The sequence below is a fragment of the Lolium perenne genome, chromosome 3, assembly GCF_019359855.2.
Source record: "Lolium perenne isolate Kyuss_39 chromosome 3, Kyuss_2.0, whole genome shotgun sequence".
Classification (NCBI taxonomy): domain Eukaryota; kingdom Viridiplantae; phylum Streptophyta; class Magnoliopsida; order Poales; family Poaceae; genus Lolium; species Lolium perenne.
Window position 1 is genome coordinate 339564257 of NC_067246.2, and position 72089 is coordinate 339636345.

Genomic DNA, 72089 nt, shown 5'->3' on the forward strand with positions numbered 1-72089 from the left:
CTACTTCTTCCCAAAGAAAGAGGAACCTTCGACTTTCCTTGCCCTTGCCAAGCTTTTCAATTCGTCGGAAGACCTGGGATTGAAGATGCGTCAGGAGAATATGAAGGTTCTTTGTCGAAATCTTGTTGCCACTGTTGCTGACAGCCAACAGACGCTTGATTGGATGAAGGTTGGCGACACCAGCCAGGTAGAGCATTCGAGATGGAGGTCGCTGATCAAGGCAGCCAAGCCCAACACGAAGAAGATCTTGGCGTATCTGGGGATCAAGCCAGCTTCGACTCCTAGCTCTTCGAGGCCGGAGGTCTAGTTGCATGCCTCTGTTTTTCTTTCTGTTTCTTTTGCTTCTGTCGCCAAAGTAGTCATTTGGCGACACGTACTTCTTAACTCCTTTGTAATGCCCTTGTAATTATTCCAAGAGATTAATGAAGACTTCTATCTTTGCTTGTTATTTGATGTTGTCTTGTTTATTTTTCAGTTGATATTTGATAACTATACTCCATCTTCTGCTCCTTCCAATGTTTCGCCTTCTTCTTCCCGCGCGAGGAAAGCTTTTGGTGATACCGCTCCTGTCGACGATACCTTGTCGCAAGAACTGGATGAACTTCGGCAACAACTTCAGTATGCGAAGAAGCAAACACTTGTGATGATGGAGCAATCTCGTAAGTCATCTGAAGCCGAAAAAATTGCTCTTCAACAAGCTCGCGAGGCCGTAGCTGCTAAGGAAATTGCTGCTTCCGAGGCTGAAAAGGCGACTATTCGAGAAAATTTCATGCTCGAATTAATGAATGAAGCCAGTGCAGATATGTCGGGTATGCCTGTTTCATCTGCTGATATCCTTTATCTGCATACTATTGTTTCTTTGAAGGTTTCCGCTTTTTTGTTTTGATAGGTGCCTTTACTGATGCTGCTGCCGAGGAAGAGAGGGTAAATGCTAGGACAACCCTCCTTGTTAATCTTTCCCTGGACCATGGTTCTTTGTTTTGGGCTACCCCAGAGAGGACCCGCCAAATTGTCAGATTTCAAGATCGCGCCTCTCAAACTCGCGATTTCCTTGACTTCTGCACCAAGACTTTGTCCATGGTTTACAACTCCATGTTTCCTCGGAACGTCCAGCCAAAAACTCTTCCTGACTTGATGGAAAGGTTCAGGGATGCTCGCAGTATCCATGATTTTGTCGAGCTCAAGCGGTAGTGGCGCCGGTTGCTCTTATCATGCTCCAGATCTGCCACTCGAAGCTTGACCTTACCCAGGTTGTCGAAAAGGTTCACCAAAAAGTAAAACGTCGGAGAGTTGGTGTTGACAGGATTAACACGAAGGTTACGCCTATAGCCGAAGAAATGATTGAGGACCTACTTCGGATGGATGCCGACTTTTTTGCCGATGGCCATTATGCCGATTTTCTTGGTGCTGCTCCTGAGGAAAACAGGGTTACTCTTGATGACATATTGAATCAAGACTAGTTATTTTCTTCTTGTAGATATTTTTTCTTTGCAATCCATGACTATATTGTAAAGCAATCATTATATTTCTCTGTTTGTTTAGCCCCCGAGTGTTTCGGTGACTCTTTACTATATTTGTATACTTGCGAGGTTTTGAACCAAGGCATTTATATATTTAAGGCGAATATGAGCCCCCAAGCTTTTTATTGAGTACTATTTTGTATTTTTGTTGACTCACGAGGTATTTGAATACCAAAGCAAGTTTTTCCTTTTGTCGATGAACTATATTGAAATTCGTCGGAGCGAAGACTTTGGTCATGTCGATAAAGAAGAAAAGTTATATTGTCACTATCTTTATTATATTGCAGCACCGCGAGCCCGCCTCATTAAAACCTTCTCCGGCCCCACTCGGTGCCCGAAAAAAGGAAAAGAGTGCGTCTGAAAACTCGCGGGCGTTTCAGTACATTGAAGCTTTACAAAGACTATATTTTGACTCTAGGCGTAGAAACGCCTAAGTTGCGCCACGTTCCAGGGGTTTGGCTCCTCCACCCCTGTCTTCTTGTCTTTTATTCTGTATGCTCCTCCTCCAATTACTTCCGTGACAATGTAAGGGCCAAGCCATGGTGACTCGAGTTTTTCATGACTTTTTTGCGTGAGCCGAAGAACTAGGTCTCCCACCTGAAAAGATCTTGGCCGCAAACGTCGACTGTGGTAATTCTTCAAGTCTGTTGATATTTGGTTACCCGAGATAATACTTCATCTCGAGCTTCATCAAGTGCGTCGACGTCGTCTTCTAGCACTCTTCTCGACGTTTCTTCATCATATTCAGCGACACGTGGAGAGTTGTGCTCTATCTCGATTGGTAATCTTGCCTCTGCTCCATGAACCAGGAAAAACGGAGTTTCTGCGTTCTTGTGTTTGGTGTTGTTCGGATGCTCCACAACACGCTTGGTAGTTCTTACGGCCAGGTATGTCGAGCTTTTTCCAGTGGTCCTAACAAGCGCTTCTTGATACCATTGCAGATGATGCCATTGGCTTTCTCGACTTGCCCATTGGTTTGAGGATGTGCAAGCGACGCAAAGTTCAGCTTAATACCCACCTCTTCGCAATAATCTTTGAATTCATGGGATGTGAAGTTGCTGCCGTTATGCGTGACGATCTTTGTGGGGCACTCCAAATCTGAAGACGAGGCCTTTTACGAATTTTCTGCGGATGCTCCATCTGGTGAATTTATCGGCTTCGCTTCTATCCACTTTGTAAACTTATCGACACTACTAGCATGTACTCCTTTCCTCTGGCCAGGATTTGTGTAACTTACCCACCATATCAAGTCCCCATTGAGCAAAGGGCCAAGACAATGGTATTGGTGCTAGCTCTGCTCTTTGAGAGTGAGGTTTTGCGGCGAACCTTTGACATGCGTCGCAAGTTCTTACTATGTCCTTGGCGTCCTCGATTGCTTTGTCAACCAGTAGAATCCTGCCCGAAAAACCTTGGCTGCGATAGCTCGACTACTTGCGTGGTGGCCACATATTCCTTCGTGTACATCCTTCGGGATTATTCTTCCTTCTTCGGGTGTAACGCACCTTTGCAAAACGCCTGAAATACTTCGCTTATACAATTCTCCCTTGACCACCGTAAAAGCTTTGGAGCGTCGAATTACTCGCCTTGCTTCAAGCTGGATCATCGGGTATTTCTTTCCTCATGATGTATGATATGTACGGCTGCATCCACGGTATCTGTATCACCATGACCAAGTCCTGATCCTCTTCTTCGTCCTCTTGCTTTTCCTTGGCAGCCCCGAGGGTTTCTTCTCCTTCTTTTTTGACTTTGTTGGCTTAGTGGATCTCTCTCGTTATCTCTTCCCCGAGAATACACCTGGCGGGACTGGAAGGCACTTTGTGACCCGATGTTTGCAAGAACGTCGGCTTCGTCGTTGCTCAACCTGCTAATATGATTTACTTCGCATCCATCGAATAACTTCTCAAGCTCGTTGTACACCTCCTTGTATGCCATCATGCTATCATTGACTGCATCACATTGGTTCATAACTTGCTGAGCCACCAGCGTGAGTCGCCAAAGATTTTTAATCGAGTTGCTCCGCAGCTTTTGCCATCTTCATCCCGTGTATGAGAGCCTCATATTCTGCTTCATTGTTAGATGCGTTAAGGAACGTCATCCGGAGGATGTACTTCAATTTGTCGCCTTCAGGTGATATGAGTACTACTCTGCGCCAGCTCCTTCTAGTCTCTTGGACCCATCAAAGTTCATGGTCCAAGTTCTCGATAAATCTGGAGGTCCTGTATTTTGCAATTCCATCCATTCTGCGATGAAGTACGGCAGTATTTGCGACTTTATTGCTTTTCTTTTTCATACGTGATGTCCCGAGGAAAGTTCTATTCCCCAAAGGGAGACACGACCCGTAACTTTCGGGTTATTCAAGTATATTTGACAAGGGAGCTTCATTGACCACTATGATCGGGTGTGCCGAAAAATAGTGGCGCAATTTTCGTGCTGTCGTGAACACTCCATATGCTAGCTTTTGGTACTGAGGGTACCTTTGTTTTGAAGGTGACAAGACTTCGCTCACGAAGTATCTTGGCGCTGCACTCCATGGATTTTCCCTTCTTCCTCTCTTTCGACAACTAATACTGTGCTAACCACTTGGGGCGTGGCTGCAATATACAGTAGGAGAGGTTCCTTTTCCTTTGGAGCCACCAGGATTGGTGGTGTCGAGATTTTTCGCTTCAGATCCTCGAAAGCTCGTCGGCCTCTTCGTTCCTTGGAATTTATCTCCTTGTTTTATCAGCGTATAAAATGGTAACGCTTTTTCTCCTAACTCGGCGACGAACCTGCTCAAAGCTGCGACTCGCGATTAGTCTTGTATTTCTTTCAACTTTGTTGGCTTTCTCATTGTTACTATGGCTTGTATTTTGTCGGGGTTTGCTTCAATCCCTCTTGCGAAACTAGAAACCCCAGAAGTTCTCCTTTGGGACGCCAAAAGAACACTTCGTCGGGTTCGGTTTGAGGCAGAATTTGTCGAGGTTGTCAAAAGTTTCTTTGAGATCCTCGATCAGCGTTGTCCCCTTTTTTGATGTTATGACGACATCATCGATGTATACTTGCACGTTTTTCCCGATCTGTGTTGCTAAACACTTCTGCATCATCCTCTCGATATGTTGCTCCCGCATTTTTTAGACCAAAGGGCATTGTCTTGTAGCAAAACACGCCGTAAGGTGTAATAAATGCTGTCTTGGCTTCATCATCTTCTTTTAATCTGATCTGGTTATAACCAGAGTATGCATCCAAGAAGGAAAGACGTTCACAACCTGCCGTGGAGTCGATAATTTGATCGATCCTTGGGAGGGAAAGTGATCCTTGGGACAATGTTTATTGAGACACGTAAAGTCGACGCACATGCGAAGGACTGTCGTGTTTTTCTTCGGCACCATCAACTTGGGTTAGCTACCCATGTGGCTTACGTAGATATTTCTCTGATAAAACCAGCTTCTTCGAGTCGATTTATTTCTGAAAGCATGGCTTTGCGGTTTGGTTCCGAAAACGCCGCAAAGGTTGTCTGATTGGTTTCTTTGTTGGATCCAAATTTAGGTGGTGCTCGGCAAGTTCCCTGGTACTCCTGGCATGTCGGTGGACACCATGCAAAGATTTTCCAGTTCTCACGGAGGAACTTGACGAGCGCGCTTTCCTATGCGATATCCATATCGTTTGCGATAGATGTCGTCTTTTTGGATCTGTCGGGTGAATCTGCACCTCCTTAGAATTTTTCTCTGTGTTGAAAGTTGATTCTTTATTTGGCCTTCCAGCGTACGGCGTACGTCGTAATCAGTCATGCTTTTGACGCCAAGTACTCGGCTTGCATCCCGAAAGTTTACGCCAACCTGTGAAAATCGTTGTCGGACTTATCGTCTAAGGCAAAGCTTCCCTTGACCGTGATTGGTCCTTTTGGTCCGGGCAACCTCCACAACAGGTATGTATAGTGTGGTACTGCCATAAATCTAGCATATCTGGTCGTCCCAACGAGGCGTGGTATTGTGATGGAAAATCTACGACTTCAAATTCGAGCTTCTCGATTCTATAATTTTCTCGGGTCCCAAATTGAACATCGAGATTGATTTTTCCCAATGGATAACTTGGTTTCTCTGGTGTGATGCCGTGGAACCTTGTGTCTGTTGGTTTCAAGTTTGCTAAGGATATGTTCATCTTCCTCAATGTATCTCGCATACATCAGGTTCAAGCTGCTGCCGCCGTCTATGAACACTCGAGAGACATCAAATCCTGCGATAGCTGGCGAATAAGTGCCGACTGCCCTGGTCGAGGAACTTGCTGCGGATGATCTGCTATTGTGAAGCCGATATCTTGTCCCGACCAATTAAGGTACTCAACTGTTGGTGGAGGCATTTTCTCTGCCATAAACACCTGTCGTGAGATTACTTTTTGAGCTCTATTGGACGGCCTTCTGAATCATCAACACTGCTCCGTTGGAGTTAGGATCAACATAGGGTGGTGGTGCAGGTGCTGCCGCTATTCTTAGCTGGTGTCGATTGTCCTCTGTAATCGCGGGAGGTGGCGGTAGATGAACCTCGCTCCTAGGCTCCCGAGGGTTTCTCTGTGCTGCTCGAGCGTGAGCATTTTCTGCGTATCCGAACATTGCACTGAAAATTTCGACGGTCTTCTGCAGGTGCCCTGACTGTCTTTTCCCGTTCTTTGTCGAGGAAGAAGTGCATCCGGCACGGTCCGTTCAGCATTTCCTCGGGGACACGAAAGGTCTTGGAAACCTCGGCCCACTATTTTGCCTCGTTGCGTGAATCATCCCTATTATCACCTCGCTGTTCACTGCTTCTCTGGTAATCATCTCTGTTGCCTCCTGTATTTGTCCGAAAACCTGCCGAAATTTGTCCTGGAGCGTCGTAGTTTTGGTACGTCCGAGGAAATCTTCGCCTCGGTTGATAGTTTCGACCACGGTCCTCCTCTGGCGACCTGTGTCGTTTGTTGTGGACAGCGTCTTCTCCATCTGCCCATTTATTTGCTATCTCCATTAACGCGGATCTTGTCCTTGGATTGGTCCTTCCCAAATCCTCGACAAAGTCTCCACGCGACTCTGCGACAAACGCATCTATTGCTCTCTCGTCGGATATGTTTCTGCCGAGTTTTTGATGATATTCCACCTCTGGATGTACTTTCTCATTGGCTCATCGGCTTTTGTCGACACGCTCTCAACTCCTCTAACGATGCGGGTTTTTGCACGTGGATCTGAAGTTCTTGACGAACACGTCCTCGAAACTTTCCGGCTGTCGATGGATCCTGGAGCGAGTTTCTTTATCCATGATCGTGCGGCACCACTCGGTGCACCTGGATGCTTTGCATGGCTGTTGCCCTAGTTCCTCTGTCGGCTTCACCGTCTCCGGATAGTCGACTAGCCAATCCTCTGGATCTTGAAGGCCGTCGAATTTCTTGAAATTATCGGGTAACTTGAATCTGAGGGGACTCGCGTTTTCGGACTCTCCTCGTGAAGCATGGTAAGCCGCACATATCTTCGTCGTTAAGTTACGGGGATTGCCGATGATCCCTTCGCTTTGCCGCGCTCTCGTCGACTCTTGCTTGTCTTCTTTGTGTCTCTTGCTCCACTTGGCCCTTGAGTGCTGCCGGCTGTTCTTCTGCTGCGGGTCGCGGACTATTTTGCCTTGCCACTCCTTCGGGAGGCGTTGATATAAACGCTGTCCCCATAGCTCCAACTCCTGCTACCGCCATATTGTACAGTGTTTCCCTTGGGTCACCCGGAGGTGGTTTAGATGCAAGGATAAAAGCATGTGTCGCCATATACCCAGCCTCTGGTGTCTTAGGGATGATGTTTCCTCTTGTATCTATCGACATAAAGGACATGTCGAGGTTTTGAACCAAGTGTTCTCTTTCCGCTTCGGGTATGTGTTGCAGTCTTGACCTTGCTCTGTTCCGCCTCCCGATGGCTATCACCCGTAGTTCTAGATTGTCGACTTAGATCTGCCCTTCTCTGCTGGATGCGAAGCTGCCTCCTTTCTCTGTTCAACTCAGGTATCTGTTTTTCCAATTCCCTGGCAGCTCGTGCGAGCCTATATTGATATGCTTGCAATTCTTCTGGTGTGGCTGTGGTAGCCATTGGTTCTGTGCCGTTCATAGCTCTCGCAGCTCTGTCCCACGCTGCTTGTGAAAGTTGAACTCTATCTCGCGGCTCTGGCCCGACGTATTTGTTGCCCAAGCCTTGTCGCAGATTGGAGGGATCGACGTATGGATTTCCCAAACTGTCGAAAGCCTCAGATGTCTCCTCTTGACCTTCAATGGCGTAAATCTGATGATACCTTGTACTCAGATCTATGTTGGGTTTGGTGACATCATCGTTGAGATTGATGAAGACCTTGCCCACTGTGAGAGATTTGTCGATGAAGTCATGACTGTCGACATCGCTTGAGCCATCGCTTATATACGAGTCCGCAGATGATTTAAACGATATGTCGTTGAAGATCTTGGCGAGTTTCTCTCTTGCTCTGATACTGACGTAGCGTGTCGCCGAGGTTTCTTCTTCTCCTGACTCGTTTGACGATGCATAGCTTGAAAAATCGGAATCGGCCACTGATGATCCCGACGAAATCGGAATTTCGACACGATACGATCCTTCCTTCTCGACGCGAAAGTGGAACCTTCCGAACGTCATCTCCATGGGCTCCGCCAGATACGCATATGCATCCAAACGGGAGGGTGGGTGAGGAACAAAATCGACAAGACCAGTAGCGATCTGTTTACCTCGATCCATTGTGTTGCTTGCGGTCGACGATGTCGAAGATCTTGAGCGTGCCATCGAGATCAGCTCCTTACGCCTCTAATTCCCACAGACGGCGCCAATTGACAAGGGATTAACTTGTCATTGCCTATGGATTGTAGGCTAGGGTTTAGTTAGAAGTAGAGGGTAAGTAGATCTCGAAGGTTTCAGCCGAAAAGTACTCGACGATTGTGAAAACTAGGGTTTGCAGACAATGATTCGATCTTTTCCTTTGTCCCTCGACTCCCCCTTATATATGAGGTGAAGCCGAGGGATTCGTGCTATACAAGTTTACAGAGTCCGGGACGGTTTCTAACTCGTCCCGCCAGATTACAAACAACACTTCCTATTACAACTCTATCTTTCCTTAGTAAATCTTGGGCTCCCGAATCTTCTTATTCTTCGGGTATGGGCCTCCAGTAAACCCCGGGTACCATCTTCGGCAGGCCCATTTGGGATGCCTATGTCACCAGGGTTGTCCGAGCGTAAAATATTCTTGTGTTTCTCAAAGTACGGAGCAACCAAGCTGGAATTGGTCAGAACTGTGTGGTGTGCTTCAGTCAGAGAATGGCCGTCCATACATATCATTGATTTCCTTCCGATCGTGCCTTTTCCACTTAGTCTCCCCTCGTGCCGCGATTGAGGAAGACCAATCGGCTTAAGGTCAGGAACAAAGTCAACACAAAACTCAATTACCTCCTCATTTCCATAGCCCTTGGCGATGCTTCCTTCTGGCCTAGCACGGTTACGAACATATTTCTTTAATACTCCCATGAACCTCTCGAAGGGGAACATATTGTGTAGAAATACAGGACCGAGAATGGAAATCTCATCGACTAGGTGAACCAGGAGGTGCGTCATAATATTGAAGAAGGATGGCGGGAACACCAACTCGAAACTGACAAGACATTGGATCACATCGTTACCTTAGCTGTGGTAGAACTTCTGGATTGATTACCTTACGAGAGATTGCATTGAGGAATGCACATAGCTTCACAATGGGCGGTCGAACATTTTCCGGCAGAGCCCCTCAAAGCAATCGGAAGCAATTGCGTCATAATCACGTGGCGGTCGTGAGACTTCAGGTTTTGGAACTTTTTCTCCGCCATGTTTATTATTCCCTTTATATTGGACGAGAATCTGACGGGACCTTCATACCGCTCAGGCATTCAAAAAAGATGACCTTCTCTTCTTTGGTCGTAGCGTAGGCGGCACGACCTTGAAACCGTTCCGGATGCCGGTCATCGGGGTCTTTCAAACTTTGCTGGTCTGCCGTGCTTCCTTTGTATCATTTGACTTCCCATACACGCCCAAGAAGCTTAGGATGTTCACGCAAATATTCTTCGTAACGTGCATCACGTCGATTGCAGAGCGGACTTCTAGGACTTTCCAATATTCTAGCTCCCAGAATATAGATTTCTTCTTCCACATGGCTACGTGCCCGTCGGCTCCCTTCGGAACTGATTGTCCGCCAGACCCTTTCCAAAGATGACTTTCAAACCCTTGACCATATCAAATACCTCAGCACCGGTGTGTTCCGCAGGCTTCGGCCGGTGATCTGCCTTGCCGTTGTAATGCTTGCCTTTCTTTCTTCTTTGGATGACCTTTCGGAAGAAATCGACGATGCCCAAGGTACACGTTCTTCTTACAATTTGGCAAATGTACACTTTCGGTCTCATGTAAGCGGTGCGTGCATGCATTGTATCCCTTATTTGACAGTCCCGAAAGGTTACTAAGAGCAGGCCAATCGTTGATGGTTACGAAAAGCAACGCTCGTAGGTCAAATTCCTCTTCTTTGTGCTCATCCCACACACGGACACCAGGTCTGCCCCACAGCTGTAAAAGTTCATCAACTAATGGCCTTAGGTACACATCGATGTCGTTGCGGGTTGCTTCGGACCTTGGATGAGCACTGGCATCATAATGAACTTCCGCTTCATGCACAACCAAGGAGGAAGGTTGTAGATGCATAGAGTCACGGGCCAGGTACTATGGCTGGAGCTCTGCTCGCCAAAAGGATTCATGCCATCCGTACTTAGACCAAATCTTATGTTCCTTGCGTCGGCTGCAAAATCTTTGAACTCTCTGTCGATCTTTCTCCATTGCGTTCCATCTGCGGGGTGTCTCAACTCCCCGTCCGACTTACGGTCCTCTTTGTGCCATCGCAACAACTTGGCATGCTCTTTGTTCACGAACAGACGTTTCAACCGTGGTATTATAGGAGCATACCACATCACCTTGGCGGGAACCCTCTTCCTGGGTTTACGGCCCTCAACATCGTCACCGGGGTCATCGCCTCTCGATCTTATAACGCAATGCGGTGCATACTTGGGCATTCATTCAAATTCTCGTATTCACCGCGGTAGAGGATGCGATCGTTGATGCATGCATGTATCTTCGAACCTCTAAACCTAGAGGGCAGACAACCTTCTTTGCTTCGTACGTAGTGGCGGGCAACTCGTTATTCTTTGGAAACATATTCTTCAACATTTTCAGCAAGTTTTCAAATGCCGAGTCAGCTACACCTGCCTGTGCCTTCCATCTCAGCAAATCCAGTGTGCAGCCCAGCTTTTTCAGACCATCATCGCATCCGGAGTACAGCGCCTTCCTGTGATCCTCTAACATGCGATCCAAATTCTCCCTCTCTTTTTCAGTTTCGCAGCGTCTCCGTGCATCAGCAATGGTCCGACCAAGATCATCAACGGGATCATCACGTGCCTCTTCTTCACCTTCCCCTTCACCTTCCCCTTCACCTTCAGCATCCTCCATGAAAGTATCACCGAAATGAGCAAGATAGCTTTCATCGATGAAATCATCCCCTTCTTCATCTTCTTCCATTATAACCCCTCTTTCTCCATGCTTGGTCCAACAATTATAGCTTGGCATGAAACCGTGCCGAAGCAGGTGCATGTGAACATCTCTTGAGGAAGAGTAACCCTTCTGATTCTTACATTTAACACATGGACAGATAACAAAACCCTCCTGCTTGTTCGCATTAGCCACTACGAGGAAATCTTTCAAACCCGCACTGAACTCGCCGGAGAGTCGGTTACCGTACATCCATTGTCGATTCATCTGCATTATTATAATATAAAATATATAATTAACCATCATGCATTTGTTAAACTAACTAGCTACAAACAATATAAATTAAACAATGAACTACACACACATGCACATTTTATCAACGACACATCAAAGGTTCAAGTTGCTAACCGCGATCGAGGAGGAAAAAATAAATGAGAAAGCTCAAGTGTGGCTCCAACACTTCATATCATGTTTGTTTCATGCTCTTGGGGCATTTCATCAAACACCTTATGTGCATAAGAGGAACCAAAAGCAAACCTAACACCCACTTGTGAGCTTGTGAAGAGAATGGCACCAAATGGCTAAGTGTTGGCTGCTGGATGGGTATATATAGGGGAGGGGCTTTAGTCCCGGTTGGCCTGGCCAACCGCGACTAAAGGCCTTCGGGCACCTTTAGTCGCGGTTGGCCTGGCCAACCGCGACTAAATACCCCCCACGTGCACCGGCTGGCCACCGAGCGCCCTGGGCCCAGGCCTTTGGTCGCGGTTCTCCTCCCGAACCGCGACTAAAGGTACCATTTGTCGCGGATCCTGCAGCATCGCGACTTATGGGGCTCACCCGAAGCCTGTTTTTCCACCAGTGGGAAAACCGGCCGTAGCATGGCCGGCCGCGTGTTGTTCCTAGGGTGTCCTAACAGCTTCGTCGTAGATGCCTCACGGCTGCGCGGCGAGGACAGAGCATGCGCCTACTTAGCCTACTCCGGTCCGGAGGGCATTCCTCGTGAACAGGTTGGAGTGTACAGGTTCGATCTCGTCTCCAACAAGGTTGAGTTCTTCGAGCAGCTGCCTCGAGAATGGAACGTTGGGAGGTGCACGTGGATCATTCCCCAACCTTCTATTACTCCAATTCAGGTGCATATCAACATTTAGTACTAATTTATATTCTTCGTTAATTTTACCCTCATGTGGATTTAATAAAACATTATTGTTGTATGAATGTCAGTCTGACAAAGTGCTCACAACTCGACCTTGATTCTTGTGGCACCAGGAACTGACTGGGAGGAGGCTGGTAGCTCAAGAACTGGAGCAGCAGACGCAGGATAACATGGCTCCAATTACTAGTCCAACACGCATCACTCATATCGAGAGATATTATGGCCCTAGTTTCAGGGCAATGGCGCGTGATCTGCCTCTCACGGTGACAAGCTATCAACTGCAACTCTTCCTCAGCAAGCACGGCAAAGTGTCCAATGTGGAGGTACTCTACTATAGAAAGACCAAGCGTTCCCAGGGTATTGGCCTCTTTACCATGTCGACGATACATGCCAACGTGGAAGATGCTCTAGAGGCTCTTAACGCACTAGCTTTGGACGGATGCAGTCTCAACATTAAGTTGGTAAGGAGGGGCATCGATGACCGAGGATGTCTTCAATAGAAGCAACGCCGGCCACTAAATATTTAGGTCGACACTTCGGCCGTAGACGACTTCATAATAGTGACTATTTCCCGGAAGAGGATTTCATGCACATGAGCTCCAGTGCACCCGCCAGCTGGTGCTCTGTGATTCGCTTGTTTCGATGTTGGTTGATGTGCTAGAAATAATTTGCAGGGAATACGAACGCTTGGAAATCCCGTATACTCCGTATGAGCTACAATGCCGCGATCAGAAGGTAGGTGGGCAGTGTTGTCCCATTAAATTCAGTTGTGCCAGGAAACACCGTGACACTTTTTGTCTAATTCGTGCATTTAGTTGGCCATACTTTAGCAGAACACGTGTGGACAACCTTTACTGAGCTAGCCTAACTGGTTTGTAGTGTGAAAACCATCTCAACTTTGACTTCTTCATCTGACGCTTATTTTTTATTTGTTTATATATGTAATTTCTGCATCACCACAAAGACTCGTATAAATAAGTACAAAATAGATTCTTCCAATTTCACGTTTACCTGTAATTCAATTATTTTATTTTAGTTGTAAAAGAAATATTGTAGAAGCAGGTAGATTTTTTTCGAAATTAATTGTCTCCAATCCTACAAGTCATATGAAATATATTCTACATGGTTTCGTAAAAAGTCTACCTGCTTCTACGATATTTTTTTACAACTAAAATAAAATAATTGAATTACTCGTAAAGGTGAATTAGCAAGAATCTATTTTGTATTATTTATACAAGTCTTTGTGGTGCTGCAGAAATTACATACGGAGTATATAAAAATTATAAATATGCGTAAGAGGGTGAAGTCAAAGTTAAGATGGTTTTCACACTGCTCAACAAAGGTAGCTCACTGACTGCTCGAAGCCCCCATCACATCTGCCTGCTTTGAATGTTGTTGGCATAGCTGCTGTTGGCATAGCTGTTCCTCACGTGGTACCTCGTTAAATGCACAGTGGCAGAAAATACATTAGCGTTGCTCATCTACATGCATATATACACTAATAAATCTGTCTCTATACCGCAAATATACAGACAAAAAGATGGCCAATTGAGAGAAGGAATGGCTCATAATAGGCTCCAGCTAGCAGGTGCACTGGAGCTCGTGTGCCATTACCAGTTTTCACGATTTACCTAACTTGCGTTTGCATTCCCGTTCCACGCATGTCTCAAATTCACTGATGTACAATGACGTCCCTAACTTTATTTTGCATATAAGCTACTTCTACTTATAGATACATCCAAATTTAGTATATCTGTGACATCCTTTTTTCGTATGGAGAGAGTATACAATGGCCACCAGATAACTCATTCCCTTCATCTAAAAGAAAGAAAGAACGAATTCACAGTTAACCATATGTGCCATGTTGACAGCTCATCTTCCAAAAGTGAGTGATGAGGTGGATGGTGTGTAAAACTCCGAGGACGAGACCAGCATGCCCCAACGTGATGCACAATGCTCAGCAAGGCTTTTTTTTTTCTCATTCTCGAAAACTACTAGTAGGCACCAGTTTCACCGGTTATCGAAAATACTGGCTGAAATAACATTGGCTGTTCTTTAAATTTGTTTTAGAATTTCTCTAGAATGTATCAAAGTTATTCAAATTGGAGCAAATTATATCAATACCGCTAGATACTGGCCGGTATTTTATATGCCGATGGGTACCATAAGAGCCGGTTTCCCACGAGATCTCGAAAATATAGGTAGAGAAAAAAAACCTCGCGCTTGGGCACCCATGATCGTCGAGCGCGGCAGATGCACATTATGAGATGACAAAGAACAACCACGACATTGTGCTATCTGTAAACAAAAAAAAAGTTCTTTAAATTACAACAACAGAAAGAGAACACACCGTCTTTGTACGTGCATAAGTTTTGGCGTGGTTAGTCTAAAAAAAAAAGTTTGGGCGATGGGCCCAAACTGGGTCAAGTATTGATCCGCCATAAACCACTCGCCATATCTGTGTGATCCGCCACAAACGCACTCCTCCATTCCTCAATAATCCATTTCGCATTCTCCATCTCGATCCCGCCGCCATGGACGGGAGGCGTTGGTCAGACCTCCCGCCGGACGTGGTCCGCGAGATCTCCAGCCGCGTGTGGGCTGCCGTCGACTTCGTCTACTTCCATGCCGTCTGCAAGCCATGGCGCAACTCCCGTGACCCACCGTCCCCGAGGACAACCACGACCCAGTTCCTGCCATGGCTCCTTGCGCCGGCCGAGAGAGAAACCGCCCACCTCAACTTCAGGTCTGTCTTCTCCAACGCTAGCTAGCGAGCCGCGCCAGCATCGCCGCTGCCCGGGAGAAACTGGGTGTGCAGCGCCGACGGCACCGCCTTTTGGTATCTGACCGTCGAAAACCTCCGCCCTAGCCTCCACGACCCTCTCACAGGAGAAGTCACCCATCGGCCTCTCTTTCCGTGCCGCATCGACCATTGGGAGAATGATAATCCCCGAGGCGTCGTCTACGGCGACGGTAGCACCTTCCTGTATACAATTATCCGTGATGGCGACATGGTCAGGTTCCAGGCGGCCCTCCTGAAACCGGGCGACGCCGAGTGGGTTATTTTCGAGAGGACATTTGAGGCAGCCAGGCCTGGTGAGATGTACGCGGCGTACCACGGCGGCAAGATCATGGTCACCACGCAGACTAAGCTTTGGCACGTCATCACGCTGGACAGCCACAATGCCGTGGCTGGCAACATGCTGATCCCGGAGCCCTTGTCTACCCGGCAACCGGGCACATACATGTACTTCTCGTGCGACAGCCGGCGCCACTACAACTTCCTCCTGGAGTCCCGTGGCGAGCTGCTATGGGCCTTGGTCCAGGTCTTAACCTCTAATGAGTACATTGATTGGAGATGGAGAATCGACTACAAGCTCTCGTTGTCGGTGCATGCACTAGTGGAGGAGGAGGACTCCGTACCGAACAAGACGATGCGGTGGGTGAGGAAAGACGGTAGAAGCTTGGCCGACCGCGTGCTCTTCCTAGGGTGGCCCAACAGCTTTGCCGTGGATGCCTCACGGCTGGGCGGCGAGGACGGCGCTTGCGCCTACATGCCGTACTCTGGCAGGAAGGACTTGCCACGCAACCTGGTCGGCGTGTTCAGGTTCAATATTGTGTCCAACACGGCCGAGTTCATCGACCGGCTGCCTCGAGAATGGAACGAGGGAAGGTGCACGTGGATCATTCCCCAACCTGTTATCACCCCAATCCAGGTACGCCCGTACGTGTGAAGCATCTCAAATTGGTTCTTGTTACTACATAAAACCCTCGGACATAGTAGAACTGTACTAGTGTAACCCTTGAGATTTTGCTTAAAACAACTCAATTTGGAAAGTGCTCATAAACTAAAGTATATATTGTTGCGCCAGGAACTCACTGAGAGGAGGCTGATAGCTCAAGAACTGAGGAAGCAGCGGCAGGAGCACATGACTCCAATTACAAGTCCAAGACGCATCATTCATATCGAGAGATATTACGGCCCTAGTTTCAGGGCTTTGGTGCGTAATCTGCCTCTCACGGTGACAAGCTCCCAACTGCGAGTTTTCCTCAGCAAGCACGGCAAAGTTTACAGTGCGGAGGCACTCTTCTATAAAAAGACCAAGCGTTCGCAGGGCACTGGCCTCGTAACCATGTCGACCATAGATGCTCATATTGAAGATGCTGTAGAGGCTCTCAGTACACTATTCTTGCATGGATATAAGCTGGACGTTTGCTTGGTTAAGGGGGAGCGTCGACGACTATAGATGTCTTTAACGGAAGCAACCCAACTACATATATAGTTCGATCTCCTTGGTTGCTCATAATGGTGAAAATGTCTTGAATTTGTATAAACTGTCCTTCTATATTTGATAACGTACAACGAATTGCCAAACTGAAGTCGAAAAAAAGAAATTGATTTGCCTTATGCAGGCTGGCATTTAAACCACTCCGTACATGTGGTTTATAAGACCATCATTACACATGGATGGTAAAGCCGTGTGCCATGTGAATCGTCTCACAATAGTGGAGACTATGAACTATGTGAGGAGCGATTCAAGAGAAGACTCCATATGTGATGATAGAGCAACTTAGACGACTGAAGAAATTGGCTAGGTGGTCTTTGTTACCTATACCGGGACTCTCATATCTTGAACTTTGACATAATGAAACAATGCCAAATTGACGACCCCAACCCTACAATTGGGGCGAGAGAGAAAATGTGGCTGGGCGGTGTTTCTGCAAACACAGTCGGTGTTGCTACAAACCGATAGGGTGCCTCTCCAGAGTTCAGCCAGTTTCGGATGGTGGCGACGCCAGCGATTTTTCCTGCCCTCGGGCCAGGTCGGTGTGTTTGAGCCTTTGAGGACCTTCGGCTGCAATTTTGGGAGGTCAGGACGCAGCTGCAGGCCTTGCGGAATTGTATACTTTTATCTATTCATTCCAACAGTTTATTTTTACTAATTTCATCCTCAAATATATCAAAAAAATTGGTCAGATTCAGGCAAAAAATCTGCATAGAGTTTACTCCTAAATACGAAATAAAAGCATATTCCAAACTCAATACTCCTTCCGATCCAAATTAATTAATTTTACTTTGTCTAGATACAGTTATTGACTAGATACATTTATATTTATATCTAGACAAAGTTAGAAAATTAATATAAACCAAAGGGAATACATTATTTGCCTATAAAATTTGTGATTTCACGAGCTAGATGATCCAGCTACGGAAATGGAAAATGTTAACCCACGCGAACTTTCACCTGTATGTTTGGAACCAGAAAATTGTAAGTAGAATTTCATTTAGGATACAAGTTTGTTCTTGTATCCTTAGCCGTTCATGGCTTCATTAATTTAAATCCAGGCACTTATATAGTTTATCTATAAAATATACATAATGTCCTCGGCATGTCTCGACGTCAACTCTAAGAAACCATCTTTCACTGGAATGCGTCCATTTTGCTTCCGGTAAAGAAATGCATGCACGCAATTTTCCTTTTTCACGAGTAATGATAATAACTCATTAGCTAGTAGACAGCATGAAATAGGTCGAACGAAGGTAAAAAAGAAGAGTTTGCTCAGAACCAACTAATTCAATCCACGACTCCTAGGTACACGAGGAACCCCTTATTGGATCTGAACAATCCCCAGGCGTTCCCACGGATGCACAACTTGTCAACGGCGACGGCAACAAATGATGCTCCAAAGATGATGAAGACGACCATGGTGACAATCCAGACGACCAACATGGCATGCCAGACACCCGACGTTTATAAGAAGACCAACAAAGACGGCAGAGGCAATGGCCAAGAGGAAGCTCAACAAACCTACATAGCATAGTTGCCAGTAGTAGTTCTCGTTCAAGTCGTCGGGTTCGGTGGCCACAACTAGGTCATCCAAGTCACCGTCAGGGTTAGGGTTTTGGTGGTTGGCCATGTTGGCCCACTCCTCGGATCCCATGTGTTGTTGATACACGTTCGGTTCCGAGCCTGCCTTGAATATCGGCTTTTCAATTAGCCGGCCATTATAAGGAGTTTTTTCACTCTTTTTTGGGAAATTTCTGCACGAAATAAAGAATAAAACGATTACTACGGCCACCATACATCCCACCATGAGGCATTGAGGCCCATGCTCAGTCGAGTAAATTGCAAAAATCCACCACCACAATTGCGCAACAAATTCAAAATCCACCACTTTTTTAAAAATTTGCAAAATTCTACCAACGTTGCGCTTGGTCTTTACAGTGTGCACTGACGTTCGTATTTAACCGTGTTAACGGCCATTCTGACTAGGGACCCATTATGAGAGGTGTTGCAGCAAGGCGGTAATAGTAGGCTTGTTGTAATTTTATTGGTAGACTATAGCTGTTCCTGTTCTTCTCTTGTTTTGTACTTTTTCCCACGTCCTGCCCTTGGTAGACCATATTAGTGGTGGCCCCAAATTATACATGTACCAGGGGTGTTTTTCAAATAAAGTACCTCTAATTGGAAGTATTTAGAAACACTTTGAATCGTGCCCCAGGAACAAGTGCCTCCAAAGCACTACCGTGTATATGATTTTTCTTTTGCATGTGTTGGCAACCTTTCTTTTCAATTTAGTTTGTGACTGTTATTACTAAGGAATAAGAGAGAAATTATGCAATAAGCCAAAATATTCAAAACAAAATGTGTTGCTAACAAGTTTGCCTATATTAAGGTATTATTAAGTAAATAGATCAAAAAGGTATTAAGTAAATAGTTACATCTATATATTTACTACGACCGCCGATTTTTTAGATTCCTCAAAATAAAAAAAGGAAAATAGAGTTTTCGGACTTTCAAATTTCGACGTACTTTTTTTTCCAAAAGGGCTCACTTTAATTTGAAACTACCCGGTGCATCCCTATTCTCCTTCCCCCTAGCCTCCACTGCCCTTCCTCTACCTTTCTACGACGACCTCGAGCGACCACCACCTCCGGATCCCCTTCATTCGGAGACCACACCCTCTCTGGCCACCACCTCTGGCGACTACCTTCCTCCTATGCGACGCCAGGGACCAAGGTGGCCACGGTTCCCGAGCAACGATGTGCGACGCCAACGGCCACGGTGGTCACAATTGCCGAGCAATGACCGAGTCTTCTGAAAAAATACCGTCAACACACCATCCTGGCGCGCCTTCGGTAATAACGCTACAGCTAGCGTACCAGGCTAGTGCGCCGGAGATAAGGCACTACCACCAGCGTCTTACCGCTGACGCGCGTTGGTGCATCAGCGGTATGCTTATTCCTAGTAGTGGAAATTGGGGCAGGCGGCCGTTAGTTGGCAGGGGCGTGCGAGCGTCATGGCAGGAGGCAGGTCGAGTGCGGCAGGCTGGTGGCGAGTAGGATGCGGGGCGAGCGGGCGAGGCCAGCAGGCGGTGGGTGCGAGGCGGGGTGAGCGGGCGCGGGTGGCTGACGATGGGAGGGATGTGGGGCGAGTGGGCACATCTGACGGTCGAGGTTCTGCCTGTGCACGGTGTCAGGCGGAGCGAGCGGGCCAGTGGACAAGATGTAGGTACATAAGTAAGAAAAGTATAATGAAAATAGGAAAAAACGCTGACAGATGGGGCCATTTAGTGGAATATTTGGGAATATATTGTTGTGACGTCTTCTCTTACAGGGTCTGAAATGTCTGATCTACACAAGGCATTTTTGCCAGCAAAACGCCTTTTCTCTAACCTGCATTGCGCTGTTTTGCAGTTTACATTTGAAGGGGTCCGCTAGAGATGCTCCAAGCATAGTAGTCTCAGATCCACCGTAATCAATAAAGAACAAATGAAAAAAATTATATACCAATTAAATATTAACCCAATCATCACCTTGGCTGCTCATCTTGCTGTGGTTTGCCATCATAATTATTCTCGAGGAAGAAGAGATGGATCAGGGATGAGGTTGACGATACACATGACTCCCGGATTTTAATGTGATGTCTTCTTATTTCCTATGAGTTTCAGCGGGTCCTAACATTCTAGGTAAACACACAAGTTCGGAGATTGTTTAATAAACAAATTAGTTGATTTGTTAAACATTCTCCAAACCAGTCGACGTGCTTGTATACCGAGGACCCCTAGAGGCCAAGACTAGCAACATGCCAACGCCAAAACAACACCACGACGCCTGCGAAAGTGATGACGGTCGATAGTCACGCAGGCCATGCCACATAGCACCCCACACCCGCTGTCCTCGTCCTCTACAACCACCGTCCTCGGGGACAAGGTTCTCAATGTTGGCAATCTCCCGCTTTTTTGTTTTACTAGTACAAATGCCCGTGCGTTGCTACGGGTCCTCAAATTATATTTCTCAATACACATATATAATTCAAATATCATATATGAAATTTTGAAAATAGATTTATAGGTGGGTACATAGAGTAGCAAAGTGTAGACAATAAAAAAAAGGACCGAATGTTGGTTGAACTGTATCATAGAAGAACTTAATACATAGTCACAACAATGCCCGTACTTACAATTTTCATGTTTTTGGTGTTGAGTTTGTTTAATTATATTTTTGTATTGCAGAATATCACTGTCAGAGTACAACGAAGGGGATATACTGCGCATTGTTGCAAGCTGCATAAATAAGGGAGGCACTGTGTTGCCTGTTGCTTGTTGTTCATTTGATATTTTGTGTAAACAAATTGTTATCTTAAAACTAAATTTAGTCACTTGCAAATTTATTCAGTGTGTTAGTCTCAATTTAATGCAGTTTGAGCTTCAGAAAAATATGTTGTTTTTATCTAAGGATGAGCATGGTGAAGCATTGCGGGTTTTTTGATTTGGCATACGTCAAATACCTCATTTGCTATGGAGGTTTGGTTTTCCTATGCAGGGATAACCATTTGACATTTTGTTTTACTGTTGAAGTGGGTTTGAAATTTCTGCATGGGTAAGAGCAAACGCTCAAAAAATCGGCGTGCTAAACCTCTCTTCCGCCGCGCTGTAAATGGTTGGCGCGCGTTTGGCCGAACTTTGCTCCGCCGGACGCACCAAAATGCAGCGTGTGCACGGGCGGTAAAATTGGCCCTCCGGCGGATGCGGCAAAATACAGCGCGCGCGGCCACGCGACTGGCTAGTTTGATTGTATATCGTTCAAAATGAATCAAATAAAGTACGAAACTTTAACTGAAAATTATGAAATATATTAGAAGTTCGACAAACACACACATTTTATTTAAATTAAACTAAACTAATCTACTACGAGTCCTCCCAGTCGTGGTCCGACGATCCGCTAGTTGGAGTCGTGTCGGAGACCGCAGTGGTCGTCCACTCGAAGGAGGAGGAGGAGGTGGGCATGTTCGTGGACGGTCCGGCGCCTCTCTTCTTCTCCTCCGCCCTCCTCGCCATCCGCGCCACCTTCTCCGCCCTCTCGGCCTTCCTCGCCGCCGACTCAGCGCGGCGCTTCTCGCGGTCGGCCTTCTTCTTTGTCGCCGCTTTCGCCTTCTCCTCTTTCTTCTGAGCGTAGAAAGCTTCCATGGCGGTGACGTCCTCCGGGAACGCGCGCGCCCACTCGAGGCGGAGGCGCTCGGCCTGCTCCGCGACGTGCAGGCGCTGCTCGAGCTCGCGAGCGCGCTGCCGCTGCTCGGTCGTGACGGCCGGCGATGGCGGCGCGAGCATCTCCTCCTGCTCGCGCGTCCAAATGTCGTTGAAGTTCATTTGTTGGCGCGGGCGGCCGAGGCGCCAGGCGACGGCGTCGTAGGCCCGCGCCGCCTCGTGCGTGGTGTCGAACGTTCCGAGGCGGATACGCTCCTCGCTGTCATTAAAGTTTAGGGGAGTAAGGACTAATTTAAGTCTTCATTTTGATTTGTTTTTGCATGTACAGTATATGTTTTTGTTTTCTCATGCGAGAAGTAGTTCGCGTTCCGAATAAATAAAGGGAATCACGGTAGTGTATGGGTATAATATAATAGAAAATACTTTGTAATTCGCAAGAAAGTGGTGCCTCCTCCGCTTTGTAAAATAAAAACAACCCTAAAAAAAATCTCTCGCACGGAAGTGGTGCCTCCTCCGTAACATGAAATGCTTTGTAAAAAAAAAACCACTCTCTCTCTCCCACTCCAGTCTCTCCCTCTCCCACTCAATTCCCCATTCCCCCACCGCGTTTCCTCCAACCACCAGGGACGGCGAGGGCAAGCTCCGGAGTGGGTGACCACGGCCAGGTGCCAGACGAGCTCCGCGACGGGGCATCGCGGGCAAGCTCCTCGAGGGGCTGCGAGGGCGAGCTCGGCCATGGCACGGAGCGGGCGAGCCAGCTAGGGGCGGCGCGGGAGAGATCCTCCAGGGGCGGCACGGGCGAGGTACGCCATAGCCGGCGCGGGCGACCACGGCGAGATGCTGGCGCCGACGAGCTCCGCGATGGGGCGGCGCGGGCGAGCTCCTCGAGGGGCGGCGAAGGCGAGCTCGGCCATGGCGCGGCTGGGCAAGCTCTAGCCAGGGGCGGCCGCGGGCGTGAGCAAGTACGAACAGTTCCCTCCGGCGAAATTTCCCATCCAGCCATGGTGTATGCGCGTGCATTGTGTTCAGGTCCGTGGGTCTGAGTATGATTGATTCCATGGCTTCAAAGATCTAGTAGAAGATTGCTTTCCTGTTAATCATGTGATTGCTTGCTTTCCTATTGATCTGTGCAACTTAGTATCAGATTTTGTTCCTGCGTGGTTAATTATAGTATTGTGGTATGTGATGATGAACTTCAATTTCATGTCTTACCTGTCACTGGTCGTCAGCAGTTGCATGCTTGCTTATTCATGTAACCAACTAAGCAGTCTGATATTTCTTTTTACCATCAAGTGTTGTAATACGTCCACTATCCTAAGATATTGTAAAGCTAAATTTCACTTTCAAAGCATCTTATAATAGTGAACAGAGGCATATTTTCGGATGAGAGACGACAAAAAATGGTGGTGCTTATAATAGTGAACAGTAGCTAAATTGCACGGAGTAGCTATATGTCTGCAGTATTTCCTTTTACCATCAAGTGTTGTAATATGTCCACTATCCTAAGATATTTTGTAAAGCTAAATTTCACTTTCAAAGCACTATAAATTTTGGATGACTTCTTATTTTGCAGGTTTTATGGATTGGGAAGTGTCTGAAGGTTTAGTTATTGAATCCATTAACAGTTTTGCTTCATAGCTCTGCAGCCTCTTCATTGGTAAAGCACAATCGCTTGTTAGTACAGTTTGGAATTTTGGATTGTGTCTTTTCATATTTTGACATGCTTCTAGTGCTCTGATTATTCATTGCTGCCTTCTCAGTACACTTAAGACAATTATATCTTCTGAACATTGTTTGGTTAGTTTTTTCACAAGCGGTCATCTTAGTGCTCTGAATATCTGTTGATGTGCTCGTTTGGCAATTTTTTTTTAGATATTGTATTATTAGTTCTTATGCGTTTGTTTTACTTGATTGGGTTGGGGTGTTCAGGAAACTTGAGGGTTTCAACTTGTGTTTATTTTAGTTGATGATATCCTGCCGTATATGCATTGTTGGTTTCCACAAATAGGCCAATAAACTCGAATTTTGTGTTGGATTAGTGGGTATTAACGATCCTCAAAAAAATTGTTGTTCAACTCATAAGCAATTAAGCATTAAAATTTTGTGAATTAATTGGTAATTTAATTTTCTAAGATGTGCCTTTTCTCTATATGTTTGATAGACTCGAATTTAGGATCACTGGACGAGAGTTCAGTATAGTTAATGAAGAAATTTCAGTGGTGGAATTTAGCACCAGTAGATGAAGAATTTCAGTACACTTCATGAAGAAATTCCAGTGGCGTAAACAGCTAGGAACTCATTCGGGTGGTTTTTTTTTTTACTTGTTGCACAAACTGTGCTCTTTTTCAACGAGCTAACATGGCATCCGTTCACGCATCTGTTCTCATGAAACTATTTGTCTAGCTCTGAAATCCATGAAACAGATACATTTCGCGTCTCCAACCGTGTCCTCTGTACCTCTGGCAGCCTAGAAACCAGTGGTAATCTATTTGGAATTGCCCCTTCAGCACCTCCTTGGCAAGCTGTCGGTGTTCAGCTAGACATCAGCAATCACATGATCAGCATGGCCTAAATCGCCTTAAGCAAAAGCCTTTCTTCATGGGACATTTGGAAAAAAAAAGGAACGCCAAGGTTTCTCATTTGCCCTTTCATTTGGAATGATAGAGGGTCTTGTGTATCCTTGACAGATTTGGTTTGACTCCCTTGGTTAGACATCTTCCCGGTTGTGCATCCCTCCTCTCTTGTAAATATCTGTTTGTATTTTAATAAAATTTACTGCCAGTGCCTCTCATACAGTTTATAGTTTAGAAAGCAAAATTAAATATGTTGATGTGATACTTTGTAACAGAACAATGCTGGGCTGCATAATACTTTATGACAAGATAATATTTTTTTTAACAAACGGTTGTATTCAAGGGCAAGATGGAGTAATGGATCTTGGTGAATTATTGTTGGTATATTTCTTGTTTCTCTGATGTATTCATATAATATTTCAGGGAACTTGGTTTGGAAACATCGAGTATAGTAGACAACGAGTTAGAAGAACTGTTTGAGTTATCTCTTAGAATGTTTGATACAAGATTACCACCTGGAGTAACCGTTCTCTCGCCCTTTGCTGAAGATTCTTTTCTGACTAAAGTTGGAGTAGAGGTATGCGACTGCATTATCTGTATTTTTCCAAAGTCCAAACATGAAAGACCAATGTCATCTGCTGTTGTTCCTCCATTTATTACTTGAAAACTCTTAGGCATTCAAACGATCTGTGCCTTGGTACAGTTTAACTTTGAGAATTGCCTCCTAAAATGTCCTCTTTCTGTTTGCTTTGCTACGTGAAGAACTTACCAGAGGAGTTATTTCCAGTGCTTCGAACGATACAACTGTTGTGCGGGCTGACTGTTGGGATGGGCCTCCGTTTTTCATAAAACTATTTTCTTTTCACTGCCAAACTTTTTTCCTCCTATTTTGCTATGACTATTTTCTTGTTATTTTGCTATGACTATTTTGTTATTTTACTCTTAATTCCCTGTTCCTGTTATATTGTTCAAGTAAGTGCATAAACTGTTCACGGTTTCTACCTATTTCAAATTCCAATGTCATAAGGCATTATACTAATATATACTGTGTTCACGGTACTTTTCTACATCAGGAAGGGTATTGCTGTTGATCGGTTAGTTGGATTTGAAGACCTTGGAGGTAAAGATGATTTTTCTACCAGGGCATTGGAAAATATTCTGAAGAGGAAAGGTAGAGACAACTGTTACTTTTCTGTGTGTGTATGCTAGTCTAGAGTTTTGGCTGCCATTTTGATTGACTTTGTTCTTGCTCTATTCCTCAGATTTTAACAGAGAAAATGTAGGTGCAACATTTTTTCTCTTATTGAATCAGCTAACACATGGCTGGAGATCCTAATCTAAGTGGTCATTGGTCTCACTTTGTTGCTAGAGGAATTGGTAGGAGATTGCTTTCTTATGTCTATTGCATTTTACTTAAAAAAAATCTGTATGATGACATTTGAAATTTACAACATGTTTATCTGCTTGCTAACAGGATTTAGAAGTAGAAGCTTCTGGTTTTCTTCTCTGTCACTCACGTAATGATGTGATGTACGGTATAGTTTCCCTTTTCATTGGAATACCTGTCATCTCAAATGTTTTATGCTGCTTTGTTGATACCACATATATTTTAAATGCTCATTCCAGGAGGTGCAAATGTTTAGCAGTGGTCAGTTAATGTTATTTCAAGTGAGTATTGAAATATCTAAGCTATTTACAATTCATACTCCCTAAAAGTAAAAGCAGTCATTCCCTGCTTTTATTTCTCACTCGACTGTTTATTTTTTCCGTGTGTTGACAGTGCCCACAATCAATCTTTCCAAATCAGGTAATTGCTCTTGTTATTTTACCATTTTATGTGTCATTTTGTTTTCCTAATTCTTCACATCCATTCCTATTAGTTAGTAATTCTTCCTCTTGTAACCGCAGGGGAAAAAATGAACTGGAGTCAGACTTCAGAAGGTTCTGGGAAGAATTCCGCTCTTCCAGCTCTGAAAAGGTATCTTGCTTCTTCCATTTTGTCACCGTAAGGCTAGAACATCTTGCTAGAACATCTTGCTAGAACATTCTTATTAAATCTTACAAACAGAGGTCGTGTTAACGATCACACAACCTGCATGTTCGCACAGGTCATCAGTTTATACAGAGAAGACCCGGAGCATAGAGAAAGAGAGACAGACAGTTGGAGAGTACCATGGCTGTTCAATTCTTCTCGTAGTTTAGGAGGGCGCCACTGATGCCATTGACAACATCATGTGCAAACTGAATATGGAGAGCAACGCAGCCTCCCGCCTTGACAGTGTTTGCCGACTACAACTTAGATGAATCATCCTCCACTAATGGGCTGGTAAGCGTTTCTTTTCATGTACTATATGTCCAGCAGAAACTAATGATACATGTACTGGATTACAACTTAACAGATATTATTTATATTTCCATTTTAAGTTGATTGATAGCTGGTCTTTGCTAGGCAAAGTTCTTTCAGTAAAGCCTAATCTGATTAGTACTATACGATAATATTCACTTCTTGGTAAATTCATTGACGAACAGGGGGCGTCAAATCCAAGTGTTCTATCATTACTTGTTTAATTCTGTCTATGGGTCATTGCTCTGAGAGATCACAGGTCAGGTCCTTTGTTTTCACTTATTCTTGCCTTATATTCTTTCCATGGGCTAAAATTTATGCATAATGATTGGGCAAACCAACTGCAGGAACATTGAGCTTAAACTTGTGCTTTCGGGACAAAGGATTGCTGAATTCGATGCTAAACTTGTGCATGATGATGGGATGACGTAAAGGTATTCCAGTACATAATTTACATCTTATACATTCTGGTTAAAGCCATCTAGGTGAGCATCATCCTTTCTCTCATTTTAACAGGCATTTTGTGAGGTGGACTCAACTACTTTGAGATATATTGATAACACTTCACACACAAAATGAAAGGAATGGCAGGCAGATATAAATAAGACAATGTTTGATGCTGAATTGACTGATGAACAGCTTATGAAAAAACGTGATGACAAAATTAGTGAAGCTGATTGGAAGGACCTTATTAAATATTGGAGATCTCCTCAATTTGAAGTAAGTCAGGCTGCCTACTAATGTTATGTTATATTCCAGCCTGGTAATTACCATTGGCTCACACTGTTTATGTACATGATGATCTCAGACCATGTTAGTACTTGTTTAATCTATGGCGTATAAGGCTGCAGGTTGCATTTAGTTTCAGTGTCATTGCTTCAGCTATGTACAATAAAAAAGTGTGTTTCTAGTTTTCTGTTTGATGCTCAGCTGATCCTGTTTTCAACTGTATCCATCATAACAACCACCATTTGTTCTCTTTACAAAGTCAGTATTAGACCATAAGGCACCATATAGTTGAATCATGTCAGAATTTACTGTTGTAAATTGTCCCTCCTCCAAGGATTACTCATCGATGTATATAAGCATTTTTAGTTTTAGTATGTGATGCTTGACTGCTTGTATATGTACATAAGCCTATTTCCTCAAATAATTATTTTATGGTGCAAATATATGTCTGGTAAGAAGGTGCTTAGAGTTAAACTGGTGGATTGAGTAAGCTGCTACTTTTGATTCTTGGTAAACTGGTGGTACTATTCATGCTATACAATCAATCTGGACAATCTTTCTAGTTGGTACTGCAGGTTGTCTCTATGCTTCATTCGTCTTTGCATATCTTTTGTGGAGTAGCAGTATATGCAGAACCTAATATGATCCTAGCTAATTTGGAACCTATTATTCTTCTTCTTTTATCTTATTTTGCTTCATTTTAAGAATATATTTACTGTCAACAGTGAAACACACATCAACCAAACAGCTTCTGTTATTTTAAGAATATTTTAAGAATATATTTACTGTCAACAGTGAAACACACATCAAACAAACAGCTTCTGTTATTTTAAGAATATATTCTAGGCCGAGTGGGGTGTTTAATATCTATGAAGAAAGCATATGCTTTTGAAACAAACAAACAAACAAACAAACACATTCCCCGGTTAGCTCCGGAAGTCATGTTCATCTCTATCAGTTGCATTAGCAACAAATTTATTGAAGTTCTGGCATTCGTGACAAAAGTCCTCTCAGTTTCAAATAGTTCACCCAACATGGTGGTGCGGAATTCTAAAAACGAGAACAACCTGGACTATTGCCTGCACAAATGACATGCGATTCGTATTAGTACATATTCAAGATAGGACTATATATTTGACAAATAGTACAAGTGCGAGGTATCTCACCTAAGATGGAATACTTACATTTTCGTCGACGAGGATAGCATGGTAGATTAGATCACCTCCTCTATTGTTTTTTATTCGACCAGAAATAAGTTTCGCAGTTGCCTCCCAGGATCTGTTGTAGATATGCAATTGTTCCACATTGCAGAATGTAACATGACTGCATTATAAACGGAGAAACATGAGTAAAACGTGATGCTAAGAACATGAGTAAAACGTGATGCTGGAACTTACCTTGGTGCCATTACCCTCTTGGAGGCGTGGCGACTGAGCAGGTATTGACTGAGCATGGCGACTGAAGATGGATGAACTCGACTGAGATGAAGATGACCTTAGCCTGGAGCTATGGTAAGATGGTTCATTCCTTTAACCTGGCGTGATTTATTTCCTGGCGTGAATCCTGATTTTAACCTGCGTCCTTTAATGGTGATTACAGGCACACGATTACTGGGAAGGATTCATGCGTGATTACTGGGAAGGATTACATACCATGCGTCATGGGTGTTTCCTGATTCATACCATGCGTCATGGGTGTTTCCTGATTCATGGGTCGTTCTTGGTTTATTTCCATGCGAGATTTCCTAATTCATCGGTCGTTCTTGATTTATTTCCTGTTTAGATTCCATTCATGCGTGATTTATATTTCCTGGCGAGATTTCCTGGCGAGATTTTCCTGCCGAGATTACATACCTGGCGAGATTGCATACCTGGCGTGATTTATATTTCCTGGCGAGATTTTCCTGCCGAGATTACATACCTGGCGAGATTGCATACCTAGCGTGATTTATATTTCCTGGCGAGATTACATTCGGCCCATGTTAACGCTTGGCCCAGGCGGGTGGGCAACGAAGGACGACGACGACCAAGTACGACCAAACTTTATTTTACAGAAGTTAGAGTACTTTGAATTTTAAAAACATGCATGTGCCTTTTTGCATGAGATATCAGACATGGGAAAAGTTATTGAGCTCTGATGTGAGAGTCTATAAAATTTGCACCACCAAAATATTTGTGCATCTGTGCAAAATTGTTGAAAAGTGATATTCAGTTGTTGCCTTCTAACACTTAACTATTTGTTTGGCAGGTTCAGTCATTTTTTACATCACTGGGAGCATTGTCTCGTAAACAATTTCATGATGGCTCATATGAAACGACTGAGCAGGTAAAATAATGTGCTTTAACCACTAAGAAATTGTTGGTTTCACTTGTTATTGAATGTCAAGATCTAATGATGGCTTATGAAATTTGCACCCCCAGGCAAATGCTAAATGATAACCACTCACTCAATGATAACCAAACGCCAGACATTGAACATGCTTTCCTGCCTTCTCAAATACTACATGCATAGAAGAAGAATATGTTTTCTGCCCGTCATACATGTTTGATGTTGCCCCTCTGAAACATGAGTATTATTCCATTCCCATTTTTTCAGTGTGAAAAGCATAGAGGCAGATATTTATTGCAGCTTAGCCTCGACTATCACTGCTCTAAGAAAAACACACCATTAGCCGTGAGTAATTATTATAACATTTTTCACATCCAAGCATTTACTTTTCATTTCGGCATGATACTATAAGGTGATGACACTTAACAGTAGAATCGAAACCTTGATGTATTTATAAATTCTCAGACTGCACACACAAAAGCAGTAATACTTGTCAAAAATAATGTGGTCAAATTTTAGTTACAACCATATTTTTTGCAAAGACAAGAAACACTTTTTATTTTTAAAAAATCAAGGCATTGTTAATTCGTTACTCGTTCAAAGTACACTAAGTTCATGCTAGATAGTTGGCTCAAGTGCTTTTAAAGTAATTGTTGAATAATTTTTTCCAACTTGGGCTTGTATTGTTTTACGCAAAAGTGTTGAGTTACAGTTACCCCTGTTGAATAATTGCTTGCTGCTGCAGTTTGGAGTTGTTGTGGTTATCACCAATCAAGTAGTGGCACAAGTGGATGGGTCTGCGATGTTTGCTGGGCCACAAGTGGATTCCTTGTATACTGAATTTGAATGTATGTTTATTTTTCAGACTAATAGCATGTAGCAATTGATTTCTAATTTTTAAAATCTACATGTGCAAGTTTGCTCTCATGAATGTAGACAGTGCCACAGCTCTGTACAGAACTGATTTTTGCATGCAGCATGAAGATGAAGGATAAGAAGAGGCGATGTCTTCGACTGGTTGGAGAGCCAACCTGGGCGTCAAAGAAGAGGCGACAGACCAATGAGGCAGATCACGGGGCGTCGGCGAGCCGGCAGACCTCGGGGCGTCGGTGTTGGCAACCAGTGTTATCACGGAGCATCGGCGAGGCGGCAGTCCTCGGGCGTCGGCGAGGCGGCAGACCTCGGGGCGTCGGTGTTGGCAACCAGTGTTTGCCAAGAAGGCAGACGTCGGAGAAGAGACGGCAGACCACTGGGCAGCGAGGTGGTTGCCGTACGGAAGGCATCGGAGAAGAGATGGCAGCGTAAGAGTGAGAAGAGACGGCAGCGTGAGGGGAGAGATGATTTCCTATTCCGCCCAGCTGATTCATAGGGATACGTCTGGGCTGATTGGTTTCCTTGTACGTCTGCGCTGATTGGTTTCCTTGTATGTCTAGGCTGATTTTTTTCCTTGTATGTCTCGGCTGATAGCTGATTGACTGCTGGATTGCATGCTGATTGATTGCTGGATTCCTTGTACGTCTGGGGACGGAGGGACGACGAAAACGACCAAACGTATTGGCAGAATAAGGAACCAATTGAGTCTTTTTAAGTAGTAGAGATGCACATTAAGCTAATGTAACATTATAGCACACCATTTCCGGTAAAAAAAAAATACTAAAAGAAAATAAGATAGTGTTCCGCAAAAAAAATATTAAATTAGATAGTGCGCAATTATATAATGGATAGTGATAAGGATCCCCCAGAGGATTTCCCCCCTTCCAACCTCTGACTTCCATGGGCAACATGGGTCCAATTTCAGCTATAATCTGAATTTTCCTTTGTCGCAGAAAAAATCCCTGGTTTTTTGCTTTATTGGAAGAAAAATGGTTCGACTAAAACAAAAATAAAAATACCTGCTGGACACCGACCTTGTAGGAAACTTTGCCGGAGACCTAGACGGAGCATCATACTTCGTCGGAGACTCATCGGAGAACTCGCAACAAACATTTTGTACTAAAGTAGCAACATAACATACCAATTGAAGCAAAACAAAATATTATGATAGCATTTCAAATCCTACTATAGCAAAAGTTGACCTTGCCAGAGACCTCGTAGCAACAAAATTATACTAAAGTAGTAGAATCGCAAAAGCATTGAAAAAAAGAAACAAATATTATTGTAGCCTCACAGACCACCGCCGGTAGCGCCACCAGCAGACGGGTGGCAGCCGCACCAATTGCTCATTGTAGCACCACTTCCCACTGATTGTAGCACCACCATTCACTCCTGGCAATGCCACCATCGTCCACTTGTAGCACCATCACCTTCTTCTTGCAGCACCAGCGACTACGTACGATAGTACCGCCACTCACCGCTAGCAGCACCGCCGTTGCCTGATGGAAGGACTGCCTGTCATCACTCGCACTACCGGCGACCACCTACTATAGCAACACTGTCACCTCGTGGAAGCACCACCTCCTTTATTGGCAGCATCGCCATTGACCGGTGGCAGCAACACCACACTACTTTCACAACACCGCCAAAACTCGCTCGTGTGGCAACTGCACCCCTGCACTGGTGCTCGGCATCTCGCAACGGGATCGGGATGGAGCTCGCATCAGTTCCATTGGTGGCTCCATATATGGAACGTGACAGGTATGTAGGGCGAGTTCGCCGCGTCGGAATGCTGGCACCAGTTACGCCGCCATGGACGGGAGGCGTGGTCAGACCTCCCGCCGGACGTGGTCCGCGAGAGCTCCAGCCGCCTGTGGGCTGCCGTCGACTTCGTCTACTTCCACGCCGTTTGCAAGCCATGGCGCGACTCCCGTGACCCGCCGTCCCCGAGGACAACCACGACCCAGTTCCTGCCATGGCTCCTTGCGCCCGCGGCCGAGAAAGAATCCGCCCACCTCAACTTCAGGTCTGTCTTCGCCAACACTAGCTACCGCGCGGCACCGGCATCTCCACTGCCCTGGAGAAACTGGGTGTGCCGCGCCGACGGCACCGCCTTTTGGTACTTAACCGTGGAGAACCTCCACCCTAGCCTCCAAGACCCTCTCACCGGACAAGTCACCCATCGGCCTCTCTTTCCGTGCCGCATCGGCCATTGGGAGAAGGATAATCCCCGCGGCGTCGTCTCCGGTGACGGTACCACCTTCCTGCACACACTTATCCGTGATGGCGCCATGGTCAGGTTCCAGGCGGCCATCCTGAAACATGGCGACACCGAGTGGGTGATTGTCGAGAAGACATTTGAGGCAGTCAGTCCCGGTGAGATGTACGCGGCGTACCAAGGCGGCAAGATCATGGTCACCACGCAGACTAAGCTTTGGCACGTCATCTCGCTAGACAGCCACAAAGCCGTCGCCGGCAACATGCTGATCCCGGAGCCCTTGTCTACCCGGCAGCCGGGCACAAACATGTACTTCTCATGCGACCGCCGGCGTCACTACAACTTTCTCGTGGAGTCCCGTGGCGATCTGCTATGGGCCTTGGTCCAGGTCATAGCCTCTAATGAGTACACTGATCGGAGATGGAGAGTCGACTACAAGCTCTCGTTGTCGGTGCATGCACTAGAGGGAGGAGCACTCCGCGCCCAAGAAGAAGATGCGGTGGGTGAGGAAAGACGATAGAAGCTTGGCCGACCGCGTGCTCTTCCTAGGGTGGCCCAACAGCTTCGCCGTGGATGCCTCACGGCTGGGCGGCAAGGACGGCGCGTGCGCCTACATGGCCTACTCTGGTAGGAAGGACTTGCCACATAACCTGGTCCGCATGTTCAGGTTCAATATTGTCTCCAACACGGCCGAGTTCATCGACCGGCTGCCTCGAGAATGGAACGAAGGGAAGGTGCACGTGGATCATTCCCCAACCTGTTATCACCCCAATCCAGGTACACCCGTACGTGTGAAGCATCTCAAATTGGTTCTTGTTACTACATAAAACCCTCGGAAATAGTAGAACTGTACTAGTGTAACCCTTGAGGACCTTCGGCTGCAATTTTGAGAGGTCGGAACGCAGGCCTTATGGAATTGTATACTTTTTTCTATTCATTCTAACAGTTTATTTTTACTAATTTCATCCGCAAATATATCCAAAAAAAATCAGTCAGATTCAGGCAAAATATATGCATAGACTTTATTCCTAAATATGAAATAAAAACATATTCCAAACTCAGTACTCCTTCTGTCGAGGGTACTCCTCGGCAATGCCCTCCATATGGGGCTTAGGGTTGATGGAATCCTGTAGGCTGACACGAGACATCGGTTATCAAACAAGCGAAGAAGGCGATTTACCCAGGTTCGGAGCCCTCGATGAGGTAAAACCCTTACGTCCTGCTTGTCTGATCTTCATTATGAAAATATCGGGTTACAATGGGGTGCCGAAGGTTTCGGTTGTGCTCTCGTCGAGAGGCTAAGTTCTATGGGGACCTAGCTCTGGGCTTATGGTGGCTAAAGTTGCTAAGATTGATTGTGTCCCTCGGCAGCCCCTCTCCTGGCCCTTATATAGGGGGCCAGGTCTCAAGAGATCTGTCTGGGTACGTCTAGGTTACAAAGAGTCCTAGTTCTAAACTTTCCTTCTATTCTTCGTCTTCTTTGCCTTGTTCTCCAAGAATCTACCTTGCGAACCGACATTATGGCCCACCTGGTCTTTGGGTGTCTTCATGGGCCTCTAGTCGGGCTGCAAGGGGTAACACGATAGTGATTACCCGAAGGGTAATGCTCACGTCAGTAGTCCCCGGGTGTCCAGCCGAAAATATTTCGGGTAGAGACAAAAGCGTGCTTCTGTCGACTGTTTTCTCCATCCGATAAATTTTGTCCTCCTTTTACCAGCATCATCTTCTTCTATCGGATGCGCGTCCAGCGCTTCCGATGGGAGTAGCCCCCGAGTCTAGGTACGGATGCCTGCAACTGTGCATAGACTCAAGTTGTACTACTCGAATGTTATCTTCTGTCGAAGTTTTCCTGCAGGACTTCATAGATCATCTGATATATTTATATCGGGTCTTCAATTCAGTACGTAAAGGATATCGAGTAACGTGTCCAGCTTTGCTGGTTAACTGCCGATGGCAAAACAATGTTACCCTACACAGAACCAAGTCCCCGGGCATGATCCTGGAATGCAAAAAACTTTCGTCGGGTGTGCAATCAGCGCTTCCGATGGGAGTAGCCCCCGAGCCTAGTCGCGGGTGCTTGAAATCGGGTGCAGACTTAGGCCAAAATATTTCTGTCTTTTCTTGAAATGCTTCTTCTTGCAGTTGAGTCTTTGTTTCTAAAATATACCGGGTGCGCGTCCAGCGCTCCCAATGGGAGTAGCCCCGAGTCTAGGTACGGATGCTTGCAACCGTGCGTAGACTCAAGTTGTACTACTCGACGGTTTTAATTTTCCTTCGGATGCTTCTGATGGACTTGATGACGTCACCTATGACGCTGTCACTGTCGTGGTTTGATTGACGAGACGTGACCTGACGGGCCCACCCTACTTCTGCGTAGTCAGTTTTTAGGAAATGACTAGTGCTTGCGCATTGACTAGAGCGCCTCCTCGATTTTCGCGCGTAGTGGGGGTAATGGGCCGCCGGTTCCGTTCTCCTGACACGTGTATAGCTCCATCCTCATCCATCTCCCACGATAGTTTTAGAATTAAGGCCACGATCTCTTAACAGCATGTGCTATAAATAGGAAGCCTCTTCATCATTTTTACTTTCCGCACCTCCGTACTGCTCATTGATACGTCTCCGACGTATCGATAATTTCTTATGTTCCATGCCACATTATTGATGTTATCTACATGTTTTATGCACACTTTATGTCATATTTGTGCATTTTCTGGAACTAACCTATTAACAAGATGCCGAAGTGCCGATTCTGTTTTTCTGTTTTTGGTTTCAGAAATCCTAGTAAGGAAATATTCTCGGAATTGGACGAAATCAAAGCCCAGGGGCCTATTTTTCCACGAAGCTTCCAGAAGTCCGAAGGAGAGACGAAGAGGGGCCACGGGGGAGCCAAACCCTAGGGCGGCGTGGCCCCCCCCTTGGCCGCGCGGCCCTGTGGTGTGGGCCCCCCGTGCCGCCTCTTGACCTGCCCTTCCGCCTACAAATAGCCTCCGTGACGAAACCCCCAGTACCGAGAGCCACGATACGGAAAACCTTCCAGAGACGCCGCCAACGCCGATCCCATCTCGGGGGATCCAGGAGATCGCCTCCGGCACCCTGCCGGAGAGGGGAATCATCTCCCGGAGGACTCTACGCCGCCATGGTCGCCTCCGGTGTGATGTGTGAGTAGTCTACCCCTGGACTATGGGTCCATAGCAGTAGCTAGATGGTTGTCTTCTCCCCATTGTGCTATCATTGTCGGATCTTGTGAGCTGCCTAACATGATCAAGATCATCTATCTGTAATTCTATATGTTGCGTTTGTTGGGATCCGATGAATAGAGAATACTTGTTATGTTGATTATCAAAGTTATGCTTATGTGTTGTTTATGATCTTGCATGCTCTCCGTTACTAGTAGATGCTCTGGCCAAGTAGATGCTTGTAACTCCAAGAGGGAGTACTTATGCTCGATAGTGGGTTCATGCCTGCATTGACACCTGGGACAGTGACAGAAAGTTCTAAGGTTGTGTTGTGCTGTTGCCACTAGGGATAAAACATTAGTGCTATGTTCAAGGATGTAGTCACTAGTTACATTACGCACCATACTTAATGCAATTGTCTGTTGTTTGCAACTTAATACTGGAGGCGGTTCGGATGATAACTTTGAAGGTGGACTTTTTAGGCATAGATGCAGTTGGATGACGGTCTATGTACTTTGTCGTAATGCCCAATTAAATCTCACTATACTCATCATGATATGTATGTGCATGGTCATGCTCTCTTTATTTGTCAATTGCCCAACTGTAATTTGTTCACCCAACATGCTGTTCGTCTTATGGGAGAGACACCTCTAGTGAACTGTGGACCCCGGTCCAATTCTCTTTACTGAAATACAATCTACTGCAATACTTGTTCTACTGTTTTCTGCAAACAATCATCTTCCACACAATACGGTTAACTCTTTGTTACAGCAAGCCGGTGAGATTGACAACCTCACTGTTTCGTTGGGGCAAAGTACTTTGGTTGTGTTGTGCAGGTTCCACGTTGGCGCCGGAATCCCTGGTGTTGCGCCGCACTACATCTCGCCGCCATCAACCTTCAACGTGCTTCTTGGCTCCTCCTGGTTCGATAAACCTTGGTTTCTTTCTGAGGGAAAACTTGCTGCTGTGCGCATCATACCTTCCTCTTGGGGTTGCCCAACGAACGTGTGAAATACACGCCATCAAGCACATTTTCTGGCGCCGTTGCCGGGGAGATCAAGACACGCTGCAAGGGGAGTCTCCACTTCTCAATCTCTTTACTTTGTTTTTGTCTTGCTTAGTTTTATTTACTACTTTGTTTGCTGCACTAAATCAAAATACAAAAAAATTAGTTGCTAGTTTTACTTTATTTGCTATCTTGTTTGCTATATCAAAAACACAAAAAAATTAGTTTACTTGCATTTACTTTATCTAGTTTGCTTTATTTACTGTTGCTAAAATGGCCAACGCTGAAAATACTAAGTTGTGTGACTTCACAACCACAAATAATAATGATTTCTTATGCACACCTATTGCTCCACCTGCTACTACAGCAGAATTCTTTGAAATTAAACCTGCTTTACTGAATCTTGTTATGCGAGAGCAATTTTCTGGTGTTAGCTCTGATGATGCTGCTGCCCATCTTAATAATTTTGTTGAACTATGTGAAATGCAAAAATATAAAGATGTAGATGGTGATATTATTAAATTAAAATTGTTCCCTTTCTCATTAAGAGGAAGAGCTAAAGATTGGTTGCTATCTCTGCCTAAGAATAGTATTGATTCATGGACTAAATGCAAGGATGCTTTTATTGGTAGATATTATCCCCTGCTAAAATTATATCTTTGAGGAGTAGCATAATGAATTTTAAACAATTAGATACTGAACATGTTGCTCAAGCTTGGGAAAGAATGAAATCTCTGGTTAAAAATTGCCCAACCCATGGACTGACTACTTGGATGATCATCCAAACCTTCTATGCAGGACTAAATTTTTCTTCACGGAATTTATTGGATTCAGCTGCTGGAGGTACCTTTATGTCCATTACTCTTGGTGAAGCAACAAAGCTTCTTGATAATATGATGATCAACTACTCTGAATGGCACACGGAAAGAGCTCCACAAGGTAAGAAGGTAAATTCTGTCGAAGAAACCTCTTCCTTGAGTGATAAGATTGATGCTATTATGTCTATGCTTGTGAATGATAGGACTAATATTGATCCTAATAATGTTCCGTTAGCTTCATTGGTTGCACAAGAAGAACATGTTGATGTAAACTTCATTAAAAATAATAATTTCAACAACAATGCTTACCGGAACAATTCTAGTAACAACTATAGGCCATATCCTTATAATAATGGCAACGGCTATGGTAATTCTTATGGGAATTCTTACAACAATAATAGGAGTTCACCCCCTGGACTTGAAGCTATGCTTAAAGAATTTATTAGTACACAAACTGCTTTTAACAAATCTGTTGAAGAAAAGCTTGGGAAAATTGATATACTTGCTTCTAAAGTCGATAGTCTTGCTGCTGATGTTGATCTTTTGAAATCAAAAGTTTTGCCTAATGAGAATCCTCATAATAAAATTGTTACTACAGCAAATGCCATCCAAGTAAGAATTAATGAGAATATAAGATTAATGGCTGAACTGCGTGCTAGGTGGGATAGAGAAGAAAATGAAAAACTAGCTAAAGAGAAGAATGTAGCTAAAGTTTGGACTATTACCACCACTAGTAATGCTAATGCTACACATGTTGCTGCACCTCCCACTAATACTAATAAAAGAATTGGTGTTAGCAATGTTTCCACTTCTAATGCAAAGCGCGAAAACTGCTGAAAGCTAAAACTGCTGAAATTGCCTGTGATAAAGCTGCTGAAATTTTTTCCAACATTGGGGATGATGATCCCATTGCTTTAGATTATAATGGTTTGAATTTTGATGATTGCCACATCTCTGAAGTTATAAAGTTCTTGCAAAAACTTGCTAAGAGTCCTAATGCTAGTGCTATAAATTTGGCTTTCACGCATCATATTACAAATGCTCTCATAAAAACTAGAGAAGAGAAACTAGAGCGTGAAGCCTCTATTCCTAAAAAGCTAGAGGATGGTTGGGAGCCCATCATTAAGATGAAGGTTAAAGATTTTGATTGTAATGCTTTATGTGATCTTGGTGCAAGTATTTCTGTTATGCCTAAGAAAATTTATAATATGCTTGACTTGCCACCGCTGAAAAATTGTTATTTGGATGTTAATCTTGCTGATCATTCTACAAAGAAACCTTTGGGTAAGGTTGATAATGTTCGCATTACCGTTAACAATAATCTTGTTCCCGTTGATTTTGTTGTCTTGGATATTGAATGCAATGCATCTTGTCCCATTATATTGGGAAGACCTTTTCTTCGAACTGTTGGTGCTATCATTGATATGAAGGAAGGTAATATAAAATATCAATTTCTTCTCAAGAAAGGTATGGAACACTTCCCTAGAAAGAGAATGAAGGTACCTTTTGATTCTATTATGAGAACAAATTATGATGTTGACACTTCGTCTCTTGATAATACTTGATACACACTTTCTGCGCCTAGCTGAAAGGCGTTAAAGAAAAGCGCTTATGGGAGACAACCCATGTTTTTACCTACAGTACTTTGTTTTTATTTTGTGTCTTGGAAGTTGTTAACTACTGTAGCAACCTCTCCTTATCTTAGTTTTGTGTTTTGTTGTGCCAAGTTAAGCCGTTGATAGAAAAGTAAGTACTAGATTTGGATTACTGCACAGTTCCAGATTTCCTTGCTGTCACGAATCTGGGTCCACCTCCCTGTAGGTAGCTCATAAAATTAAGCCAATTTACGTGCATGATCCTCAGATATGTACGCAACTTTCATTCAATTTGAGCATTTTCATTTGAGCAAGTCTGGTGCCATTTTAAAATTCGTCAATACGAACTGTTCTGTTTTGACAGATTCTGCCTTTTATTTCGCATTGCCTCTTTTGCTATGTTGGATGAATTTCTTTGATCCACTAATGTCCAGTAGCATCATGCAATGTCCAGAAGTGTTAAGAATGATTGTGTCACCTCTGAATATGTCAATTTATATTGTGCACTAACCCTCTAATGAGTTGTTTCGAGTTTGGTGTGGAGGAAGTTTTCAAGGATCAAGAGAGGAGTATGATGCAACATGATCAAGGAGAGTGAAAGCTCTAAGCTTGGGGATGCCCCGGTGGTTCACCCCTGCATATATCAAGAAGACTCAAGCGTCTAAGCTTGGGGATGCCCAAGGCATCCCCTTCTTCATCGACAACATTATCAGGTTCCTCCCCTGAAACTATATTTTTATTCCATCACATCCTATGTGCCTTTTCTTGGAGCGTCGGTTTGTTTTTGTTTTTGTTTTGTTTGAATAAAATGGATCCTAGCATTCACTTTATGGGAGAGAGACACGCTCCGCTGTAGCATATGGACAAGTATGTCCTTGGTTTCTACTCATAGTATTCATGGCGAAGTTTCTCCTTCGTTAAATTGTTATATGGTTGGAATTGGAAAATGATACATGTAGTAATTGCTATTAATGTCTTGGGTAATGTGATACTTGGCAATTGTTGTGCTCATGTTTAAGCTCTTGCATCATATGCTTTGCACCCATTAATGAAGAAATACATAGAGCATGCTAAAATTTGGTTTGCATATTTTATTTCTCTAAGGTCTAGATAATTTCTAGTATTGAGTTTGAACAACAAGGAAGACGGTGTAGAGTCTTATAATGTTTTCAATATGTCTTTTATGTGAGTTTTGCTGCACCGGTTCATCCTTGTGTTTGTTTCAAATAAGCCTTGCTAGCCTAAACCATGTATCGAGAGGGAATACTTCTCATGCATCCAAAATACTTGAGCCAACCACTATGCCATTTGTGTCCACCATACCTACCTACTACATGGTATTTTCCCGCCATTCCAAAGTAAATTGCTTGAGTGCTACCTTTAAAATTCCATCATCACCTTTGCAATATATAGCTCATGGGACAAATAGCTTAAAAACTATTGTGGTATTGAATATGTAATTATGCACTTTATCTCTTATTAAGTTGCTTGTTGTGCGATAACCATGTTCACTGGGGACGCCATCAACTATTCGTTGTTGAATTTCATGTGAGTTGCTATGCATGTCCGTCTTGTCTGAAGTAAGAGAGATCTACCACCTTATGGTTAAGCATGCATATGTTAGAGAAGAACATTGGGCCACTAACTGAAGCCTGATGACCCACAAGTATAGGGGGTGTATCGTAGTATCTTCGATAAGTAAGAATGTCGATCCCAACGAGGAGCAGAAGGTGTTGACAAGCAGTTTCGATGAAGGATTCACTGTAAATGCTCACAGACAAGTAATCAGGGGGGTTTGATGTAACAGTTGAATAATGTACGAGTATGTAAAGTGCGAGAGTAATAATTGCAGCGAGTGGCCCAATCCTTTTTAGCACAAAGGACAAGCCGGTTTGTTTACTTATAATGACCAAACGTTCTCGAGGACACACGGGATTTTAGTCTAGTGCTTTCGCTACATACGGCTAAATAATCTTCATTGTTGTGATAAGTGTTGTGTGGGTGAACCTATGCTAATGTACCGCCCTTCCTAGGACTAATACATACTTGTGATTATACCCCTTGCAAGCATCCGCAACTACAAGAAAGTAATTAAGAAATAAATCTAACCACAGCCTTAAACTCTGAGATCCTGCGATCCCTCCTGCATCGATATACCAACGGGGGTTTAGGTTTCTGTCACTCCGGCAACCCCGCAATTGGCAAACGAATACAAGATGCATTCCCCTAGGCCCATAAATGGTGAAGTGTCATGTAGTCGACGTTCACATGACACCACTAGAAGAATAACACCACAACTTAAATATCACACCATTGAATATTACTCATCCATAGTTCACTACTAACATTTAGACTTCACCCATGTCCTCAAGAACTAAACGAACTACTCACGAGACATCATACGGAACATGATCAGAGGTGATATGATGATGAATAACAATCTGAACATAAACTTGGTTCAATGGTTTCACTCAATAGCATCAACAACAAGTAGAAATCGATACCGGGAGAGTTTCCCCTATCAAACAATCAAGATCAAACCCAAATTGCTATGGCGGTGACGGTGTCCAGCGGTGATGACGGTGGTGATGATGGTGGAGATGATGATGATGGTGATGGCGATGATGTCCAGCTCGATGACGGTGACGATGGCGTCGATTTCCCCCTCCCGGAGGGAATTTCCCCGGCAGATTCCTGCCCGCCGGAGAGCTCTTTTCTCTCTGGTGTTCTCCGCCCCGCAGAGGCGGCTGTAACTCTTCGCGAGGTACCCTCTGTGGCTTAGGTCTTCGGGACGAAGGGTTTGGCGAAGAAAAGGAGGCGAAAGGGGTCGTGGGCCCCCCACACCACAGGCCGGCGCGGCCAGGGCCTGGGCCGCGCCGCCCTAGGGTGTGGGCCCACCCTGGCTGCTCCTGGCTCCTCCTTCTGGCTTCCTTCGTCATCTTGAAAAATAGGATTTTTGGTATAATTTCCTTCCAGAGTTGATCTTCCGAAATATTGCGTTCTGACGGTGCTTTTTCCAGCAGAATCCTGGCTCCGGTGTTCGATCCTCCAATAACGATGAAACATGCAAAATAGATGAAATAACATAAGTAATGTGTCCCAATATGAAATATATCAATGAATAACAGCAAATTATGATATAAAATAGTGATGCAAATTGGACGTATCAACTCCCCCCACGCTTAGACTTCGCTTGTCCCCAAGCGAAACTGAGCTCGATAGACATGACCACATGTTTATGGAGTGAAGAGTCGATAAATAAAATACGGACAAGAAGCATCATATTCATTCACACAGGACATTATAGTAGACAACCTCTTATAACTCATATTGAAACAAGTATAGGGTAATCACAAGTAAAGGTGCATGAGAAATCATGATTGGTGATGGCAAACTTCGTTCTTGGTCAGAGAACAACTAACAGATTATATTTATCTTATTGAGCAGCGCTCTCATGTTAGGAGTTTATAAGGCACAACTTGCATACTCAATCATAATGGTCTTCTCATGGTCATTGATAACTTGCAAAGCTATATTCATTCAGATAAAACTTGTACTAAACAAGGAAGAATAAAAGACATGATGTAGCAAATCGCAATATAATGGTTTGATCACAACTACTCAAATGCTTGCTTGAGATGGAGGGAAATAGGTTTACTGACTCAACATAAAGTAAAAGACAGGCCCTTCGCAGAGGGAAGCAGGGATTAAATCATGTGCTAGAGCTTTTTCAGTTTTGCAATCATATAAAGAGAATAAAAGTAACATTTTGAGAAGTGTTTGTTGTTGTCAACGACTGGTAGCGGGTACTCTAACCCCCTTGCCAGACAACCTCCTAAGAGCGGCTCCCATATTATTTTCATTTTGTGTGGCACTCCTTCCAACCTTTCTTTCACAAACCATGGCTAACCGAATCCTCGGGTGCCTGCCAACAATCTCATACCATGAAGGAGTGCCTTTTTATTTTAGTTTTATTATGATGATGACACTCCCCCCAACCTTTGCTTACACAAGCCATGGCTAACCGAATCCTTCGGGTGCCGTCCATCAATCACATACCATGGAGGAGTGTCTATTTAGTTTAATCAATTTGGGACTGGGAATCCCATTGCCAGCTCTTTTTGCAAAATTATTGGATAAGCGGGTGAAGCCACTAGTCCATTGGTGAAAGTTGCCCAACAAGATTGAAAGATAAAACACCACATACTTCCTCATGAGCTATGAAACATTAACACAAATAAGAGATACTAAGTTTTGAATTGTTTAAAGGTAGCACATGAAGTATTTACTTGGAATGGCAGAAAATACCATGTAGTAGGTAGGTATGGTGGACACAAATGGCATAGGTTTGGGTTAAGGTTTGGATGCACGAGAAGTATTCCCTCTCAGTACATGTCTTTGGCTAGCAAGGTTAATTAGCAAGCATAAGAGTCGAGGGAAACAAACAAATATACATGTGATAGAAACAATCATGCATCTTCCTTGTAAGCACAAACAATTTTAACTTCAGAATAATAAGCTATGAGCTAACAAGAAAGACAATGAAACATCTACATGTATTTCTCTTTTCTATTTAAACCTTAAAGTGTTGTTGCTATTGACCCATGCTAAGTTTGCCAAAACCAAATAGATTTATTCAATGCTCCCAAAGTGATACCAATACTAACAACAAGGTGAATCATATAGTAAAGATTGCAAACTAAAATAAGATGTGCAATATGTAAATGATAAGGCTTCTCATTAATATTCCATAACGATAACTCACACCAAGGGATACATAGACAACCAACTAAAGGAGAGATACTTCCAAACGCAACCCATCGTATATGATAACTTCCCTACTCATGATATGACACTACTTGACAATAAAAGTAAAAGGTAGTGATAATGTGATACCGCGGCACTCCCCCAAGCTTGGAACAAACCAAGGGGATGCCAATACCGATGATGAATTACTCCTGCGGAGATGGTGGTGATGAATTCCTCCCGAGCTTCTTAATAAGCTCCTTCGTCTTCAGTTTCTCAGCTTGATAATTCTGCACTAAGATTCGAAGAGATTCATTGTTATCCGAAGTTGGCGATGACGACCTTGTAACGCGAATCGAGTGGTATTCAATCAATCTTCGGAGACGGCAGTTCTCCTCCTGGAGTATCTCCACTTCTCTTTTCAGAGCCCGATATTGATCACAAAACTCATCGGTAACCCGTAGAACTTCTTCCATCATGGGGAAAGAGTCGAGGCTGAGAGCGGGTGGTAGAGGTCCCTGCAAGTTATGAGAAAAAGAACGTCGAGTGTCAACAGATCCCACCAAGATTTGCTTGCTCCCTCCGGCTTGCTGATCTTGTCTTGATGGCACCTCCTTCTCTTCCTCCGAAAGCCCCTTGCCCTTGTTGTTGGAGGCCATGGTGCTTCTAAACCGAAAACAGATCCTGGCAGAAACAGCTCGAAACAAAACACGTCGAAAACACGATATACGGACCTCCAGGGGTCCGGGAGATTATATAGCAAATATTTTCGCGAAATAAGGAAAATACCAGATCGAACCAGAGTCGGAAAGGAGCGACGGGGCGGCCAAACCATAGGCCGGCGCGGGCCCAGGTCAGGCCGCGCCGCCCTATGGTGGCACCCCCTCGTGCGTCCTTTCCACTCCGTTTCGAACTCGTAATTTCTCATATTTTCCAAAAACAGCAAAAATATAGTTCGGAAGGTAAATTGCGTACTTTTCATTACCAGTACTGTTACCTATTCAAAGTCGAGTTCTGGCGGACTGTCAATTTGCCCTTTGATGAAATCTTCCGGTGTCTCCACTTGAATAATATCAACATCAACATTATAGGAATCACCTGAGATATAATGCTTGAGTCTTTGTCCATTCACCACTTGCGTAGCATTGCCTTGGAGAGAGCTAATTTTGATTGCTCCTGAACGATACACCTCCTCGACAACATATGGTCCTTCCCATTTCGAGAGTAATTTCCCTGCAAAGAATCTGAGACGAGACCGATACAATAGGACTTTATCCCCAATATTAAATTCTCTTTTGATAATTCTCCTATCATGCCATTTTTTAACTTTCTCTTTAAAGAGTTTAGCATTTTCATATGCTTCACTTCTCCATTCATCTAGAGAACTCAATTGCAACAACCTCTTATCACCGGCAAGTTTAGGATCTTTATTTAATTCTCTAACAGCCCAATAAGCTTTGTGCTCTAGTTCTAGAGGTAAATGACAAGCTTTCCCATAAACCATTTTATAAGGTGACATTCCCATGGGATTTTTATAAGCAGTTCTATAAGCCCAAAGTGCATCCTTCAATTTACTAGCCCAATTCTTTCTAGTTTTATTAACGGTCTTTCCCAAAATAGATTTAATCTCTCTATTTGATAATTCTACTTGACCACTAGTTTGAGGATGATAAGCAGAAGCAATTCTATGATTAATACCATACTTAGCAAGAGTTTTTCTAAAACCTCCATGAATAAAATGAGAACCTCCATCAGTCATAATATATCTAGGTACTCCAAATCTAGGAAAAATAATATCTAAGAGCATTCTTAAAGAGGTCTCACCATCAGCACTTTTTGTAGGTATAGCCTCCACCCATTTAGTAACATAATCAACAGCAACAAGTATATGAGTGTTCCCTTCTGAAGACGGAAAAGGTCCCATGAAGTCAAATCCCCAACAATCAAACGGTTCAATAACAAGAGTATAATTCATAGGCATTTCATTGCGTCTGGAGATATTACCAACCCTTTGGCATTCATCACAAGATAAAATAAACTTTCTCGCATCTTTGAAGAGAGTTGGCCAATAAAAACCTGATTGTAGAACCTTTTGCGCGGTTCTTTCTCCGCGTGATGTCCTCCATAAGCACTACCATGACATTTACTCAATATCTCCTGTTGTTCATATTCGGGAACACATCTTCGCATAATACCATCCACTCCTTCTTTATATAAGTGTGGGTCATCCCAGAAATAATGCCTCAAATCATAAAAGAATTTCCTCCTTTGCTGAACTGAAAAGGTTGGAGGCAAGTACTTGGAAACAATAAAGTTAGCATAATCAGCATACCAAGGACTGTCTCGCGAGCTCACCTTTATTACAGCCAATTGTTCATTTGGAAAACTATCATTAACAGGAACAGGATCATAAGCAATATTTTCCAATCTAGACAAATTATCAGCAACAGGATTATCAGCACCTTTCCTATCTACAATATGTAAATCAAATTCTTGCAAAAGAAGTACCCATCTAATAAGCCTCGGCTTAGCATCTTTCTTTGTCATTAGGTATCTAATTGCAGCATGATCAGTATGAATAGTAACTTTTGAATCAACAATATAAGATCTAAATTTATCACAAGCAAAGACTACAGCTAATAATTCCTTTTCAGTTGTAGCATAATTTCTTTGAGCAGCATCAAGAGTTTTACTAGCATAATGAATAACATTCAGTTTTTTATCTACTCGCTGTCCAAGAACAGCGCCTACAGCAAAATCACTAGCATCACACATAATTTCAAAGGGTAAATTCCAATCAGGGGGTTCAACTATAGGAGCAGTTGTTAAGGCTTTCTTAAGAGTTTCAAACGCTTCCTTACAATCATCATCAAAAACAAATGGTACATCTTTTTGAAGAAGATTAGTAAGAGGCTTTGAAATCTTAGAGAAATCTTTAATAAATCTCCTATAAAACCCAGCATGACCAAGAACACTACGAATACCTTTAACATCCCTCGGATAAGGCATCTTCTCGATTGCTTCAACTTTAGCTCTATCAACTTCAATACCTCTCTCAGAAATTTTATGTCCCAATACAATTCCTTCATTAACCATAAAGTGGCATTTCTCCCAATTAAGAACAAGGTTAGTTTCTTCACATCTCTGCAAAACTTTAACAAGGTTTCGCAAGCAACTATCAAAAGAATTCCCATAGACGGAAAAATTATCCATGAATACCTCTACAATACTTTCACAAAAACCATGAAAAATAGCAGACATGCATCTTTGAAAAGTAGCAGCAGCATTACATAAACCAAAAGGCATGCGTCTATAAGCATAAGTTCCATAGGGACAGGTAAAAGTGGTTTTCTCTTGATCTTTAGCTTTAACAGCAATTTGTGAAAACCTTAATAACCATCAAGAAAGCAAAAATGAGTATTTTTAGACAATCTTTCTAGCATTTGATCAATAAATGGTAAAGGGTAATGATCTTTTTTAGTAACTTTATTAACTTTTCGAAAATCAATGCACATTCTATACCCTACAACTACTCTTTGAGGAATGAGCTCATCATTATCATTAGGCACAACAGTCATACCTCCTTTCTTGGGAACACAGTGCACAGGACTAACCCATCTACTATCAGCAATAGGATATATAATACCAGCTTCAAGGAGTCGTAATACCTCATTCCTTACCACTTCCTTCATCTTCGGAATTAGACGACGCTGAGGTTCAACAACAGGCTTTGCATCATCTTCCATATTAATAGCATGTTGGCATATAGACGGAGAAATCCCCTTCAAATCATCAAGAGTGTAGCCAATAGCGCCTCGATGCTTCTTCAATATTTCCAATAACCTTTCTTCCTCAATCTCTGAAAGCTTAGAACTAATAATAACAGGATATATTTTCTTATCATCAATATGAGCATATTTAAGATTATCAGGTAAGGGCTTTAAATCAAAAACAGGATCTTCCTTTGGTGGCGGTGTTGTACCCAAATCTTCCACCGGTAAATCATGCTTGAGAATAGGTTGGCGAAGAAAAATTTCCTCAAGCTCATCTCTTTCTTTCCTAAAAATTTCGCTCTCGCTATCCTCCAAATGTTGCTGCAAAGGATTATTAGGAACAAGAACAATAGATGCACATTGCTCCATTTTAAAATCATTACTAGGCAAATCAGCTTTATAAGGAGTTTTAGTAAATTTAGAGAAGTTAAACTCATAAGATTCACCAGCGAATTTAGTCAAAATTTTCTCTTTCTTGCAATCTATAATAGCTCCACAAGTATTTAGAAAAGGTCTACCAAAAATAATAGGACAATAATCACTAGCAGCAGAACCAAGTACCAAAAAGTCAGCAGGATATTTAATCTTACCGCATAAAACTTCCACATCTCGAACAATACCAATTGGAGAAATAGTTTCTCTATTAGCCAGCTGAATAACCACATCAATATCTTCAAGTTCACAAGAATCAATTTCGTGCATAATCTCCGTGTAAAGCTCATACGGAATAGCACTAACACTTGCACCAATATCACATAATCCATAATAACAATGATCACCAATTTTAACAGATATCATAGGAACACTAGCTTGTTTGGGTTTATTAGGATGTGAAACAATATTAGAAGCATCTTCACAGAAAATAATATGACCATCCTCCACATTTTCAGTCACAAGATCTTTAACTATTACAACAGCAGGTTCAACTTTTATTTGTTCTTCAGGTTCTACAGGTTTCTTTTCACTTTTATGAACCGCACTATTTATAACAGAGTACTCTTTCATTTTAGCAGGGAAAGGAGTTTTTTCAATATAAGCTTCAGGAATAACACGATCAGCAGTTTCAACTACAACGCATTTATTAATAGATGAATCAATTTTATCTTTATATGGTTCATGATACTTATCAAAGTTCTTCTTTGGCAATTCATAATGAGAGGCAAAAGCTTTATAAAGATTTACAGCAACTTGAGAATCAAGACCATATATAGCACTCATATTACGAAATTTATCAGTATCCATAAAAGCTTCAATGCATTTATAATCATAAATTATACCTGATTCTCTATCCTTGTCGTTCTCCCATCCTTCAGTATTTTCTTGGATCCGATCAAGAAGGTCCCTTTTAAACTCTTCTTTGTTGCGTGTAAATGATCCAGAACAAGAAGTATCCAGCAAGGTCTTGTCTTGAAAAGAAAGTCTTGCATAGAAATTATCAATAATAACATTACCAGGAAGCTCATGAATGGGGCATTTGAGCATTAAAGACTTCAGTCTCCCCCAAGCTTGGGCAATACTCTCTCCATCATGAGGCCAAAAATTATATATGCGATTCCGATCCTTATGAATTTCACTTGGAGGATAGAACTTAGAATAAAACCGGGGCACAATATCATTCCATTCAAGAGAATCCCCATTATCCAGTAATTTATACCAATGCGCCGCTTTACTGGACAGCGATAAAGAGAATAGTTTCTTCCTCACTTCATCCATAGCAATACCTGCACATTTGAATAACCCGCATAATTCATGCAAAAACAGTAAATGATCACCGGGATGGACAGTTCCATCCCCTTCATAGCGGTTATCCATAACACGTTCAATAATTTTCATAGGTATTTTATATGGTATTACTTCCTCACCTGGCGCTTCATCCACTACCGTTGCAGTAGTAGTAGATTTCCCAAATAGAAATTGAAGAGAAGATCTATCCATAATGACTTATAGCAGCAGGCAGAAATAAAATCAGCACAACAGTAAAGGTTTTCCTTACCAATTCCACTTACCAATAGCGCTTCACTCCCGCAAGAACGGCGCCTTTAAAAATAGTCTTGATGACCCACAAGTATAGGGGTGTATCGTAGTATCTTCGATAAGTAAGAATGTCGATCCCAACGAGGAGCAGAGAAGGTGTTGACAAGCAGTTTCGATGAAGGATTCACCGTAAATGCTCACAGACAAGTAATCAGGGGGGTTTGATGTAACAGTTGAATAATGTACGAGTATGTAAAGTGCGAGAGTAATAATTGCAGCGAGTGGCCCAATCCTTTTTAGCACAAAGGACAAGCCGGTTTGTTTACTTATAATGACCAAACGTTCTCGAGGACACACGGGATTTTAGTCTAGTGCTTTCGCTACATACGGCTAAATAATCTTCATTGTTGTGATAAGTGTTGTGTGGGTGAACCTATGCTAATGTACCGCCCTTCCTAGGACTAATACATACTTGTGATTATACCCCTTGCAAGCATCCGCAACTACAAGAAAGTAATTAAGAAATAAATCTAACCACAGCCTTAAACTCGAGATCCTGCGATCCCTCCCGCATCGATATACCAACGGGGTTTAGGTTTCTGTCACTCCGGCAACCCCGCAATTGGCAAACGAATACAAGATGCATTCCCCTAGGCCCATAAATGGTGAAGTGTCATGTAGTCGACGTTCACATGACACCACTAGAAGAATAACACCACAACTTAAATATCACACCATTGAATATTACTCATCCATAGTTCACTACTAACATTTAGACTTCACCCATGTCCTCAAGAACTAAACGAACTACTCACGAGACATCATACGGAACATGATCAGAGGTGATATGATGATGAATAACAATCTGAACATAAACTTGGTTCAATGGTTTCACTCAATAGCATCAACAACAAGTAGAAATCGATACCGGGAGAGTTTCCCCTATCAAACAATCAAGATCAAACCCAAATTGCTATGGCGGTGACGGTGTCCAGCGGTGATGACGGTGGTGATGATGGTGGAGATGATGATGATGGTGATGGCGATGATGTCCAGCTCGATGACGGTGACGATGGCGTCGATTTCCCCCTCCCGGAGGGAATTTCCCCGGCGGATTCCCTCGCCCGCCGGAGAGCTCTTTCTCTCTCGGTGTTCTCCGCCCGCAGAGGCGGTCTGTAACTCTTCGCGAGGTACCCTCTCGTGGCTTAGGTCTTCGGACGAAGGGTTTGGCGAAGAAAAGGAGGCGAAAGGGGTCGTGGGCCCCCCACACCACAGGCCGGCGCGGCCCGGGCCGGGGCCGCGCCGCCCGAGGGTGTGGGCCCACCCAGGCTGCTCCAGGCGCCTCCATCTGGCTCCCCTCGTCATCTTGAAAAATAGGATTTTTGGTATAATTTCCTTCCAGAGTTGATCTTCCGAAATATTGCGTTCTGACGGTGCTTTTTCCAGCAGAATCCTGGCTCCGGTGTTCGATCCTCCAATAACGATGAAACATGCAAAATAGATGAAATAACATAAGTAATGTGTCCCAATATGAAATATATCAATGAATAACAGCAAATTATGATATAAAATAATGATGCAAATTGGACGTATCAAAGCCATGCTCCATGGTGGAAGTTTCAGTTTTGGACAACAATCCTCAAATCTCAAATGAGAAAATTATTAATTGTTGTTATATGCTTATGCATAAAAGAGGAGTCCATTATCTGTTGTCTATGTTGTCCCGGTATGGATGTCTAAGTTGAAGAATAATCAATAGCGAGAAATCCAATGCGAGCTTTCTCCTTAGACCTTTGTACAGGCGGCATAGAGGTACCCCTTTGTGACACTTGGTAAAAACAATGCATTGTGATGATCCGGTAGTCCAAGCTAATTAGGACAAGGTGCGGGCACTATTAGTACACTATGCATGAGGCTTGCAACTTATAAGATATAATTTACATGATACATATGCTTTATTACTACCGTTGACAAAATTGTTTCATGTTTTCAAAATCAAAGCTCTAGCACAAATATAGCAATCGATGCTTTTCCTCTATGGAGGACCATTCTTTTACTTTCAATGTTGAGTCAGTTCACCTATTTCTCTCCACCTCAAGAAGCAAACACTTGTGTGAACTGTGCATTGATTCCTACATACTTGCTTATTGCACTTATTATATTACTCTATGTTGACAATATCCATGAGATATACATGTTACAAGTTGAAAGCAACCGCTGAAACTTAATCTTCTTTTGTGTTGCTTCAGTGCCTTTACTTTGAATTATTGCTTTAAGAGTTAACTCTTATGCAAGACTTATTAATGCTTGTCTTGAAGTGCTATTCATGAAAAGTCTTTGCTATATGATTCACTTGTTTACTCATGTCATATACATTGTTTTGATCGCTGCATTCACTACATATGCTTTACAAATAGTATGATCAAGATTATGATGGCATGTCACTCCAGAAATTATCTGTGTTATCGTTTTACCTGCTCGGGACGAGCAGAACTAAGCTTGGGGATGCTGATACGTCTCCGACGTATCGATAATTTCTTATGTTCCATGCCACATTATTGATGTTATCTACATGTTTTATGCACACTTTATGTCATATTTGTGCATTTTCTGGAACTAACCTATTAACAAGATGCCTAAGTGCCGCTTGCTTTGTTTCAGCTGTTTTTGGTTTCAGAAATCCTAGTAAGGAAATATTCTCGGAATTGACGAAATCAAAGCCCGGGGCCTATTTTTCCACGAAGCTTCCAGAAGTCCGAAGGAGAGACGAAGAGGGGCCACGGGGGAGCCAAACCCTAGGGCGGCGCGGCCCCCCCCTTGGCCGCGCGGCCCTGTGGTGTGGGCCCCCCGTGCCGCCTCTTGACCTGCCCTTCCGCCTACAAATAGCCTCCGTGACGAAACCCCCAGTACCGAGAGCCACGATACGGAAAACCTTCCAGAGACGCCGCCAACGCCGATCCCATCTCGGGGGATCCAGGAGATCGCCTCCGGCACCCTGCCGGAGAGGGGAATCATCTCCCGGAGGACTCTACGCCGCCATGGTCGCCTCCGGTGTGATGTGTGAGTAGTCTACCCCTGGACTATGGGTCCATAGCAGTAGCTAGATGGTTGTCTTCTCCCCATTGTGCTATCATTGTCGGATCTTGTGAGCTGCCTAACATGATCAAGATCATCTATCCGTAATTCTATATGTTGCGTTTGTTGGGATCCGATGAATAGAGAATACTTGTTATGTTGATTATCAAAGTTATGCTTATGTGTTGTTTATGATCTTGCATGCTCTCCGTTACTAGTAGATGCTCTGGCCAAGTAGATGCTTGTAACTCCAAGAGGGAGTACTTATGCTCGATAGTGGGTTCATGCCTGCATTGACACCTGGGATAGTGACAGAAAGTTCTAAGGTTGTGTAGTGCTGTTGCCACTAGGGATAAAACATTAGTGCTATGTTCAAGGATGTAGTCACTAGTTACATTACGCACCATACTTAATGCAATTGTCTGTTGTTTGCAACTTAATACTGGAGGGGGTTCGGATGATAACCTGAAGGTGGACTTTTTAGGCATAGATGCAGTTGGATGACGGTCTATGTACTTTGTCGTAATGCCCAATTAAATCTCACTATACTCATCATGATATGTATGTGCATGGTCATGCTCTCTTTATTTGTCAATTGCCCAACTGTAATTTGTTCACCCAATATGCTGTTCGTCTTATGGGAGAGACACCTCTAGTGAACTGTGGACCCCGGTCCAATTCTCTTTACTGAAATACAATCTACTGCAATACTTGTTCTACTGTTTTCTGCAAACAATCATCTTCCACACAATACGGTTAACTCTTTGTTACAGCAAGCCGGTGAGATTGACAACCTCACTGTTTCGTTGGGGCAAAGTACTTTGGTTGTGTTGTGCAGGTTCCACGTTGGCGCTGGAATCCCTGGTGTTGCGCCGCACTACATCTCGCCGCCATCAACCTTCAACGTGCTTCTTGGCTCCTCCTGGTTCGATAAACCTTGGTTTCTTTCTGAGGGAAAACTTGCTGCTGTGCGCATCATACCTTCCTCTTGGGGTTGCCCAACGAACGTGTGAAATACACGCCATCAGTCATCTTCCTCCTCAACATTTTCTCTGTCCTTCGTTTCTAGTTCCAAGAGCTTGAGACACCATGGGTAAGAAGAGGGGAACCAGCGAGGCAGGTTCCGCATCCGGCGTGAACAAGGCCAGCCACGACTGGTGCGCATCCACCATTTCCAACCGCGACGTGAAGAAGCTGCGCACCCTCGGCTTCATTTCGTCATCTGACGATGACATCCATCTCCCAGGTCCAGTTTCTCGCCCAAAGCCTCCTGAAGGCTTTACTGTCATGTTCGTCGCCTTTTTATTTCGTGGGCTTTCTCTTTCTGCCCAGGAATTTCTCTATTCCCTTCTCTTTTTCTACGGGATTCAGCTCTGGCAGCTGACCCCAAATTACATTCTTCATCTTTCCATTTTCATTACCCTCTGCGAAGCTTTCCTCGACATCGACCCCCATTGGGGCTTGTGGAGGAAAATCTTCTATGTCAAACGCCATAATGGCAATGATGCCCCCCCCCCGTTGTTGGTGGCATTGGCTTCGTCGTCAGAAAAGAGGTCGACTACCTCGACTACCCAATGAAGGAGTCAGTCCAGGGATGGCGACACAAATTGTTCTACTTGCAAGACATTCCGGCACCTGGGCGTCGCTCTAACCTCCCTCCATTCGAAGATGTCTCGGAAGCTCGCCCGAAGAAGTCCTGGCGAAACACCTTAACTGCCGAAGAAAGCGCCGTAGCTGACTAATTGTTTGAGCAAGTTGTTGCTCTGAAGAACACAAGAGGCGTAACAATGTGTGGCACTGAGGTAGTCTCGGTGTTTCTAAAACGTCGGGTGCAGCCGCTGTTGTCTCGCCCTCATCAGCTGTGGATATATACGGGCAAGGGTGAACAGTCAAGGGTTAGCTCAGCCGAATTATCGGATGAGGAACTCCGTGACAAAGTGCGGCGCCTTACTCGCTTTAGTCAGAAGGACAATATTGTCCTGACTTCGGCCCGCCTTCCATACGACTTCAAGCACCTTCCGGCCGAGGTAATTTTTACTGCACTTGTTGCAATCGTTGTTCTTTATTTTGTCATTTGGATCCTTATCAATTCCTTTATCTGTCGACAGGCTTCTTCTGTTGCTCAATGTTACCCTCCTACACCCGAAAGTGGGGTAGAACTTGAGGATGATGATGATGACTCCGAAGGGACCGAAGATGCCCAGCATGTTCTTGAAGATAGCGACGTCCACAAAGACGAAGCTCCCGAAGAGGATGCTCCTACCAGGGATAGGCGATGCAGAAGGATCAACGAGGATCTGATAACAACGGCTGAATCGAGTCCCAGCGGACAAGATGATGATGTCGATGAAACTGCATCGCCTCCCCCTGCTGGAAAAAGTTCGATAGACTTTTTTGCTGTCGAAGATGATTTAGATCTATAAGTGTCTGTCTTTCCCTTTACAGCCACCCGTTTTTATCCCATGTAACGGACGTCTTTGTCTTTAAGCAGTTCTGATGATGATGACGAAGTCCCTCTCGCAAAGAGGGCCAAGTTATTTTCTGAAAAGACTGATTCAGCTAAAGAGTCGAATCCTTCGACTGCCAATCTAACACCACCCTCAAGAGCGGGTGTGGTGAAGATACCGGTGTCGAAGGTCATTCCTTCTGCTAGCACACCCATTCCTCCAGCTGCCCGTGATCATGTAAGTAAACCACTTTAGCTTGATTTCCCTTTATTGCATGCTTCTGCATTTTGCTAAAACCTTTTATCTTTTTTACTTTTCATCCAATCTATGCCACAGTTGACGCTGTGGCAGATTTTGCCGATCAATTCACTCGCCTGGAATAAAAAAATGCTCAGCTTCGAAAGACCATCAGAACTTCGGCTGAACAAGTGCTGGAAGCTAACAAGCTCACAGCCGATGCTCAAAACGAGAACACCCTGCTGAAAGATGAACTTAAGAAGCTGAAGAAGAAAATAAAGGATGAGCAAGATGCCAGACGCGAGGCTGCTGCTGCCGATGAAAAAGAAGGCATCCTTCGTGAATCCATCAAAATAAGGCGTCCTTCGTGAATCCATCACAAACTTGCTGAGTAAGTTCCTTTGCGCGTACTATTTTTCTTAATGTTATCCTTCGGGTTGCTTATGCGTTCCTCTGCAGATGCTGCCGATATGACCATTAATCGAGCCCGCAAGCTCCGGGAAGATTCCATGTCTGACGCTCTCTCACTCGCCACTGAGTCCAACATCCAGGTCCTTGGTCTCTGGCAAAAAACCAAAGGAGCATTGTCGAGGTTATTGTCGATGATATTCACGAAGATGAAGCAGGACAAGACTCTTGGCGAGATGGCGGATGCTTTCCTTGTTGACCCTTCTGAGTCTGTAGAGGTACTTAAGCGTCGTTCCCGCTTGTTTGGGGAGGTTCTTACTTTTCAGTTGTTGATGGGTCACGGGCTAGGCTCTGAACTAGAAGAGTTTTCTAAGGCATTGCCTGTAGATGACAACAACTGCTTAGTCAATCTCGAACCCTTCAAACAATCGGCTGTAGTATGTGCTAATCAGCTCCTGAAGCTAGTCGACGAGGTGAAGACTAAAGCTGCACCCGGAACTACTCCTGGCTCGTCATCGGCTCCTCATTGAATGGATTCTTGTTCAGCTACTGTAACTAAATCTTAAAACAATTTTACCTAGCTTGCCTTGTTTTATACTGGCTCTGTTGCCAGTGTCAACAATCTTTTGAATGTAATATATGCATTGCGCTCCCGATGGGAGTTTTTATTAATGCTTGTTCTGAACTGAGAGTTGTGCTGCAGATTCCTTCGACTTCTTCTCATGCCGATTCTTCTTTAAATTCTTTGGCTAATGATGAGTCCGACCTTGCTCGTCGTTTGCGTGACCAAATATCCCGATTAACCAGAGACATAACCACCCTTCATGCAATGGCGGCTTTAGTGAAAAGAAAGAGTGAAATCGCGACTGCAATTGAACAGCATGCTCTTGATCGTCTTCGTGTTGCTTCTGAAAGCTTGAGCTGTAAGCATCTGTCCATCTTCCGATTAAGGTTTTTGTCCTGAAACTTTTTCTTCTGACTGTTTCTTATTTCCCATCAGTCGTGGCCTTTGATGAATCGGAAGAAAACACGAGGATCCATGAAAAGATCGAGGCGATGACTGACGTCAATCACCCGAAACATGAATTATGGACCAACCGACCAAAAGCCGTTGCCAGGGTTAAGTTCGAGCATCGGGCGGAGAAGGTGCATTACTATTTTAACAAGTACAATGCTCATCTCTCAATGGTATGGAAAACCCTATTTCCATTAGACCAAGCACCCGAGACTTTAGCTGCTTTGTTCAACCGATTCAAAACTCCAGAAAGAATTTGGTTGCTGGTGAGGAAGGAACTTCTGGCTGGTGCTGAACTTGCTCTTGCTTCAGTTTTAACATGTCATCCGACCTTGGATTTAGAGGCCATAGCAAACAATAATAGGAGATTAGACCAATATTATGATATTGCTAGAAACCATGCACATATTATTATCTCCCAGATGGAAACATGGATTGAGAGGGATCTGAAGGCCCTAGAAGACCAAGAAAACCTGCCATAAGAATTGTAAACGTATGTAATAATCTTGTATTGCAAGATGTATCTTGTATGCATTTTGATGCATGTTTTATACATCATCTTATATTTTTTCAATTTGTTAATTCGTTAGACATTTGTCAAGGGCGGCTGAGTGATCAAGTCAGCCTGCTCACTCGACGACTCCGTTGTAATTGCAAAATTTGCAGAGTCGATATGTAAATTATGTAAGGGCGACACCCATCGAGTAAACGAGGGATTTAAGCGCTTGGCTTCGTAACACGGTGCACCGGTGTGAGCCTTTTAATATGTCCATCAGCTGCAGCACTCGCGTAATCTTGAGGCTTGGATGGTTTGTTGTGCATTGACGTCCATTGCCCCCGATGGGAGTATTAGCCGTTGATACTGTAACACTTCCTCGTAGCACCCGAAATTTATCGGGTAAGCCACGAAGAACATAATTTTGACCAAAGCTCCCGATGGGAGTAAGAGCCGATTTAAATGATTCTGGAACATAATTTTGGCCAAAGCTCCCGATGGGAGTAAGAGCCGATTCAAATGAACCTGAACATAATTTTGGCCAAAGCTCCCGATGGGAGTAAGAGCCTATTTAAATGAGTATAGTGCTTGAAACAATAAGAGTGGATGCTCCAACCAATAATTTTATTCATACTTATAGGACAGACTAAAAGTTGTCGTCGTGTAACAAGGAAGGGGCTGCTGGAACCTATGCATAGAATCGTCGCAGATGTGCAACATTCCATGGATTTTCGACGTCTGCACCCGTAACTGGGTTCTTGAGACGGTAAGCCCCTCCTGGTATCACTTTAGTGACTACGAATGGTCCTTCCCATGGAGATTCAAGCTTCAGGGGTCTTTCTTGCTTTAATCGTAGCACCTTATCTCCAATGCTAAAGCTTCGATTGCGCACTGGTCGACTGTGGTAGTTTCTTAACGCCTGCTGGTACACCGTCGTTCTTGCTAAAGCAATGTCCCGAGCTTCATCAAGGAGATCCACAGCGTCCTGTAAAGCGTTGTTGGAGGTTGTTTCAGTGTATGCAGTCACCCGAGGAGCTTCAAAGCGGACGTCGGCTGGTAGAACTGCTTCGGCTCCGTAGACGAGGAACAAAGGAGTATACTGAGTTGATCTGTTTGGTGTAGTACGCAAGCTCCAGAGTACAGATGGTAATTCTTCGACCCAAGCTCCAGCTGCGCCTGTAAGGCGATTCTTAATCCCATCTCCTATCAATCCATTGATTCTTTCAACTTGATCATTGGTTTGAGGGTGTGCGAGAGAAGCGAATTTTAGTTTCATGCCACCGTCGTCGCAGAATTTTCGAAACCGTTTAGAGTCGAAGTTAGTTCCGTTATCCGTAACGATGCTATGTGGCATGCCAAATCGACAAGTTATTCCCTTGAAAAACAGGACAGCAGTTTTAGCCTTTTGATCTCTGACTGGTACCGTCTCGATCCATTTGGTGAACTTATCGACTGCGACCAACAAATATGTGTGTCCTCCACGTGATGATCTCGGCAGTGGTCCAACTTGGTCCAGTCCCCATTGCGCAAAAGGCCAGGCCAAGGGTATGGTCATTAGATCTGTTGCGGGAGCATGTGGTTTGTGCGAAAAGCGCTGGCAAGGGTCGCACTTTCGAACTAAGTCCGAGCATCCGATGCTGCTGTTGGCCAATAGAATCCTGCTCTAAAAGCTTTGGCCACAATAGCTCTGCTACTTGCGTGGTGGCCACACGTTCCTTCGTGTATCTCGCGTAAAAGAGCCTTGCCGGCATTGATGGCGATGCATCTTTGAAAAATGCCGGAGATACTGCGCTTGTAAAGTTCCCCGTTCACTATTGTAAAGGCTTTAGAGCATCTCACAATACGCCTGGCTTCCACTGGGTCATCCGGTAACCGTTGTTCTGTTAAATATGTTAAAAAAGGTTTGGTCCACAGGGGCTCGAGTAGGAGGACTTGCTCTGTGAGTTGCGGTGTTGATTCTTCGACATCTTGCTTTGGTTCTCCTCCTGAATCATCAGTCGATGTTTTTGGAGGTACCGACACCTTCTCCTTGATCGATCGCTACCGTATAACTTCATAGAATACTCCGTCTGGAATAGGGGAACACATGGACCCGATATTTGCCAGAGCGTCTGCTTCCTCATTGCTGGCTCTGCCGATGTGTTTTAGTTCGCACCTTTCGGATTTGGCTTCCATTTCTGATATAGTTGGTGATAAGCAATCATATTATCACTAATTGTATCACATAGATTCATCGACTGCTGCACCACGAGATTTGAATCCCCATAAATTTCCAAGCGGGTTGCCCCACTGCTTTGGCCATTTTCATTCCGTGTAACAGTGCTTCGTATTCTGCTTCATTGTTTGTCGGCAGCGAGAAATTCATGCGTAGGATATACCTCATCTTGTCTCCCTGCGGTGATATCAACACTACTCCTACACCTGCTCCTGTACTTCGCTTCGACCCATCAAAATACATTGTCCAGGATCCAGACATGTCGGGTGCTGCTGGAGTCTGGGATTGAATCCAGTCTGCCAAAAAATCTAGGAGAACCTGAGACTTGATTGCCGTCCGATTGACGTAGGATATGTCATGTGGTGCTATCTCGATAGCCCATTGAGATACTCTACCCGTAGCCTCTGGGTTAGTAACTATGTTCTTCAATGGTGCTTCGCTTACCACAATAATCGGGTGCTCCGTGAAATAATGTAGCAGTTTTCGTGCTGTTCTCCATACTGCATATGCTAACTTCTGATGATGAGGATATCTCTGCTTTGCTGGCGTGAGTACTTTGCTAAGGTAATAGATGGGTCGTTGCACACCATGAACTCTTCCTGTCTCCTCTCGCTCGACCACTAGGACGGTGCTGAAAACCTGCACCGTTGCTGCTATATACATGAGCATTGGCTCTTTTTCTTGTGGAGTTACAAGTACTGGGGATGTCGATAAAATCTTCTTTAGATTATCGAAGGATTCCTGTGCTTCCTCTGTCCACTCGAACTTTTCTGATTTTTTCATCAGCTGATAAAAGGGCAAAGCTTTCTCTCCCAGCTTGGCGATGAATCTGCTAAGTGCTGCTAGCCGCCCTGCCAACTATTGCACTTGGTGCAAATTCTTTGGCGGTTCCATGTCAAGGATGGCTTTGATCTTCAGAGGGTTAGCCTCTATTCCTCTGGCTGAGATGAAGTATCCGAGCACTTGTCCTCCTGGTACCCCGAAGAAACATTTCTTCGGGTTCAGCTTGATTTTATACCTGTCGAGGTTGTCGAAAGTTTCCCGTAAATCGTCGATGAGGGTAGCTGCATGCTTGGTTTTGACCACGATGTCGTCAATGTAGACTTCAATGTTTCTTCCCATTTGCTCTCCAAGACAGGATTGCATACACCGCTTATAAGTTGCCCCTACGTTTTTCAACCCGAAGGTCATGACGTTGTAACAGAAGATGCTATGCGGGATGATGAATGCGGTCAACTCTTGATCTTCCTTCTTGAGCTTGATCTGATTATACCCGAAGTACACATCAAGGAAGGAGAGACGATCGCACCCTGCTGTGGAATCGACTATTTGGTCGATACGGGGCAGCGGGAAGTGGTCCTTAGGGCAGTGCTTGTTCAGACTGGTGTAATCGATACACATGCGAAGAGTCGTTGTGTCTTTCTTCGGTACCATGACTGGGTTGGCTACCCACTCAGAGTCCTTGAGCTCTCGAATGAATCTAGCCTTGCGGAGCCGATTAACTTCTTCGCCAATGGCTTTTCTCTTTGGTTCTGAAAACCGACGCATCGTCTGCTGTACGAGTTTGGCTTTGGGGTCAACATTAAGGGCGTGCTCAGCGAGTTCCCTGGGAATACCTGGCATGTCGAATGGTTCCCATGCAAATATTTCCCAGCGCTCACGGAGGAACTCGATGAGCGCGCTTTCCTGTGCGACAGTAAGATCTGCCGAAGTGTTGACTGTTTTCTTCGGATCAGTGGGGTGCACTTGCTGCTTCTTTGCCTCCTTTGTGACATCAAAATCGTCGGATCTTACGTTCCGGTTATCAGCTGGCGGCTTTGTGTGGTCTGTGATAGCGTCGAGTGCGTTGAGCTCTTCCTTGACGCCAAACTTCGAGGCGATCTTCTGGAAATCCCTGTCGCAGCTGTCAGAACGAGAAAAGCTTTCGTAGACGGTTATCGTTGTCCCGTTGTTTCCTGGCATCTTCAACTTTAGATATGCATAATGAGGTATCGCCATAAATTTGGCGAATGCTGGTCTGCCGAGGATAGCATGATATTGCGATTCCCAATCAACTACTTCAAACTCGAGCTTCTCCTTCCTGAAGTTGCTTGGTGTGCCAAACACCACGTCCAGTGATATTTTGCCAAGGGGGTAAGCGGGTCGGGTGGGGATGATGCCGTGGAAACCTGTATCGGATTCTTTTAGCATGTCAGTCGTTAGGCCCATTGCCTTCATTGTGCTAGCGAATAACAGATTCAGGCCGCTTCCTCCGTCCATGAACACCTTGCTCATGTTGTAACCTCCAATCTGCGCTTCAAGGACTAGAGCCGCATGACCAGGTCTTGGAACGGCCTTTGGGTGATCCGCTTTGCTGAAAGATATGCTCTGGTCTGACCAATCGATATATTCGGGTGTTTCAACCATAGCGACTTCTGCATACTTCACTTCTCTCGAGAATTTTTTGGCTTCTCTCTTCGAAAAGCTGGTTTTATGGATCATACTAACCTCTCCACGGGACGCCGGGAATACTTCGGTTGGTATGTACGCGTCCTCTCCCTCTGGTATGTATGGTTCCATAGGCGAGTAATTATGGGAGGCTGCCCTTTTTTCCTTCAGATGGACTCTTGCAGCTGTTTCGCCTCTGAGTTCGTCGCAGAATTGCCGAATCTCGCGGAACTGCTGGCAATCTTTGAGCTTATGACTGGATTTTTCGAGACTATCCTTTGGGTCGATGTAAGAATGCAAGTAACACGGTGCTTCGAGTTGCTCTATAGCTGACAGGTAAGGTGTGCGAAGGCGTTTCTTGACCGGCTGCGTGCTGTGGTATCTTCATTCGTACTGCCGAGGGCGGTTCGCAACTCGCTCCTCTTCTTCACGGCGTGAATCCCTTCGTCTCTTCCTTTGCTCCGCTCTGCTACCGAAACTGCTTCGGCTGCCCTCTCCCGTGCACCTAAGCGGGACTGCTGAAGCTGCTGCTTGCGCGGTGTCGTCTGGAACCGAAGTTCTTGGGTTTGATGCACTTGAACTAGGAAGGCGAAGAAACCCTCTCGAATCGACGATGAAGTGAACACCATTGAAAATAGTATCCAAGCTACCACGCGACTCCATGGAGATCGGGTGCGAAGCTTCGGATCGTGGTACGAACTCAAAGGATCCACAGCGGACCGAGTTTCTTGGACTTGGTGGGGTTGGCGACTCTAACACGAACGCTGCTGACGTAATTGGAGCTGCCGATGACCTACCTTGTGCCGACAAGTTTCCCACAGACGGCGCCAATTGTCGAGGGTACTCCTCGGCAATGCCCTCCATATGGGGCTTAGGGTTGATGGAATCCTGTAGGCTGACACGAGACATCGGTTATCAAACAAGCGAAGAAGGCGATTTACCCAGGTCCGGGGCCCTGATGTCTACGGGTGCTTCTATTCTTGTAGACAGTGTTGGGCCTCCAAGAGCAGAGGTTTGTAGAACAGCAGCAAGTTTCCCTTAAGTGGATCACCCAAGGTTTATCGAACTCAGGGAGGAAGAGGTCAAAGATATCCCTCTCAAGCAACCCTGCAATCACGATACAAGAAGTCTCTTGTGTCCCCAACACACCTAATACACTTGTCAGATGTATAGGTGCACTAGTTCGGCGAAGAGATAGTGAAATACAAGTGGTATGAATGAATATGAGCAGTAGTAACGGCGCCAGAAAAGTGCTTGCTGGCGTGCAGTTGATGGTAGTAATATTGCAGGAAGTAAAGATGCAGTAAAAGAGTAAACAAGCGATGATTGCAGTATTTGGAAACAAGGCCTAGGGATCATACTTTCACTAGCGGACACTCTCAACATTGATCACATAAATAAATAAGTTCTCTTCCTTTGTGCTACATATACTCTTGTTTGATAATGAACACCATTCGTTGTGTAGGGCTACAAGAGCTCCCTCAAGCCGGAGTTAACAAGCGCCACAACATTCGATGTTCATGTTTAAATAACCTTTAGAGCATAATAAATCTTTGCAATTTAAACCGAGTACTAACATAGCATACACACTGTCACCTTTACACTATGAAGGGGGAATAAATCACATCAATACTATCATAGTAATAATTAACTCCATAACCTACAAGAGATTATGATCATAACCTACGCCAAGTACTACATGATGCACACACTGTCACCATTACACCGTGAAGGAGGAATAGACTACTTTAATAACATCACAAGAGTAGCACATAGACTAATAGTGATACAAAGCTCATATGAATCTCAATCATGTAAGGCAGCTCATGAGATCATTGTATTGAAGTACATAGGAGAGAGATTAACCACATAGCTACCGGTACAGCCCTTAGCCTCGATGGAGAACTACTCCCTCCTCATGGGAGACAGCAGCGGTGATGAAGATGGCGGTGGTGTCGATGGAGAAGCCTTCCGGGGACACTTCCCCGTCCCGGCGGCGTGCCGGAACAGAGACTTCTGTCCCCCAAATCTTGGCTTCACGATGGCGGCGGCTCTGGAAGGTTTCTCGTACCGTGGCTTTTCCGTATCGAAGATTTAGGTCAGGGAGCTTTAAATAGGCGAAGAGGCGGAGTCGGAGGGGTTACGGAGCCGCCACACAATAGGGTGGCGCGAGCCCAGCCTTGGCCGCGCCAGCCCCATGTGTGGGCCCCCTGTGGCTCTCCTCTGGTGGCTCTCGGGTGTTCTGGAAGCTTCGTAGAATTCTAAGATGCTGGGCGTTGATTTCGTCCAATTCCGAGAATATTTCCTTACTAGGATTTCTGAAACCAAAAACAGCAGAAAACAGGAACTGGCACTTCGGCATCTCGTCAATAGGTTAGTTCCGGAAAATGCATCAAAACGATATAAAGTGTGAACAAAACATGTAGGTATTGTCATAAAACTAGCATGGAACATAAGAAATTATAGATACGTTTGAGACGTATCAAGCATCCCCAAGCTTAGTTCCTACTCGCCCTCGAGTAGGTAAACGATAACAATGATAATTTCTTAAGTGACATGCTATCATAATCTTGATCATACTATTGTAAAGCATATGAGATGAATGCAGCGATTCAAAGCAATGGTGAAGATAATGAGTAAACAAATGAATCATATAGCAAAGACTTTTCATGAATAATACTTTCAAGACAAGCATCAATAAGACTTGCATAAGAGTTACTCATAAAGCAATAAATTCTTAGTAAAAAGCATTGAAGCAACACAAAGGAAGATATAAGTTTTAGCGGTTTCTTTCAACTTCAACATGTATATCACATGGATAGTTGTCAACATAAAGCAATATAACAAGTGCAATAGGTAAACATGTAAGAATCAATGCACATTTGATACAAGTGTTTGCTTCTAAGATAGAAGGAATAGGTAAACTGACTCAACAATAAAGTAAAAGAATGGCCCTTCGCAGAGGGAAGCAGGGATTAAATCATGTGCTAGAGCTTTTTAAGTTTTGAAATCATATAGAGAGCATACAAATAAAGTTTTGAGAGGTGTTTGTTGTTGTCAACGAATGGTAGCGGGTACTCTAACTACCTTATCAACCAGACTTTCAAGAGCGGCTCCCATGAAGGACGTTATCTCTACCAGCAAGGTAGATCATCCCTCTTCTCTTTTGTTTACACATGTATTTTAGTTTCATTATTTATGGATGACACTCCTCCCAACCTTTTGCATACACAAGCCATGGCTAACCGAATCCTCGGGTGCCTTCCAACATTCACATACCATGAAGGAGTGTCTATTTGCAAAATTAAGTTGCTTACTGATAGATCAGGTCAAAGCATGTGAAGAGAATTATTAATGCAAGTTAATTAATTGGGGCTGGGAACCCCATTGCCAGCTCTTTTTGCAAAATTATTGGATAAGCGGATGAGCCACTAGTCCATTGTGAAAGTCTGTCAAAAGTAAATGACAAGATCGAAAGATAAACACCACATACTTCCTCATGAGCTATAAAACATTGACACAAATAAGAGATAATAGCTTTTGAATTATTTAAAGGTAGCACATGAAGTATTTGCTTGGAATGGCAGAGAAATACCATGTAGTAGGTAGGTATGGTGGACACAAATGGCGTGGATTTGGCTCAAGGATTTGGATGCACGAGAAGAATTCCCTCTCAATACAAGGCTAGGCTAGCAAGGTTGTTTGAAGCAAACTCAAGTATAAAATGGTGCAGCAAGACTCACATATGAACATATTGTAAGCATTATAAGACTTTACATCGTCTTCCTTGTTGTTCAAACACCTTAACCAGAAAATATCTAGACTCTAGAGAAACTAATCATGCAAACCAAATTTTAACAAGCTCTATGTAGTTCTTCATTAATGGGTACAAGGTACATGATGCAAGAGCTTAAACATGATCTATATGAGCACAACAATTGCCAAGTATCAAATTATTCAAGACATTATACCAATTACCACATGCAGCATTTTCTGTTTCCAACCATATAACAATGAACGAAGCAGTTTTTAACTCCGCCATGAACATTAAAGATAGAACTAAGAACACATGTGTTCATATGCAACAGCGGAGCGTGTCTCTCTCCCACACAAGCATGAATTTATTCAAACAAAACAAAAACAAACAGACGCTCCAAGTAAAGTACATAAGATGTGACCGAATAAAAATATAGTTTCAAGAGAAGAAACCTGATAAATTGTCGATGAAGAAGGGGATGCCTTGGGCATCCCCAAGCTTACATGCTTGAGTCTTCTTGAAATATGCAGGGATGAACCACGGGGGCATCCCCAAGCTTAGAATTTTCACTCTTCTTGATCATAGTATATCATCCTCCTCTCTTGACCCTTGAAAACTTCCTCCACACCAAACTCGAAACAAACTCATTAGAGGGTTAGTGCATAATCAAAAATTCACATGTTCAGAGGTGACATAATCATTCTTAACACTTCTGGACATTGCACAAAGCTACTGGACATTAATGGAACAAAGAAATCCATCCAATACAGCAAAAGAGGCAATGCGAAATAAAAGGCAGAATCTGTCAAAACAGAACAGTCCGTAAAGACGAATTTTATTGAGGCAACAGACTTGCTCAAATGAAAATGCTCAAATTGAATGAAAGTTGCGTACATATCTGAGGATCACGCAAGTAAATTGGCAGATTTTTCTGAGCTACCTACAGAGAGGCAGGTCGAAATTCGTGACAGCAAGAAATCTGTTTCTGCGCAGTAATCCAAATCTAGTATTGACTTTACTATCAAAGACTTTACTTGGCACAACAATGCAATAAAATAAAGATAAGGAGAGGTTTCTACAGTAGTAACAACTTCCAAGACACAAATATAAAACAAAAGTACTGTAGTAAAATAAAAACATGGGTTATCTCCCAAGAAGTGCTTTCTTTATAGCCATTAAGATGGGCTCAGCAGTTTTAATGATGCACTCGCAAGAAATAGGAGTTGAAGCAAAAGAGAGCATCAAAAAGCAAATTCGAAACACATTTAAGCCTAACCCACTTCCTATGAGAAGGAATCTTGTAAATAAACAAATTCATGAAGCATAACGCAACAAGCATAGAAAGATAAAACCAGTGTAACTTCAAAAATTTCAGCATATAGAGAGGTGTTTTAGTAACATGAAAATTTTTACAACCATATTTTCCTCTCTCATAATAACTTTCAGAGGCATCATGAACAAACTCAACAATATAAGTATCACATAAAGCATTCTTGTTCTCATGCATAAAAGTATCATTACTCTCCACATAAGCATAATCAATTTTATTAGTTGTAGTGGGAACAAATTCAACAAAGTAGCTATCATTATTATTCTCATCAAGTGTAGGAGGCATAGTATAATCCTAATAAAATTTACTCTCCATAGTAGGCGGCACCAGAAGACCACTATCATTATAATCATCATAAATAGGAGGCATATCATAATCAACGTAAACTTTCTCCTCAATACCCGGAGGGCTAAAGAGATCATTTTCATCAAAACCGACCTCCCCAAGCTTAGAATTTTCTATATCATTATCAACAATGGTGTTCAAAGCGTTCATACTAATATTACTACTAGCATGCAAATAAGGTTCCATAGGTTTTTTAATTTTCGCATTAAACCATTCATGTCTTGACTCAGGAAATAGTTTAAAAAGCTCACAGATGTTTTCCATTATGTCTTACTAGTGTAAAACAAGAAACAAAAAGATGCAATTGCAGGATCTAAAGGAAATAGCTTCGAGCACTCACACACCAGCAACAGTGCTAGGAAATAGCTTACTAGTCGGAGGATGTGAATACCTTTTACCTTACCTCCCCGGCAACGGCGCCAGAAAAGTGCCTGATGTCTACGGGTGCTTCTATTCTTGTAGACAGTGTTGGGCCTCCAAGAGCAGAGGTTTGTAGAACAGCAGCAAGTTTCCCTTAAGTGGATCACCCAAGGTTTATCGAACTCAGGGAGGAAGAGGTCAAAGATATCCCTCTCAAGCAACCCTGCAATCACGATACAAGAAGTCTCTTGTGTCCCCAACACACCTAATACACTTGTCAGATGTATAGGTGCACTAGTTCAGCGAAGAGATAGTGAAATACAAGTGGTATGAATGAATATGAGCAGTAGTAACGGCGCCAGAAAAGTGCTTGCTGGCGTGCAGTTGATGGTAGTAATATTGCAGGAAGTAAAGATGCAAGAAATGTAAACAAGCGATGATTGCAGTATTTGGAAACAAGGCCTAGGGATCATACTTTCACTAGTGGACACTCTCAACATTGATCACATAAATAAATAAGTTCTCTTCCTTTGTGCTACATATACTCTTGTTTGATAATGAACACCATTCGTTGTGTAGGGCTACAAGAGCTCCCTCAAGCCGGCGTTAACAAGCGCCACAACATTCGATGTTCATGTTTAAATAACCTTTAGAGCATAATAGATCTTTGCAATTTAAACCGAGTACTAACATAGCATACACACTGTCACCTTTACACTATGAAGGGGGAATAAATCACATCAATACTATCATAGTAATAATTAACTCCATAACCTACAAGAGATTATGATCATAACCTACGCCAAGTACTACACGATGCACACACTGTCACCATTACACCGTGAAGGAGGAATAGACTACTTTAATAATATCACAAGAGTAGCACATAGACTAATAGTGATACAAAGCTCATATGAATCTCAATCATGTAAGGCAGCTCATGAGATCATTGTATTGAAGTACATAGGAGAGAGATTAACCACATAGCTACCGGTACAGCCCTTAGCCTTGGTGGAGAACTACTCCCTCCTCATGGGAGACAGTAGCGGTGATGAAGATGGCGGTGGTGTCGATGAAGAAGCCTTCCGGGGGCACTTCCCCGTCCCGGCGGCGTGCCGGAACAGAGACTCCTGTCCCCCAGATCTTGGCTTCGCGATGGCGGCGGCTCTGGAAGGTTTCTTGTACCGTGGCTATTCCGTATCGAAGATTTAGGTCAGGGAGCTTTAAATAGGCGAAGAGGCGGAGTCGGAGGGGTTACGGAGCCGCCACACAATAGGGTGGCGTGGGCCCAGCCCTGGCCGCGCCAGCCCCATGTGTGGGCCCCTTGTGGCTCTCCTCTGGTGGCTCTCGGGTGTTCTGGAAGCTTCGTGGAATTCTAAGATGCTGGGCGTTGATTTCGTCCAATTCCGAGAATATTTCCTTACTAGGATTTCTGAAACCAAAAATAGCAGAAAACAGGAACTGGCACTTCGGCATCTCGTCAATAGGTTAGTTCCGGAAAATGCATCAAAACGATATAAAGTGTGAACAAAACATGTAGGTATTGTCATAAAACTAGCATGGAACATAAGAAATTATAGATACGTTTGAGACGTATCAGGCCCTCAATGAGGTAAAACCCTTATGTCCTGCTTGTCTGATCTTGATTATGAAAATATCGGGTTACAATGGGGTGCCGAAGGTTTCGGCTGTGCTCTCGTCGAGAGGCTAAGTTCTATGGGGACCTAGCTCTGGGCTTATGGTGGCTAAAGTTGCTAAGATTGATTGTGTCCCTCGGCAGCCCCTCTCCTGGCCCTTATATAGGGGGCCAGGTCTCAAGAGATCTGTCCGGGTACGTCTAGGTTACAAAGAGTCCTAGTTCTAAAGTTTCCTTCTATTCTTCGTCTTCTTTGCCTTGTTCTCCAAGAATCTACCTTGCGAACCGACATTATGTCCCACCTGGTCTTTGGGTGTCTTCATGGGCCTCTAGTCGGGCTGCAAGGGGTAACACGATAGTAATTACCCGAAGGGTAATGCCCACGTCACCTTCCAATCCAAATTAGTTAATTTCACTTTATATACTCCGTCCCAGCCATATTATTTAATGCTAAAATGTATGTATCTAAAGCTAAAATATGTCTAGGTACATCTATATTAGCGTCAAGTAATATGAATCGAAGGAAGTAGATACAATTCTTGACTAGATACATTTATATCTAGACAAAGTTCTGAAGGGGTACATTATTTGCCAATAAAAATCGTGATTTCACAAGCTAGATGATCCAGCTACGGAAATGGAAAATGTTAACCCAGGCGAACTTTCACCTGTATGTTTGGAACCAGAAAATTGTAAGTTGCATTTCATTATAGGATACTGATGAGGACATCCCTACCGAACCACTAACTCCGTCATTGCAAGATGAAGAAGATGTTGATGTGAAGCTCAAGTCCAATGAAGTTAGGATTGGACCCATTACAGGAGCTCGTGAGAAGCTACTTAAGGAGCAAGTGAATTCATCCTAAATGGTACTTTGATCGATGAGAACTTTATACTGCCTAAGTCCTTTCACTTATTTATGATCAGGTACGAAGAGGGAGCAAGCATCGCACGAGACGGAGAGGAGCAGCTGGACATGGAGCTGGATATGGAACTGGACATGAAGACATCCCATGGACCCGCGAGGGAGGAGAGAGAGGCATGCGAGAAAGAAGGAGAAGTAGTCCAGGTCGGTCCCACGCCCGGCGGAACCGGCCGCCACACCGGCTGGCCCAGCCCCACACCCGGTCCCACTGGCCGCCACATCGGATGAGCCCACCGCCAGCCGGCTCCCACACCGGATCTGCGTGCGCCGGAAGCGATGTGGCTGGGGTGCGAACGCGGAGCACGGTGGGCAACAAGAGGAGGAGGGTGACGCCCAGGAGCAGATGTGCGCGCCGACAGTGCCCATCTCCAAACAGTCGGACCTGAGCAGCTACCGCGGACGGCTTCTCGAACGGCCTTGTTATAAAAGCGACAAGCAAATAACGAAAAACGAAACAAGAACACACGCAGGGGACACAAGATTTAACGTGGAAAACCCCTTCCAACACAGAAGGGGAAACAACCACGGGCGCCAGCCAGCAAAACTTCACTGTATCGAGGAGTGTTTACAAATACCGTGGGTTATCTTATAATCTAATAAACCCTAGCCGGCAGCTTACAAGATGTATATATAGATGGTGCCAACGATCCGTACCGTACGCTTCGGCCCAAGCCTACCGGCGACGGGCCTCACTCCACTCGTTAGAAGTTAGTCTCCCTTTAGTATATGAATTTGGATTACAATACAACAGGCCTCGTGGAGACCAAGAGGGCAGTCGAACGAGGACGACACATGCGTTGGAGGTGAGGTCCACAGACAGCTATTTCTCTGAATATTATGATGTGATGCATGCGACTCTGCTTTCGCGCTATGCAGGGGCTAGTTATGTCTTGGTCTAGCTTACGGTCCTATGATGATGCTAGCTAGATGCAACTTCTTATTCCTGATTGGTAGGAATTTCTTATCGCTGCACATCCTTTTCAAATCAGACAATATATTGGCTTATAAAAGTAGAAATGATAATTATACCCTATATAAAAGATGGCTGATTTAGAGCTCTCACTTTACCTTGACCACTGTTCATGAGCTATTTATCTCTAATTGGGTAGAGACACGTACTCATTCTCTTCTCTTTCTCACCGTGTCAAGCACATGGTTGTTTTATTTTGCCTTTTTTCTTGGTATAAATAGATTACCGGTAACCGGTTCCTAGACCTTCTTCGTTCTTATTGCTGTCCACCTCTACCGGTTACGATTTATTCACTTCCTCCAGAAAGATGTAGTGGGTGGGCCCTGCCATCACCGCTTGGTTCGCTTTGACCGAGCGTGAGGGAGAGCAAATCCCCAACGCCTCTCCCCGCAATGGCCTCGGTTCACGACCCAGATCCTGCTCTCCTCTTTCCGCCCCTCGCCCGCCCCATCAAGAGGCCTCCATGGCCGCGGGGAGCTCCCGGATGGGTCGGACGCCGGCCATCATCTCCGCCGTAGCGTTGGGTGGCGCGCCTCTCGGCGGCACGGAGGCCTGCGGCAGCCTCAGGGCGGGACGGCGGCATCCGGCAGCATCAG

At 44.1% G+C, this 72089-nt stretch overlaps 1 protein-coding gene and 5 long non-coding RNA genes across 8 annotated transcripts in view; all 6 read left to right on the forward strand.

Moving 5' to 3' along the window:
* The first annotated feature begins 22255 nt into the window (after positions 1-22255).
* Positions 22256-25145, forward strand: LOC127345982 (uncharacterized). The gene is made up of 3 exons (XR_011756368.1): positions 22256-22726; positions 23271-23354; positions 24694-25145. It is a non-coding gene; the product is annotated as an uncharacterized lncRNA (long non-coding RNA).
* Positions 25146-25228: 83 nt separating this feature from the next.
* On the forward strand, positions 25229-26079 carry LOC127345981 (uncharacterized). The gene is made up of 6 exons (XR_011754405.1): positions 25229-25242; positions 25344-25441; positions 25533-25647; positions 25745-25800; positions 25897-25938; positions 26051-26079. It is a non-coding gene; the product is annotated as an uncharacterized lncRNA (long non-coding RNA).
* A 71-nt stretch (positions 26080-26150) lies between these two features.
* On the forward strand, positions 26151-27775 carry LOC139838661 (uncharacterized). Its single transcript, XR_011756369.1, has 5 exons — positions 26151-26248; positions 26379-26596; positions 26800-26873; positions 26962-27048; positions 27131-27775. It is a non-coding gene; the product is annotated as an uncharacterized lncRNA (long non-coding RNA).
* A 2080-nt stretch (positions 27776-29855) lies between these two features.
* On the forward strand, positions 29856-31186 carry LOC127345983 (uncharacterized). The gene is made up of 2 exons (XR_007879145.1): positions 29856-30016; positions 30417-31186. It is a non-coding gene; the product is annotated as an uncharacterized lncRNA (long non-coding RNA).
* A 1069-nt stretch (positions 31187-32255) lies between these two features.
* Positions 32256-33557, forward strand: LOC139838297 (uncharacterized). The gene is made up of 4 exons (XM_071827706.1): positions 32256-32270; positions 32314-33150; positions 33227-33496; positions 33540-33557. The coding sequence occupies exons 1-4, from the start codon at positions 32256-32258 to the stop codon at positions 33555-33557; spliced, it is 1140 nt and encodes a 379-aa protein (XP_071683807.1).
* Positions 33558-71809: 38252 nt separating this feature from the next.
* Positions 71810-72089, forward strand: part of LOC127345986 (uncharacterized) — a 3161-nt gene continuing 2881 nt past the window's right edge. Inside the window, exon 1 of one of the 3 annotated variants that reach the window (XR_007879148.2) lies at positions 71810-72089. This exon is cut by the window's right edge and continues 412 nt beyond it. This is a non-coding gene — a long non-coding RNA (uncharacterized lncRNA). The other 2 variants (XR_007879147.2, XR_007879146.2) reach the window with 2 other exon arrangements.

Coding starts and splice junctions, on each gene's coding strand:
- LOC139838297 (XM_071827706.1), top strand. Junction 33,151..33,226: donor TGCTATGGGCCTTGGTCCAG/GTCATAGCCTCT, acceptor TGCATGCACTAG/AGGGAGGAGCACTCCGCGCC.